Genomic DNA, 54,625 nt, shown 5'->3' with positions numbered 1-54,625 from the left:
CCCAGGTTTTCTAACACACAGGTCCAGAGATGGGTCTGTGTCAGCCAATCACAGCCCTCCTTACATCACTGTTAAAAGTGAGCAATGACTCTTTGATTAGAATTCAGTTGTGACTTTATGTCCACTCAGGGCCACCGTACACCACAGACCAGGACCAGGACCCACTAAAAACAGCTCCATGGCCCACTTTTGGGTCCCGACCCACCAGTTAAGAACCATTGGTTTAATCAGAGACAGACAGTGTTTCAGCCAGCAGAGGGTGACAAAAGCAGCCTGATTAGTTTATCCACTAATATTTATCTAGCACTTATTTGAAACGTGTATAACATGGACTCACAGCTTTGATTCATTTAACCTTTGATCTGAAATTTGATCTGAATTTATGATTTCAGTATTTTCTCTGTAAAAAGACGAAGAAATCAATGAGCTTATGAAGGTGGAGATCAAACCTCCTTCAAAGAGGCTCTGTTTTTTTTTTAATGAAAAGCCCTCTTTTTAAGCATTTTTATGCACTTTGAGCATTTTCATTACCACCAGTGAGGCCTCTGAAATTTTAAAATGGGTTTCAAATTTATTTTATTGTCATATTTTAACATTTATTGTTAAGATTTGAAATTTCTGTGGAAACATATTATTATTATTATCATTATTATCACTATAATAATAACAATAAAAACAATACTAATACTTCTTCTACTACTACTGATAATAAAAGTATTATTATTATTATTAATAATAATAATAATAATAATAATAAATTATAATAAAAAACAATGATATAACAATACTACCAATAATAATACTAATACCAATACTAATACTAATACTTATACTAATACTAATAATAATAGTAATGACAACAACAACAACAACAATAATAATATTTATTATTATTATTATCATAATATAATTATTTTATTATATAACTATAATAATAACAATAGAAAATACTACTACTACTACTTATAAAAGTATTATTATTATTATTATTAATAATAACTATAATTAAATTATAATAAAAAACAATAAAATAACAATACTACCAATAATAATACTAATACCAATACTAATACTAATACTACTACTACTACTAATAGTAATGACAACAACAATAACAATATCAACAACAACAACAACAACAACAACAATAATAATAATAATAATAATGTTTAAGTTTGTCCCCTTTATGTTGAATAGTAGTCCAGGTGTTAATTATTAACTGTGCTCTACTATTAATGGTGGAAAACTGCCCTTTAAAGTTACACATTTTATAACAATAAAGTAAAATAAAATACAATTAAAAAAATAAAAAACCTTTAGAGGTTTTTGGTACTGAATTTTTCTTGCTTTAAATGTAGAATTACAGTGCTTAACAAATGTATTAGACCACCTGTTATATTTGTCTCAGAGACCATCAGCATCATGAAGTGCTTTAATGCGGACTCTTTCATTTTCAGTCAGCTCTCCACGTTTTACCATTTTGAACAGGAATGAGGAATTTCAAACTGAATTCCCCCAAATTTGAGCCGGCTCACTGGGCTTCTCTGAGAAGTCAGAAATGAATCAAGCATAACATTCAACCTCTAAAACTCATTTTTCTGTTCAGGAATGCAAGTAAATAACTATAATTTGACATATTAATCAAGAAATATTCATGTGCTTTACCATTTTTTCAGTTTTTTGTAAATCAGTAAATTTGAAAATTCATGGATAACAATAATAATTATAGTTTAGCATTAAAAATATCATTTGGGTTAAAGAGCTTCTACATATTGGTGTATTAACCATTAGAGAAAGATACAAAATGATTTTGGTAATTACCAATGCTGTTAATTTAGGGCAGCTGTGGCATAAACCTTACTTTGGTTAGGGTTAGGGTGGTCTAATAAATTTGTTAAGCACTGTATATTTGGTGACAATTTTCAGTTTTACTTCAGCATAACCACCGACATAATTTACCCCAACATATTTTCCTCCAGAGGCTCGATTTTACCTCAATCAGGGTTCACCTGAGCCAGAAATCACTTTATTCTGAGAGCTGTATTAAAAAAAACTACATTTTATTAATTTAATTTAATTTATAGACGTTTTCATCCTGCCACAGTAGACACACCTCAGGTACGACCATCTTAACCCATTCTCCCCTACTGTAGAGTTGTGATATTTCCGGGGGGTCCGTAAACGCCTCCTGTGTGGTCCCTCCCCCGTGTTTCTGCAGCAGTCAGACCCAGACGGACAGAAGCTCACCTGAAGACTTAAAGGTAAGATAGAGACCACTACTCACGCCTAGACACACACCTTAAACCCAGACTTGGGAGGGGGTCTGTGGGTCTGGCCCAGGCTAGTCTGAGTCCGGAACGTTCTGTCCCGGTCTCTGTCTGAGGGGCTTTAAAGAGGCGTTCACGGACCTGGGGGGGGGGGGGACACTTGCTGGAGCGCGGGAAAAGAGAGCACAGATTTAACGGAGACACCGACCATAAGTGAGGGGAAGTACCGGGAAAATAACGAGGAAACGGGGCAAAACGGCGGGACTGGCAGCGGGGTTATTAGAGGAAACGTGGACCGGAGCCGCTCATCCGTGGTCCAGCTCCGCCGGTCCGGTTCCGTGGATCCAGCTCCGTGGGTCCGGCTCCGTGGGTCTGTAGTTCTCTTTATTTTCTTTTGTTTTCTTTTGTCGTTCTGTTGCCACTTGATGCAATTCCCGCCCCTCCGGACCGTGTTTGGTCTAAATCAAACACCTCTGTCTCTGTGTTTATGTGTGTAGTCGGTTCTCCGACACTCCGCCCGTGTCCGTCAACATATCACGCCCCTCCTTATTGTCTATGGAGAAAGCTAAAAAAAACAGCCGTCAGTGAAGTATCCTCCTTTGTCCTTAGCTCCTGAAAGCATCACAGACCCCCGCCCTAGACCAGGGGAGAGGCCCTGGATCAGACCCCCTCGCCCCCTCCCTGTAGGGCGGGGGTCTGTGAGACCTTCAGACGCTGTTGGAAATATGAGCACTGAGAAGTCTGAGGTTTTTCATCCTGACTGAAACTGTAAAAACATCAGTGAGATGTCAGAACAAGAAAGTTGTCTTTACTTTAGTGTAATTAGGACAGAAGTTTGTCTGCAAATTTTGGTAGTCACAAAACAAAAGTCCAGTTTTAAGTGTTGAGGACTTGAACTACATTTTTTCTGTTTTTTTTTTTTTTTTGTATAAGTTTAATTGACTACATTTAGACGACACATTAACAGGAATATCATCAGTTAAGTCACTCAGACACACAGGAGTCATCCTAATTCTGTTTCCATTAGAAATAGATGTAACCTTAACCCTCTAACCCTACCCCTACCCCTAACCCTTTAAGGATGATATCAAATCTGATATAAAACATTCAATCCTTGCCTTTAAAGATGATATAAAAGCTGATATAAAACATTCCGTCCTCACCTTAGAGATGATATCAAATCTGATATAAAACATTCAATCCTTGCCTTTAAAGATGATATAAAAGCTGATATAAAACATTCCACCCTTGCCTTTAAAGATGATATCAAATCTGATATAAAACATTCCATCCTTGCCTTTAAAGATATCAAAGCTGATTATATACATTATATGTATTTTGGTTGGCCAACCACTGTTCCCAGTTTTCTTCATTTGTTGATAATGGCTCTGACCGTTTGTTTCTCGTTTATTCTTGAATTTCTTTGGATCGAGGCATGATGCGTTTCTTTCTGAGATCTTGTAGCCTACTTCACTTTGTCTGACAGCTTCTATTTAAGGGATTTCTTCATTCAACAAATCTGGCAGTAATCAGGCCTGGGTGTGGCCAGTGAAACTGAACTCAGCTTTCCAAGAACTGTGGTTAATCATAGTTAACTCATGATTTAACAAGGGGGGCAAGTACTTTCTCACACAGGGCCAGATAGGTTTGGATTTTTTTTACCTTAATATATAAAATCATCATTTAGGAACTGCATTTTTTAATTCCTTGGGTTGTCTTTGAGAGGTATGTAAATTGGTTTGATGATCTGAAACAGTTAAGTGTAATAAATATACAAAAAACTCAGGAATCAGAAAGGGGGCACTGTATAAAATAGTCCATCCTTGCCTTAAGATGATGTCACCAAAATTTATAAAACATTCCCTCCTTGTCTTTAAAGATGATATCATCAAAGTTTATAAATCATTCCATCCTTGCCTTTAAAGATGTCATCAATATTTATGAAACATTCCACCCTTGCCTTAAAGATGATGTCACCAAAGTTCACATTCTCTCAAATCTCGGCCAGTCAAGACCCCCAGTTGTTGTTCCAGTCAAGCCAGTACCCCTCTTGGTTTACATGAATATTATATCAGTGAGTCCTTTAGAAGTATATTTATGACAGCATGAGGGTGAAAAGCTGTTAAAGAGGCACCACTAGCCTCTAAGCTCATTCTTGTCAGCATGTAGGGATACTTTGCTATGGTCAGAGAGCCTCATGGATGGGTTGTTGTTTGAATCAAAGGAGGGGCAGAGAGTCCTGATACCAGGTCGTCAGTAGACTGGCCCTTCTCCAGGTAGGAGACTAGGCTCAGTCTGAGTGGGACCTGAACTGGTAACCCTCCAGTACTGACCCAGTCCCCACAGGTGGATGCACCGCCTGTTGATTCTGATAACTGTTTTATCCTGATACTCTCTGTGAGGCTGGATCCTGGTATAGGACAGCAGCAGGCGTGTCGTCTATATTTAAGCTCCGCTCTGTGAGAACAGACGGACAGCTGACACACCGATCATGTTTCAGACCGTTTCACTGGCTCACTGGAATTTAGACCTAACCACTCCACTTTAAGGACCTGACCATTTCAGGATCTCACAACAGGACAGACAAGATTTACATCACTCAACAGTCCACGTCGTTTCCTCCCTCGGCCGACTGTACAGTGAGGGTAACGAGGATAACGAAGAATTGAGAACAGAGTCTGATAAGATTGATCTAGCAGCAACCTCTGAATCCAAACAACTCAATGTGGTTTCAGTTTTGTAGTAAGAACCGACGAATAAACCGCTATGTAATGTATCACTACTATAGCTGATATAGACTGATATTAACAACTGAAATAGACTGATATTTACAGCTGATATAGACTGATAATTACAGCTGATATAGACTGATATTTACAGCTGATATAGACTGATATTTACAGCTGATATAGACTGATAATTACAGCTGATATAGGCTGATATTTACAACTGATATAGACTGACAATTACAGCTGGTATAGGCTGATAATTACAGCTGGTATAGGCTGATAATTACAGCTGATATAGACTGATATTTACAGCTGATATAGACTGATATTTACAGCTGATATAGACTGATATTTACAGCTGATATCAGCTGATACTTAGGAATAGTGTTAGGCTTAGTGATTATGTATGTTGAAAGAATGAAATGTTTGATCTGATATCAGAGACCACTATGATGACTGTGACCCTGGTATCATCCTCATATAACCTGCCTTCTTCTGTGTTCTTCTCTGTTTATGTGTAGATGATGTGGGTCTGTGCTTTCCTGCTGTCTGCTGCTCTCACTGTTGGTGAGTATCATCATCTCACTTTTAACCATTTAATCAGTACTTATCAAAATGAAGTCATCTCTTCATTTATTATACTCCGGGTTTACACAGTGTTGGTCAGTGTTGTTGTAGCTGTTGTTGTAGTTATCACTGTAGTAGTTGTTTTCTGTGTTTTCATTGTTGTAGCTGTCATTGTTGTTGTTGTTGTGGTTTTTATAATTGTTGTACTTGTTATTATTGTGGTTGTTGTAGTTGTCATTGTTGTTGTTATTGTAGTTACTGTTGTAGTTGTTGTAGCTGTTGAAGTTATAGTTGGTTTAGTTGGTGTAGTTGATTTTGTAGTTGTCGTAAGTGTTGTTGTCGTTGTAGTTGTTGTACTTGCTGTTTTAGTTGTAGAAGTTGTAGCTGTCATAGTTGGTTTAGTTGTTGTAGTTGTTTTAGCTGTTATTGTTGTAGTTGTCATTGTAATTGTTTTAGTTGTGGTTGTGGTTGTTGTTGTAATTGTAGTTGTTATTGTAGATTTTGTAGTTATGGTTTAGATTTTGTTTTAGTTGTTGTTGTAGTTGTTTCAGTTGTTATAGTTGTCCTTATCATCCTTGTTATAGTTGTTTTAGTTCTTGTAGTTGTTGTTACTGTCTTTGTTGTTGTAGTTGTCATTGTCTTAGTTGTTGTTGTTTTTTGTTGTAGTTGTTGTATTTGTTCTAGTTGTCAATGCAGTTGTTGTAGTTTCTGTTTTAGTTGTTGAAGTTGTAGTTGTTGTAGTTGGTTTGGTTGTTTTAGTTGAAGTTGTGGTAGCTGTTTTTGTTGTAATTTTAGTTGTAGTTTTTGTTGTTGTAGTTTTTTTAGTTGTTGTAGTTGTAGTTGTTTTAGTTGTAGATTCCATAGCTGCTGTTGTAGTTACTACAATGTTTTAATAATCCCATTAAAGGTGCAGTGTGTAATATTTAGCCTAGTAGCATTTAGCTGAACAAACTTGGTAAAATAAAGCAAAACATTTCTAAGACGGTCTAGTGTATTATATTGTATTCACATTACAGATACACATTAAATTCAACTGGTTGCCACAGTTTCCAGCAGAGAAATGCAATCTAGAACTCACTTCTAGATGTTGATATTCAGTTTTACACACTGCACCTTTAACTCTCCATCCTTCTTCTTGTTGTTGTAGTAGTCGTAGTTCTTGTAGTTGTAGTTTTCATAGCTGTATTTTTTCTATGTTGTTTTAATTTTCCAGTTAACCCTCCATACTTGTTGTTGTTTATCCATCAGAGTCGTACGTGGTTCACGACCAACACGAGCGTTTGAATCATGGTCGTCAGCTGAAGATTTACCTGCCAAAGAGCGCAGAGAAGCTGGAGTTTGTGCCGGCTGACGAGCCGGGGAAGACATTCTTGTACTGGGAGAGAGGACGCACCAGGTGAGACAAAAAGGGAGGGACAGGGAGGGTAGTTACCATGGTAACTGGATGTGTTTTCATTTTCAGGCTCACCAGAGGTCGTGTGTCAGGGACAGGAAGTGACCGCCGCTGGTACATTGACAAGGTAACCCTTACACCTCCGGTTTCATCAACTTTTCAAAACCATCCAACCACAGTCTACTATAGGGAAAAAAATGGAGGGAAGGAGCTTCACCAAAATTCCATCCTCTGCCATCATCGTTAAATGTCTTTTATAGGCTTGCTAACATTTCATCCTTGCCTCCAAAGACAATGTCGTGAAAGCCTGAAAAATATTCCATCCTTGCATCCAAAGACAATGTTATAAAAGATTCCATCCTTGCCTCCAAAGACAATGTCATGAAAGCCTATAAAAGATTCCATCCTTGCCTCGAAAGACAATGTCATGAAAGCCTATAAAACATTCCATCCTTGCCTCTAAAGACAATGCCATGAAAGCCTATAAAACATTCCATCCTTGCCTCCAAAGACAATGTCATCAAAGTCTATAAACATTCCATCCTTGTCTTCAAAGACAATGTCATGAAAGTCTATAAGACATTCCATCCTTGCCTCCAAAGACAATGTCATCAAAGTCTATAAACATTCCATCCTTGCCTCCAAAGACAATGCCATGAAAGCCTATAAAACATTCCATCCTTGCCTCCAAAGACAATGTCATCAAAGCCTTTAAATTATAATGTGGAGGTTCATGAAGTCTACAGTCAGACTGCTTCAGGTTAGGACTACACCAAACCTTTGAGTCAATCCAATACAGAAGCATGACTCAGACAGTAGAGGAAGAATAAACAACACAGGCTGTAAATAAACAAGACTGTTTGGTTGTTTGTTTGATTGTTTGTTTGTTCCAGGTGACCTATGAGGATCAGGGCACCTACACTCAGAGAGACTATTGGAACAAGGAGATCTCTACTGTTAAAGTGGCCGTTACACGTGAGTTAGCTTAGCATCATCTAAAAGGTTCTCTTTAACTGAGATTGATCAATATAAGCTGGTGTCTATTAATCAAAGCTTATTGATCGTCGCTTCATACAGCGGTTTTGTAAATCATTGATGATGTAAAAAGTCACGCCCATGTCCCTGTAGTTACATCCATCTTACCACCTTCAATAACAACAACAATAACATGTGATAGTGTGTTTAGAATCTCAGACAGTCAGTCTACAGGTGTAGATACAGGTACAGAGATGTTTCTGTAAGTAGCCCTGCCCTCTCTGCTCACCCCAGTCTGAGGTTTTCCAGGTTAGTTACCAGTCTCTCTAAAGGTCATGGTGGTGGGTTTGGTGGTCCTGTCTAGTAGCATTCCTCCTGAGAGCGGCATCTTTATGATACTCGCTAACATCTGTCATTAAGTCACACCTTGTTAGACCGGTTAAAGCAGACACTGCACATGCTCAGTACTCTCCTCTGAGACCATCAGAGAACCCAAAGATGATTAAACTTAGCTTTAGATGAACCTTCAGACAGATAATAACAGTCAGATAATAACATATGCTAACATATCTAAACCTGTTAGATACATGTGTAATAAACACAGTAACATGTATTCGACATATGATATATGCTAACATATTTAAACCTGTTAAATACATGTGTAATAAACACAGTAACATGTATGTGACGTAATATATATACGCTAACATATTTAAACCTGTTAAATACATGTGTAATAAACATGTATGTGTGGTGTTTTGTGTTGCAGCTCGCCGTAACTATGTGAAGTGTGTAGCAGGAGAGAGTCTCTACATCTCTCTGGAGGGGCTTGACCTGGCCGACAGCTTCCTGTCCTTCAGCGGGGATTCTGGAAACTTTACTCTGGTGAGGAGGGGCTGGGGTTAATGGTGAGATGGTTTATAGAGGATGGATTAAAAGGAACCCTGCAGGATCAGACAAGTTCATCTTGTTGGATAGATATTTGTATCTCTTGTATGTATACTGAACTAAAAAACTTACTAGATATCTGCATTTTGGGTAAATTTGAGTTTATAAACCCACCAGGAGGCTGCCATGTTTGGTCCTCTCTGATACTGTGATGTCACAGTGCAGCAGCGCTCCTCACCGTTCCTCTGCAGTAACCGCTGTTTCAGACTGGCAGCCAGTGTTAGGGCTGCATCTCAGAGAGGCTGCACGTCTCACACAGAGAATTTTAAAATTTGAGGTCTCAAATATGTTTTTTTCTTGCATCACGAGTGGTTATCGGTCAAACTTGACAGGAAAATGATAGATACAGAGCCATTTTCACCTTGTTGTAGCAAATATTTACATCCACATCAGTAGAATATGTTTGAAATCTTTTTCTTGATGAACCAGATGAAGGCCATGAGATAAAATGTGTCTGTTTAATAAAGTTGAACTCCTACTCTTTATGAAGCTTTCTGTTTCCAAGCAGTTCAAACAGTTGCAGGTAAAGATAAACACAGTACAAAACACGTTCAGTTTGTGCTTTTCAAAGTAATTGCCCACTTTAGCATTTCTTTGGAGAAACGCCCTTCATATGTACATAATGCTTTTATTTTGAAAAGCTACTGGCACGCTTCCTCTATACACTGAATCCAGTCACTTGTAGGGAGGTTTATTGTGGTAAAATGTAGGAGGAATGACACAGCTATGAAAGTTTTTATGGCAGCAACAACTGCAAGCAGCAAAACATACAGCAGGTCTGAAAAACAGGTTAGTGCATGGCAATAGCAAGGAACACTGCTGCCAAGAGACGTCACACTACAAGCACTCTGACCCTGAGACAGAGGAGAAACTACAACACTCTGACCCTGAGACAGAAGAGAAACTACAACACTCTGACCCTGAGACAAAGGGGGAAACTACAGCACTGACCCTGAGACAGAGGAGACACTACAACACTCTGACTCTGAGACAGAGGAGACACTACAGCACTATGACCCTGAGACAGAGAAGAAACTACAGCACTGACCCTGAGACAGAGGAGAAACTACAGCACTGACCCTGAGACAGAGAAGAAACTACAGCACTGACCCTGAGACAGAGGAGAAACTACAGCACTGACCCTGAGACAGAGGAGAAACTACAACACTCTGACCCTGAGACAGAGGAGAAACTACAGCACTATGACCCTGAGACAGAGAAGAAACTACAGCACTGACCCTGAGACAGAGGAGAAACTACAGCACTGACCCTGAGACAGAGGAGAAACTACAACACTCTGACCCTGAGACAGAGGAGACACTACAACACTCTGACCCTGAGACAAAGGGGGAAACTACAGCACTGACCCTGAGACAGAGGAGACACTACAACACTCTGACTCTGAGACAGAGGAGACACTACAACACTCTGACCCCGAGACAGAGGAGACACTACAACACTCTGACCCTGAGACAAAGGGGGAAACTACAACACTCTGACCCTGAGACAGAGGAGAAACTACAGCACTATGACCCTGAGACAGAGGAGACACTACAACACTCTGACCCTGAGACAAAGGGGAAAACTACAGCACTCACCCTGAGACAGAGGAGAAACTACAGCACTCACCCTGAGACAGAGGAGAAACTACAGCACTGACCCTGAGACAAAGGGGGAAACTACAACACTCTGACTCTGAGACAGAGGAGACACTACAACACTCTGACCCTGAGACAGAGGAGACACTACAACACTCTGACCCTGAGACAAAGGGGGAAACTACAGCACTGACCCTGAGACAGAGGAGAAACTACAACACTATGACCCTGAGACAGAGGAGACACTACAACACTCTGACCCTGAGACAAAGGGGAAAACTACAGCACTGACCCTGAGACAGAGGAGAAACTACAGCACTGACCCTGAGACAAAGGGGGAAACTACAGCACTGACCCTGAGACAGAGGAGAAACTACAGCACTGACCCTGAGACAAAGGGGGAAACTACAACACTCTGACTCTGAGACAGAGGAGACACTACAACACTCTGACCCTGAGACAGAGGAGACACTACAACACTCTGACCCTGAGACACAGGAGAAACTACAGCACTGACCCTATCCAGATGTATGGAATATTCAGATGTTTAGGTGTTCTGTTGTTAGGGTGTGTAGTTGTTCAGGTGTGTAGGTGTTAGGGTGTTCAGATGTTCAGGTGTTAGAGTGGTCAAATGTTCAGGTGTTCAGGTGTTAGGGTGTCCAGATGTTCTCCTCTCACCTTTTGTGTCGTCCTCAGGTCAAAGAGGGAGCTCGGGTTTCCCAGGATCTTCCAGATTACTGGGACCGTGTTTTTACCCAAGCCATGGACATCGAGATCAAGAACGTCAACGTCAGCGATGAAGGTCGATATACGCTGATGGACCGCAAAGATCGGCTGGTTTCTGTCACCAGGATGGACCTCACAGGTGAGGTGCAATTAAGGTTGTCAGGCCATGATCAAAATACATGCTGGAACCAGGATTACATCCTAATCCCATTAGAACCGGGATCAAATCCTGATCCTGTTAGAACCAAGATAACATCCTGATCCTGTTAGAACCAAGATTACATCCTGATCCTGTTAGAACCAGGATCACATCCTGATCCTGTTAGAACCAAGATAACATCCTGATCCTGTTAGAACCAGGATCAAGTCCTGATCCTGTTAGAACCAGGATTATTTCCTGATCCTGTTAGAACCATCATTACTTCCTGATCCCGTATGAACCAGGATCACATCCTGATCCCGTTAGAACCAGGATAATATCCTGATCCTGTTAGAACCAGGATTGATTCCTGATCCTGTTAGAATCAGGATTACATCCTGATCCTGTCATAATCCTGATTGATCAATAGTAGAATCTCAGGGTCTTCTGTTTTCTGTAAATTGATGGGTTGCTCCGGACTTTTGTAACCCTAACCCAGAGCCTCTGTATGTCTCTAGGTCAGAGATGTTGACCAATCAGAGCCCTAGCTTGCTGACCTGAAACAAAGCAATGACTAAAGTTTGATCAGAGTGATGAAGTCAGAGCTTGGAGTGGAGACAGTGGAGAGGAGCTGAGACTCCCACAGAAGAAGGTTCTAGGGACAGAAGAACCCAGCGGCATGACAGAGAGGAGCTAGAGACAGATCCAGCTGATGGTTAGAGATCTGACTATGGCCTCAGGACAGGACGCTTACACAGGAAGAGGGTGTGGTCTGGTTACTAAACAATCAGACAGAACTCAGTTCATCCCTGCATTCCTCTGCAGGAACAAACACACCTGATATCTAAACATCTGTAATAAAACATCTTTGATATAAAACATCTGTAATATAAAACATGTTTAATATAAAATGATCTTTAATCTAAAAACATCTGTAATATAAAAACACCTTAAAAATAAAAATATCTTTAATATAATAACATCTTTAATATACAAACATCTTTTATATAAAACATCTTTGATATTAAAACATCTGTAATTTGAAAACATTTTTTAAAAGGCCAAATATGACATCTTATTAAATTTAATATGGACTGGTTTGATACCCTGTTAGTTGCATTTAATATAAAGACTTGTTTTAATACAGCTTGTTTTATATCTAAACATGTTTGAGGTCTAAACATGTCTACCGTAAAACCATGTGATGTGTCTGTGTGCAGATCACCATGAGTACGAGGGAAACCCTCTGATGGCGCTGCTGCTGCTGCTCGGGATCCCTGCAGGAATCTGCTGCTGCTGCAGGAAGAAGATCTTTAAGAAGAAGGCCACGACAGCGTCCAACCTGCAGGTAGAATACATACAACTTTACCTAGACACTCAGTAAACACAGCAAACAATCATTATCCACAATATAAACACAAAATACAGAAAAGAAGAAGAAGAAGGCCACAACGGCGTCCAACCTGGATCTATATGGATGTGTTTGTGCTCAAGAAAAATAAATATGCAGAAGTTTGAGGGAATGTGGGGGGGGGGGTTTAGGGTTTAGGTTAAAAATGGAGGGGGGTTAGGGTTTAGGTTAAAGATGGAGGGGGATAAGGGTTAGGGTCATGTACATAGGTTAATTGTTTATTCATCTGAGACACAATCCAGGACATTTTCTGCACATTATGGATAAATGAGGATCAGTGAATTGATCATACTTTTCTCTCTGTAGGCCTCCCCTGTAGCTGTCCATCCCCCTCCTCCTGGGCCGGTGGGTCCTGCTCCTCCGTACAGCTCACCTGGACCACCAGGAGGGGTGAGGTCACCTACCTTATTGACCCTGATCGATCTTGATCAATACTTATGATTGTAAATGTTTTGATCTCTGTCTTTCTACAGGTGTACTATCCTGGTCCTGACCCCTTCATGGTACGATCTCTCTCAGTATTTCCTTTTTCCAGTGTTCAATTTGCCCCAGCCAATCAGAATTGGCTCTCTCCCTCTGTCAGTCATTCCGTTTACACAGCACATGCCGCCGTCTGCCTCCAGAAATGCCATTCTGCTCCGTTCTGCTGGAAGACATGCTCAGTCTGTTTTCAGTGGAGGCCACATAGATTAATGTCAAGCAGAAAAACCCAAACAGGAAATCAGATACAGGGACAAACCAAAAAATAAATCAGTGGTGTTCATCTGAAATGCTTGTGTTTATAGGGTCCTGCCACGTATCCCACACCTCAGCCCTATCCTGGACCGGCCCCCTCTCCAGTGAGTAGCCTATTATCTATGGACCATGAATGAGTCTTAATGTTCAGCATCTCTGTTTTTCTCTGATCTAATTCCTGATTGGTCTCTGCAGGGTTTTAACCCCGCCTACCCCCCTCCAAACGCAGGATACCCCCCTGCTGGTCCACAGTGGAATGGACCTCCTCCAGCTGGGTACCCCCCTGGCCCTAATGCTCCAATGGTACGACCCCCCCACAACGCTCACTGGTTACCAGAGCTAGTCCTGAAGTAGATTTACCTTTTCAGATACTCCTATCACACTTCAGCATATTCTTCTGTCAATACTTTGACCCAGCTGCTTAGCCAATCACAGACCAGACACTGGTGACTAAAACACCTGACTCAGCACAAAAATAGGAAACAGAGAAATGGTTACAGGGACCTGACTGTGGATGAAGTTTTCTCTGAGAACTAATGAACTACAAATCCCACAATTTACTGTGATTTCCTGTACTCAGCGAGAACAGCTTTACAAGCTTATGCCAAAGACTGCTACCAGAGGAGGTCTCAGGACCAGTTACAAGTGCTGGGACTGCTGACCAAGACCTGACCAGGGATCAAAGGGTGAAGGAGACCTTAGAAAAGGAGGAGGAGGAGGGTTTACATCTGATTAGAGATGTCAATGTCGTTAAGGACAGTGGTCATAGGAGGGGGTCTTTGGACTGGTTCAAGTCTACATGGGTTAATATACATCATGATTTAAGGTGTGAGGCCAGTTTGGGTTTAGGAGGAGGTCTTTGGAATGGTTAAGGTCTACATGGGTTATTAAACTTCATGATTTAAGGTGTCAGGGTTAGTTTGGATTTAGGAGGGGGTCTTTGGACTGGTTCAGGTCTACATGGGTTAATAAACACCATGATTTAAAGTGTCAGGGTTAGTTTGGGCTAAGGACGGGGTCTTTGGACTGCTTGAGGTCTACATGGGTTAATAAACTTCATGATTTAAGGTGTCAGGTTTAGTTTGGATTTAGTAGGGGGTCTTTGGATTGGTTGAGGTCTACATGGTTTAATAAACATCATGATTTAAGGTGTCAGGTTTAGTTTTGGCTTAGGAGGGGGTCTTTGGACTGGTTCAGGTCTACATGGGTTAAACTTCATGATTTAAGGTGTCAGGTTTAGTTTGGATTTAGGAGGGGGTCTTTGGACTGGTTGAGGTCTACATGGGTTAATAAACTTCATGATTTAAGGTGTGAGGGCCAGTTTGGGTTTAGGAGGAGGCCTTTGGAATGGTTGAGGTCTACATGGGTTAGTAAAATCCATGATTTAAGGTGTCAGGGTTAGTTTGGGTTAAGAGGGGGGTATTGGACTGGTTCAAGTCAACATGGGTTAATATACATCATGATTTAAGGTGTGAGGGCCAGTTTGGGTTTAGGAGGAGGCCTTTGGACTGGTTGAGGTCTACATGAGTTAGTAAACATCATGATTTAAGGTGTCAGGGCCAGTTTGGGCTCAGGAGGGGGTCTTTGGACTGGTTGAGATCTACATGGGTCAATAAACATCATGATTTAAGGTGTCAGGGTTAGTTTGGGTTTAGGAGGGGGTCTTTGTATTGATTTGGGTCTACACGGGTTAATAAACATCTCTCTTGCAGGGTTATGTTCCAGCTCCAGCCATGTACAGTGCTCCTCCAGGGGTCAGCGGTGAGCCCGTGAAAGAGGAGGTAAAGATGGAGAACATGGCGTCCTCACCGGCAGATCCCCTGCTGACTAACACCGCTCAGGTAAAGACTAAAGTCATCAAAGAGCTCAGACCAGGATCAGCCCTGATGGAAGGTTTACAGTTAGGATGTGGTCTCCAATGGCCTACCTGTGCCCAGGTGCCCTCAGATATGGCATCCGGCATCATCAGGCCCTGCTCACTCTGTCAACTACCCCTCCATAAAGGCCATACCCATTTATACCGCAGCAGCGATGAACCAGACTGTGATCGGTTCTTGGACGTTTCCTATTCCCTCAGTATAATGCGGCATTATGAGCGGTAAAACTATTTCATGATTTACACTGATGAGTAAAGAGTCTACCCAGTTCTGTAGTTAGGATGATGCATTTAGTGCTTAAGGGAAGTGCTTTTATTTTGAAGGAGTGTTTTGGTGTGTAACTTCCTCTAAGCAGTTGCTGCAGCTCCATCAGTGAAGCTTCCACAGATGAGAGCTCAGAGACAAGGCTGAAGATGGATCAGACAAGCCGCTCCCTGTAGTCAGTCTCTCTCTCAGCAGTAGTTTCATCATTTAAAATGTTTCTGTCTGATCTCTCCTCCTGCCCCCCGAACATCAAAGACTGGAGGTACGTCTGATTAGTGATTATTGATCAGGGATTATTGATTAGACCCCTGTAGAGCTGAAGAGTTACATGTAGGAATCTTCATTGGTGACATCACAGTGCTCGTTATCCCCCCGTTAGAACCTCACCTGACACTTCAGACCGCCTCCTTAATCCGATGAGCATGTCGGACACCAATCAACAAAACAAATGAAAACAGATCTAACAGATCAAAGTCTATAAAAACATCATTCAAGGTTCAAGATTCTTTACTGTCAATTTTTCTTCTATGGTGGCCATACAGCAGAATCGAGAAAACGTTTCCCTCACACCAACAACAAAATAGAATATAGAAGTAAGAAAATAATAATAGAAATAGATAGTATTATTACAAAGTAGAGATAAGGAAAAATAGAATAGTTATGTAACAAGAACAACTTTATACATACAGCAGAATCAACTATATAAACAGAAACGTCTCTATAAACCAAATTGGCCTGCAAACAAAAGTCTTCAGTGCAAAAATACAAACGGCAGGTTAAGGCAGCTTTTAGTGTGATAGCAGTTTGTTGCAAAATGGTACAGAGGGTTCAGAAACAAGATTATAGATTATATTGCAAAAAAGCCACAGCAGGATGGGGTCGGGGGGAGGTGGGTGGATATTACAATAAAACACCGGTAATGTAGTGACACTGAGTCCCTGTATGCTGCTGAGGCAAGTTACAGTCCAGGGACAGGGGACGGGGCTGGTAGTGAGTGTTTCAGTCCAGGGACAGGGGCTGGTAGTGAGTTTTACAGTCCAGGGTACTTATTCCACAGGTTCAGGGCAGTGACGGCTGTACCTTGTTGCTGACTGTGAACTGCACGCACTATACTCACACTTACATGGGTTTGCCGCACACAAACACATAAACAAACTTTACACAGGAGACGTGGAGAGAGAGGAGCCGCCATCTTGAAACATAATCATCAACAACAATAAGTTGGAACATTGTCTCATCATCAACTTCCTTTCCTTTCTGCCTCCTTGCATCTTCTCTGCCACGTTGTTGTTGTATTTAATTTGACTGTTTATTAAATTGACTAATCAGCTGCTGAGGTTGATCTCACCTGTAATGATATCATAATAAAGATATCAACAAGAAGGTGAGCTGATGTTTTTCCTTTTTTCCAACCGCAGGCTGGCTCCGCCCCTTCCCCTGAGGCTCCAGTGCCCCCTCCCTCCTCCGCCAGTGCCCCACCCACTGATGGTGCTTTCCATTTCCAGATTGACGGAGGGAAAAGCTCCACCAACTTCCTGTAGAGACGATGCAGTCTGTGACGTCACAGGATGTTATGTCAAAGCGCCCCCCTTGGGGACTTCCTGTTCCAGCCTGTGTAAATGTTGAAGAGCAGGGCAGGGGGATTGTCCATCAGTGTTTTACTCCTGCAAGAGGCGGGGCTAAAAGGGATCTGTTACCATAGAAACAATGTAGACGCCACGTTGACCAGCTGAACCACAATCTATTCATGTAATCACTGTTAAAAGAAAAAGAAGAAGACTTCCTATTGGCTTAGGGGTTCAATTTACAAAGACTTCCTATTGGCTTAGGGGTTTAACTGACAAAGACTTCCTATTGGCTTAGGGGTTTAACTGACAAAGACTTCCTATTGGCTTAGGGGTTTAACTGACAAAGACTTCCTATTGGCTTAGGGGTTTAACTGACAAAGACTTCCTATTGGCTTAGGGGTTTAACTGATGAAGACTTCCTATTGGCTTAGGGGTTTAACTGACAAAGACTTCTATTGGCTTAGGGGTTTAACTGACGAAGACTTCCTATTGGCTTAGGGGTTTGGGGTAAGGTTGGATTTCAGGTTGGCCAATGTGGCGTCTATGTGTGATTGTAACATTAGCTGTGTTAGCATGTGGATCAACGATGTGTAGATACTGAATGTGTTTTTGAGTTTATAGTGAGTCACTAACAGCGTTTCATTTTAAATGTGTGTTCACTCTGTGGACAGTCTCTAAACCAGACTCTTAAAGAGGTCACATGATCACTTTGCTTTAATAATATGTTTTATTGACCCTACTAAAATGAAATTTTGCCCAAGATAGAGAAACTCAACAATTCAACTGAAGTTGCCATCAAACAGGGTTGGTTTTCCAGCATAAGGAGTCATCGTTTGTTAGTAAGGACTGATGATTCAAATATTCAACTAAAAAACATCATTTTATTGTGGATGTGTTTTGGCGTAGATTTAAAGCTCATTTATTTAACCACAGACTCAAATTGTCCAATAAGGACATTCACACTGGAAAACCAAAATTTGTCCAGTGATGACAGCCGACAGGAGCCAAATAAAGAGCTGAGTGGATACACCTATCAGAGGGTTACACCTGGTCTGGTTCAGAGAGGGTTACAACTGGTCTGGTTCAGAGAGGGTTACACCTGGTCTGGTTCAGAGAGGGTTACACCTGGTCTGGTTCAGAGAGGGTTACACCTGGTCTGGTTCAGAGAGGGTTACAACTGGTCTGGTTCAGAGAGGGTTACACCTGGTCTGGATCAGAGAGGGTTACACCTGGTCTGGTTCAGAGAGGGTTACACCTGGTCTGGTTCAGAGAGGGTTACACCTGGTCTGGTTCAGAGAGGGTTACACCTGGTGTGGTCAGAGAGTTAACCATACTGGTCCCTAGTTGGAGGTTTAAATAGAGAGCCGTTCAGTTAGTGTCCCTCAGCTCTGTAGATAAAATTATTAATATTTAAAACTCAGTTAAACATGCTAGTGTCACTCACACATCCTCTCTGACTTATACTCATTTTTAATAAACATTTTAACCTTCATATCTTTAATACTCCACAAATCCATGCTGTCTAAACACTCAGTCAGATCTGTTTACTGTCTTTGAGGGTTTCTATCTGCTGCAGCTTCTTCACTCACCTGTGCTCTCCTGCAGTAACCTCAGTGATACCTGTCCAGGTGTGTTTCTGAACACCTGTGGGTGTCACATGACCTCTTATCTGCAGGTTACTCTCACCTGGAAGTGCTCTTCACACAACAACACAACACAGCCTTTTTACAGTAGAGGGCCCATTTCAAGAAAGGGGGATCATCAAACTCAGAGTCTAACCCTGAACTCTGAGTTAATCTACCCTCAGAGAAGAAATTGAGTTGCTCTACCCTCAGATGAGAAACTCTGAGTCGATCTACCCTCAGATGAGAAACTCTGGGTCAATCTACCCTCAGATGAGAAACTTTGAGTCAGTTACTATGGTAACTGACTCTAAAGATAGTTACCATAGTAACTGTTACCACAGTAACTGACCCAGAGCTTAAGTTTCTGAAACAGGCCGGACTCAGCCCGCATTCTTGGGTTTAAGTTTCCTTCTTCTCTGAAACAGAAATCTCGATATTTTCCTCATGTCAGGGTTAACAGACTCAGAGTTTATTTAACCAGCTTTATGAAATGGGCCCCGATCTGCTACAACTGTCAAACAAGCTCTGCCCACTCCTTCATGTTCTGAAGGACTGTGTTTATTTAAACGGCTCCAGGTCTTTGACTAAGCAGGAAGCCAATGATTGGTTGGCTACCCTGTGGGCGGGGCTAAAGGCTGTGTGTTGCTACCTGTGGACTCCTACCTCTCTAATCTTCATCCTGTCAGTGAAACTGTCAATAAAGTTGTTTTTTTTAATCTCAGACTAATAGCTGGAGGTCAAACGTACTGATTATGTTATTGATAGTGTCTTTATCGATCACATCATCGTGTCTGTATGTCACCAACTATCTGTTATTAAAGGTTAAATGTTGTTAGCTCGTCTCCTTTATTCTGACGACTGACAGGAAGTGGAGCATGACAAGAAGTGACCTATGGTGTGAAAACACTGAAAGATGCAGCTCAGAAAATCAGAATATCATGAAAAGTTCATTTTCTCCTATAATTTACTTCAGAAAGTTTAACTTTCATATTTAGAGATTCAACGAGTACAAAAGAATGATGGTTAATATCAACATGACTGCAGGAGATCGAACGTCCCACCTGCTGACCCGCTGAACCACAGCCACCAGGTAGAATGATGATGTTCATGGTGATGTTTTTATCAGGAGACAGAGACAAATCTACAGCTTTATCTTTAATAATAAATGTGATTATTGTATCAACATGGATGTAAAAACATTCAGAGATGTACAGAATTGATTCTTTTTTTAAGACAGATGAATGAAAGTGAGGAGGGAAGAACAGAGGAGTGTGTATAAAACTCATACAGAACACAGATAAATATGAAAAACAGCAAATAACAAACATGAAACCAGAAACTTAAAGGGGAAATTCAGGTCAGAGGAAGATTTAAACTAGATCAACATCTAGTTTCTATCACTCAATAATCAATAAGGATATAAAACAGACCCAGGGGCCACATGGGGCCCATCTCCTCACACAGGGGTCCCTGAGATCATTTCAATGACCAATATGAAGTGCACATGATTGGATGACCCCAATAGAGACACAAACAGCACTATGAACTCAGAGCACACAACTGTGACTGTAAGGACTGAGAACCAACTCTTCTTATTACAAACAATCAAAACAAGCCAGAAATCTAACTTTAATCCCAGAATCCTGACTCTAATCTCAGAATCCTGACTCTAATCTCAGAATCCTGACTCTAATCTCAGAATCCTGACTTTAATCTCAGAATCCTGACTCTAATCTCAGAATCCTGACTTTAATCTCAGAATCCTGACTCTAATCTCAGAATCCTGACTTTAATCTCAGAATCCTGACTTTAATCTCAGAACTTGAAAATTCGTTATCGGTCCTTTAGGTAGTAGGTAGTATCATCCCCTGAGTGTTCATGTGACATGGAACTTGGTCCTCCTCCATCACTCCTCTGTCCTCCTCCACCTCTCCATTTCTCTCAGCTTCCTCTCCAGGATCCTCACCTGCTCCTCCAGGTGAGCCGTCTTATCCTCCACCACAGAACCCTGCCCCCTACCCACACCCAATAAGACGCAGACAAACACCAGCACTGCCAATCGGACAGCGGTAGTCTCTGAGGTCGCACTGCTGTCGCTCAGGATGAGGCCAAAACAGCCGAGAGCCAACCCGAGTTTAAGAAGCCACAGAGCCTGCCTTAAAGTAGAGGCAACCAATTGGAGGGCAAGGGACAGCAGCCAGTAACCAATGAGAGCCAAGATCAGCCACTGTCCCACAAAGATCACGCCTTCAGTGGTCACTGATTGGACAGGAAGGTTCACTGGGGAGACAGAACAGTGCAAAGGGTAGTTATCTACTACTGATGATGAAGAACAGATGTAAGACAGGTGAAGAACAGGATAGGACAGCTGAAGAACAGGTCTAGGACAGCTGAAGAACAGGTCTAGGAAAGCTGAGGAACAGGATAGACCAGCTGAAGAACAGGTCTAGGACAAGTGAAGAACAGGGTAGGACAGCTGAAGAACAGGTCTAGGACATGTGAAGAACAGGTCTAGGACATATGAAGAACAGGTGTAGGACAGGCGAAGAACAGGTCCAAGACAGCTGAAGAACAGGTCTAGGACAGTTGAAGAACAGGTCTAGGACAGCTGAAGAACAGGTCTAGGAAAGCTGAGGAACAGGATAGACCAGCTGAAGAACAGGTCTAGGACAAGTGAAGAACAGGGTAGGACAGCTGAAGAACAGGTCTAGGACATGTGAAGAACAGGTCTAGGACATATGAAGAACAGGTGTAGGACAGGCGAAGAACAGGTCCAAGACAGCTGAAGAACAGGTCTAGGACAGTTGAAGAACAGGTCTAGGACAGCTGGAGAACAGGATAGGACAGCTGAAGAACAGGTGTAGGACAGGCGAAGAACAGGTCCAAGACAGCTGAAGAACAGGTCTAGGAAAGCTGAGGAACAGGATAGACCAGCTGAAGAACAGGTCTAGGACAGGTGAAGAACAGGGTAGGACAGCTGAAGAACAGGTCTAGGACATGTGAAGAACAGGTCTAGGACATATGAAGAACAGGTGTAGGACAGGCGAAGAACAGGTCCAAGACAGCTGAAGAACAGGTCTAGGACAGTTGAAGAACAGGTCTAGGACAGCTGGAGAACAGGATAGGACAGCTGAAGAACAGGTGTGGGACAGGCGAAGAACAGGGTAGGACAGCTGAAGAACAGGTCTAGGACAGCTGAAGAACAGGTCTAGGACCGCTGAAGAACAGGTCTAGGACATATGAAGAACAGGTGTAGGACAGGCGAAGAACAGGTCTAGGACAGCTAAAGAACAGGTCTAGGACAGCTGAAGAACTGGTGTAGGACAGGCGAAGAACAGGGTAGGACAGGCGAAGAACAGGTCTAGGACATGTGCAGACTTTACCTGTGAGTCCAGCTGCCTCCAGCAGGTGTGACAGGTTCTTCTGGAGAATATTCAGACCGCTTGCCAAACCTCCTGCCACCACTGCCACTACCTGAGAGAAGGCCTAAGTGGGAAGAGCATCAGGACAGGTGTTTGTTAATGATAATAAATGTGTAGAGATACAGGTAGACTCACCTGGTCTAGACCTGTGATCACAGAGTTTCACCCCCAGTCTGTTTAGTATTTTACCCTGTTAAAATTTTCCAGATAGTCTCGAGTTATTTATAAACCCTACAGCAGAGACACAGACTGGAACAACAATAAAAATATTATTACTAATATTATTACAAAGATAACTATTTGGAGAATAACAGACTGGAGAGTCAGCAGAATTATTACTGATTGTAAGGGAGTGATCACTAAAGGGTAAATGATAGGAAGGCTTTGTTTTAACTACACAACTACATAAGAGTGATTCAAAGCCTAAACTAGAACTAGAACTAAAGGTCAATAAAACTGAAATTTGAGGTCACAGTTCAGTGTTTCCCCTACCATTAAATCAGGGGGACCCTGTTAAAACAAGTCTGACACCTGTAATGCAGGAAAGTCCTGCAATCCCCGTATATCACACTGCAAACTGACAAACCAGCAGGAAACATGGCTAAAATGAGCGACAGCTGGGCTCATGTCCATAACAACTACCTCCTGATATTTTTACCTCAACCAGCAGAAATACACACACATATACACATACACACATGGCCCCTCACAGGTGTGTGAGGAAGGTGTACCGTGAATATCAGAGGGCATCAGTGCAGGTCACAGGTAGCTAGCTACACATGTGGACAAAATTGTTGGTACCCCTCTGTTAATGAAAGAAAAACCCACAATGGTCACAGAAATATCTTGAATCTGACAAAAGTGATAATAAATAAAAAATCATTGAAAATTAACCAATGAAAATCAGACATTGCTTTTGAATTGTGGTTCAACAGAATTATTTTAAAAAACAAACTCATGAAACAGGCCTGGACAAAAATGATGGTACCCCTAGAAAAGATTGAAATAATGTGACCATAGGGACACGTTCAACCAAGGTGTGTCCTCTTATAGCATCACAGGTCTACAAACTTGTAATCAGTCAGTCGGCCTATTTAAAGGGTGACAAGTAGTCACTTTGCTGTTTGGTGACATGGTGTGTACCACACTAAACATGGACCAGAGGAAGCGAAGGAGAGAGTTGTCTCAGGAGATCAGAAAGAAAATTATAGACAAGCATGTTAAAGGTAAAGGCTATAAGACCATCTCCAAGCAGCTTGATGTTCCTGTGACTACAGTTGCACATATTATTCAGAAATTTAAGATCCACGGGACTGTAGCCAACCTCCCTGGATGTGGCCGCAGGAGGAAAATTGATGACAAATTGAAGAGACGGATAATACAAATGGTAACAAAAGAGCCCAGAACAACCTCCAAAGACATTAAAGGTGAACTCCAAGGTCAAGGTACATCAGTGTCAGATCGCACCATCCGTCATTGTTTGAGCCAAAGTGGACTTCGTGGGAGACAATCAAGGAGGACACCACTGTTGAAAACAAATCATAAAAAAGCCAGACTGGAATTTGCCAAACTGCATGTTGACAAGCCACAAAGCTGGAACTGGAACTTTATGGCAAGGCACATCAGCTCTATGTTCACTGATGCAAAACTGAAGCATACCAAGAAAAGAACACTGTCCCTACTGTGAAACATGGAGGAGGCTCTGTTATGTTCTGGGGCTGCTTTGCTGCATCTGGCACAGGGTGTCTTGAATCTGTGCAGGGTACAATGAAATCTCAAGACTATGAAGGTATTCTAGAGAGAAATGTGCTGCCCAGTGTCAGAAAGCTTGGTCTCAGTCGCAGGTCATGGGTCTTGCAACAGGATAATGACCCAAAACACACAGCTAAAAACACCCAAGAATGGCTTAGAGCAAAACATTGGACTATTCTGAAGTGGCCGTCTATGAGCCCTGATCTAAATCCTACTGAACATCTGTGGAAGGAGCTGAAACATGCCGTCTGGTGAAGGCACCCTTTAAACCTGAGACAACTGGAGCAGTTTGCTCATGAGGAGTGGGCCAAAATACCTGCTGAGAGGGGCAGGAGTCTCACTGAAAGTTACAGAAATCGTTTGATTGCAGTGGTTGCCTCAAAAAGTTATGCAACAAGATATTAAGTTAAGGGTACCATCATTTTTGTCCAGGCCTGTTTCATGATTTTGTTTTTTTAAATAATTCGGATGAACCACAATTCAAAAGCAATGCCTGATTTTCATTGGTTAATTTTCAATGAATTTTTATTTATTATCACTTTTGTCAGATTCAAGATATTTCTGTGACCATTGTGGGTTTTTCTTTCACTAACAGAGGGGTACAAACAATTTTGTCCACGTGTGTAGCTAGCTAAATAGACACCAGTCTCTCTCACATATTCATCTTTAAACTTTATTTTAACCCCTACCTGTCTCTAAAGTCTTCAATTATGTTTAAACTTTATTTAACCCGTACCTGTCTCTAACGTCTTCAACTATATTAAACTTTTTTAACCCGTACCTGTCTCTCTTACATCTTCAACTTTATTTAAACTATATTTAACCCGTACATGTCTTCTGTCTCACCTTGTTAACTGAGTTGACCGTCTGTTCTCCGATCATACTCCCCAGGAAAGCCCTCACCTCCTCGGTCAGCTCCGTCAGCACGCTCCGGAGCTCCTGGACTTTCCCGGGACTCTCCGACACTTTCTGCCCACAAACAGAGCTCAGAAGCCCGCAGAGCAGCATACAGAGCCCGCTGACATCTTTGAGCAGGCGGGTAGAGGACATGCTGATGCAGGGGGGTAGAGATGGAGTCCTTCTACGGTTTTAGACGTCCGATAAAACAGTCTTAAAGGTGGAAAATCTCCTGTAAACTCACCAACAGACGTTGGAAAGTTTGGGTGACTCAGCCAAGGCAGGAAACACAGGATGTGGAAAAAATGAGTTATGATAGAGCAGAGAGCAGACAACAGCGCCCCCCGGTGGACTGACAGTTTCACTGTAACGAACAGAAACTAAAAGGTTCTTCTATCATATGACCTATAAAACTCAATCAATAAATCAGTCAATAAATAAATTGATCAAATGTATTTATTTGGTACTTTAAAAAAATACAAAACAATGTAGCGCAAAGTGTTTTAAACATGAACAAAGAAATAAAAGCATATACTTCTATATAAACAGTGCTGAATATGGCTCTCTGAGAACAGGAACTGAGGAAACACTACCTACCTACCTACTTACCTACCTGCCTGCCTACCTACCTACCTACCTACCTGCCTGCCTACCTACCTACCTACCTACCTACCCCAAAACCTACCTCCTTACCTAAATAAAATTAAATAATCAGATGATTGTTTATATTAATCAGATGATTGTTTATATTAATCAGATCATAATTAATGTTAATCAGATGATTGTTTATATTAATCAGATCATAATTAATGTTAATCAGATCATGATTAGTGTTAATCAGATCATAGTTCATGTTAATCAGGTCATAGTTTATGTTAATCAGATCATAATTTATATTAATCAGATCATAGTTCATTTTAATCAGATCATAATTTATATTAATCTGATCATAATTAATTTTAACCAGATCATAGTTCATGTTAATCAGACTATGGGTTTATGCCCCATGCTTTTGTCATCATAACCACATATGATGTCACAGCCCGTGTCTGGTGATGCCAGTCAGCACCGGCTCTGTCAGTGGCTTCCTGCTGGTCCACAGCAGTGCCAGCCCTGCCTCCCTGAAGTCCTGATTGGAGCAGTAGATCAGAGGGTTTAGACAACAGTCCAGGTATGACATCACTGATGACAACGTCCTCAACCAATCAGGAGCTGGCGACAGGTCCATACGTCCCAGCAGGAGTAGCTGATTGGTAGATGAACAGAGTCAGACATGGTGTGGGCATGTTCATGTTTGGTTGGTGAGGATCAGGTGTGTTACCTCTGAGACCACAAACGGCGTGTAACAGAAGACATATGACGCCACAAGGAGAGGTGTGACATCAGACAGGTCAGAGTCTTCATCACTAAGACATGAGGGGACAACACAGGAAGAGACATATTACAGCTGGATCAAGACCATAGCTTAGATTTACCCCAGGAGGTCTAACGACTTGTCCAAGTAGAATGTCTCTGCAAGGATGTTTACCTGTAGGAGGCGGGCCCACAGCCACAGACAGACAGCAGGGAGCAGGTGAAGATGAAGAGGAAAGGGACGAAGACACAGACAGAGAATGCACAAACGATGTAGACCAACATGTCCCCATAGCTATCCTCCCAAAACACAGCACAGAGCATCTCAGCAGGGTCGTACCTAAGAGAGGAGAGAAGACAGAGTCATGTGGACGGACAGAGATATGAGGACAGACAGAGATATGAGGACAGAAAGAGATAAGAGGACAGACAGGGACATGAGGACAGACAGAGATATGAGGACAGAAAGGGATATGAGGACAGAAATGGATATGAGGACAGACAGAGATATGAGGACAGACAGAGACATAAGGAGGGACAGAGATATGAGGACAGACAGAGACATGAGGACAGACAGAGACATGAGGACAGAAAGGGATATGGGGACAGACAGAGATATGAGGACAGAAAAGGATATGAGGACAGACAGAGATATGAGGACAGAAAGGGATATGAGGACAGACAGAGATATGAGGACAGACAGAGACATAAGGAGGGACTGAGATATGAGGACAGACAGAGTCATGTGGACAGACAGAATTATGAGGACAGATAGAGACATAAGGAGGGACAGAGATATGAGGACAGACAGAGATATGAGGACAGAAAGAGACATGAGGACTGAAAGAGATATGAGGACAGACAGGGACATGAGGACAGACAGAGACATGAGGAGGGACTGAGATATGAGGACAGACAGAGTCATGTGGACAGACAGAGATATGAGAACAGACAGAGACATGAGGACAGAAAGAGATATGAGGACAGACAGGGGCATGAGGACAGACAGAGACATGAGGAAAGACAGAGACATGAGGACAGATAGAGTCATATGGACAGACAGAATTATAAGGGACAGACAGAGACATGAAGACAGAAAGAGATATGAGGACTGACAGAGATATGAGGACAGAAAGGGATATGAGGACAGACAGAGATATGAGGACAGAGAGGGATATGAGGACAGACAGAGACATGAGGACAGAAAGAGATATGAGGACGGACAGAGATATGAGGACAGAGAGGGATATGAGGACAGACAGAGACATGAGGACAGAAAGAGATATGAGGACAGACAGAGATATGAGAACAGACAGAGACATGAGAACAGACAGAGATACGAGGACAGACAGAGACATGAGGACAGACAGAGACATGAGAACAGACAGAGATATGAGAACAGACAGAGATATGAGGACAGACAGAGACATGAGAACAGACAGAGATACGAGGACAGACAGAGATATGAGGACAGACAGAGACATGAGGACAGACAGAGATATGAGGACAGACAGAGACATGAGAACAGACAGAGATATGAGAACAGACAGAGACATGAGGACAGACAGAGTCATATGGACAGACAGAATTATAAGGGACAGACAGAGACATGAAGACTGAAAGAGATATGAGGACAGACAGGGACATGAGGACAGACAGAGACATGAGGACAGAAAGGGATATGGGGACAGACAGAGATATGAGGACAGACAGAGATATGAGGACAGACAGAGACATGAAGACTGAAAGAGATATGAGGACAGACAGGGACATGAGGACAGACAGAGACATGAGGACAGAAAGGGATATGGGGACAGACAGAATTATGAGGACAGACAGAGACATAAGAAGGGACAGAGATATGAGGACAGACAGAGATATGAGGACAGACAGAGACATGAAGACTGAAAGAGATATGAGGACAGACAGGGACATGAGGACAGACAGAGACATGAGGAGGGACTGAGATATGAGGACAGACAGAGTCATGTGGACAGACAGAATTATGAGGACAGACAGAGACATAAGAAGGGACAGAGATATGAGGACAGACAGAGATATGAGGACAGACAGAGACATGAAGACTGAAAGAGATATGAGGACAGACAGGGACATGAGGACAGACAGAGACATGAGGAGGGACTGAGATATGAGGACAGACAGAGTCATGTGGACAGACAGAATTATGAGGACAGACAGAGACATGAGGACAGAAAGAGATATGAGGACAGACAGGGGCATGAGGACAGACAGAGACATGAGGAAAGACAGAGACATGAGGACAGACAGAGTCATATGGACAGACAGAATTATAAGGGACAGACAGAGACATGAAGACAGAAAGAGATATGAGGACAGACAGAGACATGAGGACAGAAAGGGATATGAGGACAGACAGAGACATGAGAACAGACAGAGATACGAGGACAGACAGAGATATGAGGACAGACAGAGACATGAGAACAGACAGAGATATGAGGACAGACAGAGATATGAGAACAGACAGAGATATGAGGACAGACAGAGATATGAGAACAGACAGAGACATGAGAACAGACAGAGATATGAGGACAGACAGAGACATGAGAACAGACAGAGATATGAGGACAGACAGAGACATGAGAACAGACAGAGATATGAGGACAGACAGAGATATGAGGACAGACAGAGACATGAGAACAGACAGAGATATGAGGACAGACAGAGATATGAGAACAGACAGAGATATGAGGACAGACAGAGATATGAGAACAGACAGAGACATGAGAACAGACAGAGATATGAGGACAGACAGAGACATGAGAACAGACAGAGATATGAGGACAGACAGAGACATGAGAACAGACAGAGATATGAGGACAGACAGAGATATGAGGACAGACAGAGATATGAGGACAGACAGAGACATGAGAACAGACAGAGATATGAGGACAGACAGAGATATGAGAACAGACAGAGACATGAGGACAGACAGAGATATGAGTACAGACAGAGATATGAGCACAGACAGAGATATGAGGACAGACAGAGATATGAGGACAGACAGAGATATGAGAACAGACAGAGATATGAGGACAGACAGAGATATGAGAACAGACAGAGACATGAGAACAGACAGAGATATGAGGACAGACAGAGACATGAGAACAGACAGAGATATGAGGACAGACAGAGACATGAGAACAGACAGAGACATGAGAACAGACAGAGATATGAGGACAGACAGAGATATGAGAACAGACAGAGACATGAGGACAGACAGAGATATGAGGACAGACAGAGATATGAGGACAGACAGAGATATGAGGACAGACAGAGACATGAGAACAGACAGAGATATGAGGACAGACAGAGATATGAGAACAGACAGAGACATGAGGACAGACAGAGACATGAGAACAGACAGAGATATGAGGACAGACAGAGATATGAGGACAGACAGAGATATGAGGACAGACAGAGACATGAGAACAGACAGAGATATGAGGACAGACAGAGATATGAGAACAGACAGAGACATGAGGACAGACAGAGATATGAGGACAGACAGAGATATGAGAACAGACAGAGACATGAGGACAGACAGAGATATGAGAACAGACAGAGACATGAGAACAGACAGAGACATGAGAACAGACAGAGATATGAGGACAGACAGAGATATGAGAACAGACAGAGACATGAGGACAGACAGAGATATGAGGACAGACAGAGATATGAGGACAGACAGAGATATGAGGACAGACAGAGACATGAGGACCAGCTTTGTTTTATACCTGATCCAGGTGTACACCACAGGAATGCTGCCAAAGACCACACCTGTTACCCAGGAAGTCAAACAAGCTGTCACCATGACAACAAAGATCACGTCTCTGGTAGAGGCGGGGCCTATCAGTCGCTGGACACACAGGATGGCTGAAATGAAGAGATGACAGAAGGAGGTGATGAAGAGGAGGTGATGAAGAGGAGCTGATGAAGAGGAGCTGATGGACAGGACAGGGGGTGATGAAGAGGAGGTGATGAAGAGGAGGTGATAGACAGGACAGGGGGTGATGAAGAGGAGGTGATGAAGAGGATGTGATGAGGAGGAGCTGATGGACAGGACAGGGAATGATGAAGAGGAGTTGATGAAGAGGAGGTGATGAAGAGGAGGTGATGAAGAGGAGGTGATAAAGAGGAGTTGATGAAGAGGAGGTGATGAGAGGAGATGATAAAGAGTACCTATACTGCCTATGGATGATGAGATGAAAGCAAACTTCAGTAAACTGACAATCTCACACCAAGGTGACCTTTGACCACCTGTCAGCATGGCGAGGAATGATCCATTGATGATGAGGATGGAGCAGCCTTCATCACAGAAAAGCAAGAATACACAGGTAATCAATAATCAGTACAGGGAGGTGATCAATAATACACTACATCAATGTATCATTTTTCATACATATATAGATTTACTATAATCTTTAAATTAACATAACTAACAAATGATTCAAGTCAGAATAATGCAGATTAATGAGATTAGATCCAGATTATAATCCTGTAAATATACATACTTCAATAAATGGAATAACTATGAACAATGTATCATTATGAGATTAGATCCAGATTATAATCCTGTGAATATACATGCTATGATAAATGGAATAATTATGAATAATGTATCATTATGAGATTAAATCCAGAATATAATCCTGTCATAGTGATTCATACCAAAGTCTGACAGAGTGAGGTTTATGAGCGGCACCCAGTATCGACAGCAAAACTGACCCCGACACTAAAATTAAAACACAGAATAAGAAAGTGATGACATCATCATGTTGGCAGGTAAGAACAGGTGATCATCATGGACACGCCTCCTGTCCTCCCCCACCATGACTTTGATCAGGAGGACCAGACTGTTTCCTAGGACACCCATCACCGTCTCCACCCCAAGCAGCGTCACCAGTAGCCACTTCTCCGCCACGGGCCATGGACGCTCCACTGCCGCCGTCACGTTCACCTTACTGCTCACTGATGAGATGGGACAAACAATCAATCAATCAATCAATCAATTAATCAATCAATCATTTAATCAATCAATCAATCAATCAACAAATTTGAATGATTGAATTGTATGTCTAAACATGAAAAACTAACTGGTGTTCACCTCAGATCTTATTCAAGGAACAAAACCACAGAGACTCAGAGACCAGGACTCACAGAGACACTCAGGGACCAGGACTCACAGAGACCAGGACTCACAGAAACTCGGATACCAGGATCACAGAGAGTCAGAGACCAGGACTCACAGAGACTCAGAGACCAGGACTCACAGAGACACAGAGACCAGGAACCACAGAGACTCAGAGAGCAGGACTCACAGAGACTCAAAGACCAGGAACCACAGAGACTCAGAGACCAGGACTCACAGAGACTCAGAGACCAGGACTCACAGAGACTCAGAGACCAGGACTCACAGAGACTCAGAAACCAGGACTCACAGAGACTCAGAGACCAGGACTCACAGAGACTCAGAGACCAGGAACCACAGAGACTCAGAGACCAGGACTCACAGAGACTCAGAGAGCAGGACTCACAGAGACTCAGAGACCAGGACTCACAGAGACTCAGAGACCAGGACTCACAGAGACTCAGAGAGCAGGACTCACAGAGACTCAAAGACCAGGAACCACAGAGACTCAGAGACCAGGACTCACTTTAATGAAGACTTGTCCCCCAGTCTTGTTCCTAGTAACCAACAGTAACAGGATGTAACAGATCAGGTAAAGACTGCACACGTTTTTTTACAACAGTTGCTAAATCTGCACATCTATGTTACTACAGTACGTTATAACTGTAAAAGTACGTTATCAGCTTTTGTAGAAACTGCTACATTTTTACACCTGGCTTTAGTTTGTCCTTTTTCAACAGTCAGTTAATCTGGATTAATTCAGATTAAAATGCTGAGAGTTTAACATCAGAATGAAGGTTCAGTCTCCCTCTGATGGATATTTCTGAAATAATAAATCCAACTGACAGGTTTATGACAGAGTTGAATTTCATAGATATATAAAAATAGGAGCGAGGAGACTTACTGTCAGCGAGCGTCTCGCAGGTAAACAGGTGAGTGTCTTAGAGATCACAGAGTCATCAACACGTCTGTTCATTAAAATCACACGCTCTGTTTACCTGCCACAGGTGAGTGACTGCTGTCCTGTTTAAATGTTTTGTCCTCTGTACTAAATCAAATTAAAATAAATATGTAAGAAAATAATTATAAATACTTTCATAATCTTATAAAACATGCAGTGTTTTTATAGACTCTCCTTATCTCACCTACAGTAATGTCTGATATTTAGGACCACTATCATGTTCTAAGGGTTAATAAAGCATTTCTAATAAATTAACCCTTGTACCCTCTTTGGGCATTTTTGGCAACCTTTTTTTTTTAATTTAAACTTGTGATCATTTTGTCAGTTTTACAGCCTGTGGCATGAATTTTTACAGGAACTTTTTTTCTAGTTAAATTTTTAAAATCCAACATGTTTTACTCTTACATGTAATTCATACTCTCTCAATGAACATGACAAAACACTGCCATTAAATCAGCATACATCAACATTTTTTCTACTTTTTTTTTTTCCCATAAATCTCTTTAACAACTTCAGACCGGCTCAAAACTACCAAACATTCAATTATGTTCAAGATTTTAACCCTTTAAATGCCAGTTTGATTATTTGAAATATTTCATTTTTTCTGAAAATAAATATTTCAAGTCTGAAGTTGTTAAAGAGATTTATGAAAAAAAAAAAGAAAAAATATTGATGTATGCTGATTTAATGGCAATTTTTCTGCAGGTGTACATTTTTGCCTCGAAAGTGTAAAGAGGGTAGTAAATTTAAGAAGGGCACAAGGGTTAATATACAGATACAATCAAATGAAATAAATCATAATACTGAAATACAAAATAAAAACAAAAAACAAATGAAATAAACTAAAATCATGAAATGAGTCAAAAATTACAAAATAAAGCGAATCCACAAAAACAAATTGTTAAAGCACAAAGTCATTCTATTAATCTTCCACCAGTTCTCTTTTATATATTTCTCGTCTCTGCCTCTATTAGATTGTATTTTATGTTTTATTAACAGCTCGTTTTACAACAATCCCATAGTAGACAGTAAATTCAGTTTCACTCCGCTTTACACAGATCCTCACGTCACTGCGGTGCTTTGACGTCATCACGCTGTGTAGGTTCCGGTGCACGCAGGTCCGTTCCAAAAGTTGTCCGCTGTTCTGGTTGAGGAGGCCAAATAGCGACAGAGCGGTGAGTTATCCTGATAAAATGTCGGATTAAATGATCAGTAAGGTTATTTCTGATCGATTAGAGGCGTCAGTGACTCTCAATCCGAGCCGAACGTTAATCTAGCAGAGTAAGCTCGAGTTATTCACCTGGACCGACCTCTGATCAAAAGTCCTTGACTGAGCTAACCGTTAGCATGTCAGCATAGCAGTCACCGGGTACAGCTTTGACTAGGACTAGACTGACCAGAGATTAACCGGACCAACTAGATATTGACTAGAGTGACTGGATTTTAATCCTCTAAGAAAGAGCTGGTTTCACGAGTGAACTGACTCCATAACAGTTTAGACTGGTCAGCTCTGTTAGCATGTTAGTGCTAACGGCTAACAGGGTTAGTTCAGGTCAGAGACCACAGGGACCTAGATTACACTTCTAGTCAGGCCAGAGAGACCTGGGTTAATGTTCTAGTCAGACCAGAGGGATCCTGGTATGACTAGGACCAGAGCCAGAACCATAATCCACAGAGGGACTCTTGTCTGACTTAAAGCAGTACCATGATCCACAGGGGGGCCCTGGTCTGACTCAGTAAAGTCTGTAATTTAAGGTGTTCTTTAAGTGCTGAGTGGAAAGTGAGATGTTCGGTAGAATCTAGTGATGGTGAGATGAAGGGCTGAAGCTTTCCAGCTAGTCGGTTCAGCAAAGGTTCATTTCTCGAGGCATCGTGTGCACACAGTGGACTCCTCCAGAAGAACAAGGCAGAGAGTCTTCCTCAGAGCAAGGTCATGATACTGATGAAGAATACGGACTAGTGTCCTTTAGGAACATCTAGAGTCACAGACAAGAACTCTAACTCTGTGGTTAACTTCACCCATGGTGCAAATGTGTCTGACTTCAAAAACAACAATCCAGCACAAACATGAGCACAAGAACCCCAGCAGGATCACAACAACAGGAACACCCAAACACACTAGACGCTCTGATTGGCTGTCTAGTTGTTTTGTTTATCAACTCTGAATCTGATTGGCTGTCTAGTTGTTCTGTTTATCAACTCTGAATCTGATTGGCTTGTCTTTTTGTTCTGTTTATCAGCTCTGAGTCTGATTGGCTGTCTGGTTGTTCTGTTTATCAACTCTGAATCTAATTGGCTGTCTGGTTGTTGTTCAGATTATCAGCTCTGAATCTGATTGGCTGTCTGGTTGTTGTTCTGATTATCAGCTCTGAATCTGATTGGCTGTCTTGTTGTTGTGTTTTTGCAGCTCTAAGCAGTGATGGCATCTTCCCTGCGTTTGCTGTACTCTGTGAACAGACCAGGTAAGATCAACCACACATTTCCAGGTGACTAAATGTAACATACTGGTGTATGATAGTGATCGCCATGGTAACCATTGCTTGTCTTTCATACTTTACCTCCAGGCTCTGTCTGCTTGGGTAAAAACCTGCTGAGATCCTTCAGTGTGTCGACTCAGAGAGGAGGATTCAGTGAGTATTGGTTAAGCTTCGTCTAACAAACACTAAAGTGTGAGCAGTGTTGGAGTATTACAGAGCCCATAGATACACCGATGCTTCAGAGACTTCAGCGTAGCTCCAACACTGAGGGCTAACCAGGCTTTAGAGGACATCAGGGTTTAATAAAAGTCTGTCATTATGTGTTTAGAGTATGTCAATGCTCAGGAGCTCCCGACTGATGTGAAGTCGATCACAGACCGAGCTGCTCAGACGCTGCTGTGGACCGAACTCTTCAGAGGTAACATCACTTTAATGATAACTTTATTCTTCTTGTATTTATTATTACTATTATTTCATGTTATTATTATTATTATTAACATTATGTTGACTGACTATTTTAGTCTTCCCTCTGCACATCAGGCCTCGTTCATATGATTCATTATTCTCACACAGTTTCCCATAATAAAAGTCTGCAGCTGTCACTGTGTGTAAAAACTGTAAAATCATTTTCAGTTAATTATTCAGGCATGATGATAGCCAGACTCTCAGGAATGGATCACTCTGAGAGTGATTTTTCCACCCTCCCACGCTGGCCCCGGTGCTTTTAAATCTGGGTCAAGTGATCACTCCATCCCTCTTCCTGTTGATCTGTGAAGGCTTAGATCAACGAGGACGTGCTGAAGCTGAGGTGCAGAGTGAAGTTGGCTCAAATGCTGGTGCATACAATGAACAATGGCTTCCTCATGACCGTTTGATCATGAAAATGCCAGGATGGCCTAAAATCACCTGATTCTTCCTGGTTTCTGTGGTAGACCACGGTCTGGTTGTGTCTCCCCTGTCTGAAGATGGACCAGACTGGGTTTCATCCTGCAGAGCTCTGTCATTAATGCACTCTGTCGTTGTGTTGATCAGGTCTGGGAATGACCATGAGTTACCTGTTCAGAGAGCCCGCCACCATCAACTACCCGTTTGAGAAGGGACCGCTGTCACCACGCTTCAGAGGAGAGCACGCCCTGCGCAGGTGAGACACTCAGCACACCTATGCCCCCTAGGTTAGTCACAGGTCATGATGACATCAGAGCATCACCACAGCTCGTGGCCTGCTGAGTTAACCACTCAGGTCATAGTCCAGGTGTGTACCCTTCTCTTCAGGACTTCTAACCAACCGGAGATTAAAGGCCGCTCCGACTACACCATGCAGCCAGATTCTGGCCTGACTGCCACGGTGCAGCTCATTGTAATCAACAATTAGGAAAAGTTTAAATCGGGACATAAATCGATACAAGGAAGAAAGGCTTTAACACAAATACAAACCTGATTTATTTATTTACTGTGATAAGGAAACGTATTTGAACCCTTTAAATGATCTGGTTTTCTGCTTTAATGGGTCATCAAGTGTGGTCTGATCTTCATCTAAGTCACAAGTATAGACAAACGAGATGTGCTTAACTTAATCCCACAGAAATGTTTGACTGAACATGGCCATCAGACATTCACAAGGCTGCTGGATAAAGGAAGTCAAACCTGGATTTGATAACTGGTTGAACCTCCTTTGGCAGAAAAATCCTGAACCAAGCGTTTCTGCTAGCTGCTGATCAGACCTGCACAACACATTCAGGAGGAATTTTGGACCGTTCTTCCTTACAGAACTGCTTCAGCTCAGCCAGGGTCTCAGGATGTCTGGTATGAACAGCTCTTTTGAGGTATTCCACAGCATCTCTATTGGATTCAGGTCCAGGCTCTGGCTTCAGCTGGTGGACGGCCACCCTGGCATGATCCTGTAGGATACCTCTATAAACCTGGGGATTTATTTTCCCCTCCATGATGGCGAGCGGCCCGGACCCTGAGGCAGCAAAGCAGCCACAAACGACGTACCTCACAATGGGGCTGATGTTCTCAGGTTGGGTTGGGCTTCCCTTTTTTGCACCAACTGTAGTGTTCTTCCCAAGCAACTCAACCTTAGTTTTATCAGTCTACCAAACATTTTCTCAGTGGTGTTGTGGAGTGTCAGCGTGCTCCTTGGCAAACTTTAGGCAGGCAGTGATGTTTCTTTGGAAAGCAACGTCTTCCTCTGACCTCCTGCGTATGGTCAACTCATGAATAGAGATGCTGACTGGTTTCAGTGATTGGTTTAAGCCCTAGCGGGACCAAATGTGGTCCTGCTAGCTTGATCCAAACAACCTTGCTCTCTGTGCACTCTAGTTTTGCACAAAAATGTCATGTTACACATCAAATTAAACAAAAGAAGCTCAGCTACAAGCCCAAACAACCCATTTTTACCTACATATCAAAACCCCATATCAAAGTAGCCATAGCACTACGTAGCCTAGAGTCACTAGCCTAAGGGTCCAGTTCCTTTTCCACTTCCTAGACTTGATTATAATCGTTGACGTGGTTTTGGGTTAAATGGCTCGTGTTTGTCTGTATTTGTGACTTACATGAAGATCAGATCACATTTATGACCCATCAGTACAGACAACTGGAGAATTTCAAGGGGTTCACAGACTTTTCTGTATTTATCACCCCAGGTACCCTTCAGGTGAGGAGCGCTGCATCGCCTGTAAGCTGTGTGAGGCCATCTGTCCAGCACAGGTACACTCTCTAACCGTACACCTGTTAGTCAGAGTCCCAAGTGTATTCACTGAGATGACTGTTGACCTTTACCCTCTAACAGCAGTGTTTTTAAAATCACTTCCTGTTCCTTTAATAGTACCCACATAGTAACTATGGTAATCATTATGGTTGTCCGTGTGTTCAGGCCATCACCATCGAAGCAGAGACTCGCACTGACGGCAGCAGGAGGACGACGCGCTACGACATCGACATGACCAAATGCATCTACTGTGGCTTCTGTCAGGAGGCGTGTCCTGTGGATGCCATCGTTGAGGTGAGTGTACAAATCAGTTAGATTTAGCCAATGAATGCTTCAGGTCTGAGATCAGAGGCCATTCATCAGGTTTATCCTGAGCTCTCGATTCTCTGTGCTCTGATTGGTCAACATCACTGAGTGAAGGAACCATTCATAAGAGATGTTAGACTTCAACACTGACCAGAAATGATTCATAAGTGACCCACTGATTATTGATGAATTAACCCGTTGATTACACCGCGTTCCACATTATTAAGCAAATGACATTTTTCTCTGATTTTAATATTAATGCAAATGACAATGGATGACCACTTTCAGTTCTTTACAACCTATAAAATATTCTGAAACTCTGTTGTGCATAATAATGTGGAACAGTGCATTTTGAGTTTTATATTTAAAAAAATAATGTTATTATTGGTTAAACATTTGAATTATGCTCTAACGACTGATGACTTGAAAAATATTCCGAGTGTCATTTGCATTAATGTTTAGGAAAATCAGAGAAAAACATCATTTGCATAATGATGTGGAATGCGGTATAGTGATATATTGACCCGTTGATGATTGATATATTGACCCATTGATTATTGATAAAATGTTTCCACTTTTTCTGCACAGTGAACATGAATGTCTGTTGTTAATGTAATACATGGGTTCGTCCAGCAGGTGTCACTGTTGTTTCAGATTTCCTGGAAGTCCAATGGTTCCTTTGACATGCAGATGTCACATCTCTGTCTCTCTCCCCCCAGGGTCCTAACTTTGAGTTCTCCACAGAGACTCATGAAGAATTGCTTTACAACAAAGAGAAGCTGCTGAACAACGGAGACAAGTGGGAGGCAGAGATCGCCGCCAACATCCAGGCTGATTACCTGTACCGATAAAAGTGCTGACTCAGCCTCAGCCTGTACATACTGTAAGGAGAATCAGCTGATTATATATTTATTTTATTACATGAGTCGCTGATGATCAATCAGACTGATTGACTGATGATTGCTTAGACCAATCTATGGTCAGTCAGCCTGATTAATCAGATCGTTCAATGGTGATGTGTGAGCTGTCGTCAGGCTGTGAACATCAATGTGATCAATGTGTCTGGGTCATTGTTCAGGTTTATTTTTTTCTGATCAGATAATTGTTCCTGACCACCACACAGCAGATTATTCATTATTGTTCCATTCTAATAGTTCTGTTTTTGGCTCAAATAAAAACTTCTGAGAGAAAACCTGAGAGAAAAGTGTTTTATTGAGACAACTTCAAGTGTTTTATTGAGACCTTTGAAATCATGGAATCAAACATAAAGGTAAAAAGTCCCACAGAAGTGATCTTTATGACCTTTCTTAGGGTACCAGTTTCTCCATATTCCGTTATAAAAACACTGAGGGTTAGGCAATAAAGTAAGAGTTAGGCAACAAAGGCAGGATTAGGCAATAAAGGCACAGTTAGGCAATGAGAGCAGAGTTAGGCAATGAAGGCAGGGTTAGGCAATAAACACAGTTAGGCAATGAGAGCAGAGTTAGGCAATGAAGGCAGGGTTAGGCAATAAACGCAGAGTTAGGCAATGAGAGCAGAGTTAGGCAATGAAGGCAGTGTTAGGCAATAGAGAGGGTTAGGCAGTGCAGGTAGAGTTAGACAATAAAGACAGTCTTAGACAATAAAGTCAGGGTGAGGCAACAAAGGCAGGATTAGGCAATAAAGGCAGAGTTAGGCAATGAAGACGGTCTTAGGCAATAAAGGCAGTCTTAGGCAATAAAGGCAGGGTTAGGCAATGAAGGCAGGCTTAGACAATAAAGGCAGAGTTAGGCAATAAAGGCAGGGTTAGGCAATAAAGGCAGAGTTAGGCAATAAAGGCAGGGTTAGGCAATGAAGGCAGGCTTAGACAATAAAGGCAGTCTTAGGCAATAAAGGCAGGGTTAGGCAATAAAGGCAGAGTTAGGCAATAAAGGCAGGGTTAGGCAATGAAGGCAGGCTTAGACAATAAAGGCAGTCTTAGGCAATAAAGGCAGGGTTAGGCAATAAAGGCAGAGTTAGGCAATAAAGGCAGTCTTAGGCAATAAAGGCAGGGTTAGGCAATAAAGTAAGAGGCAACAAAGGCAGGATTAGGCAATGAAGTAAGAGGCAACAAAGGCAGGATTAGGCAATAAAGGCAGGGTTAGGCAATAAAGGCAGGGTTAGGCAATAACGGCAGGATTAGGCAATAAAGGCAGAGTTAGGCAATGAAGGCAGAGTTAGGCAATAAAGGCAGGCTTAGACAATAAAGGCAGGATTAGGCAATAAAGGCAGAGTTAGGCAATGAAGGCAGGCTTAGACAATAACGGCAGGATTAGGCAATAAAGGCAGGGTTAGGCAATAAAGGCAGGGTTTGGCAATAAAGGCAGAGTGAGGCAATAAAGTAAGAGGCAACAAAGGCAGGATTAGGCAATGAAGTAAGAGGCAACAAAGGCAGGATTAGGCAATAAAGGCAGGGTTAGGCAATAACAGCAGAGTGAGGCAATGAAGGCAGAGCTGTATAAGCTCAGCATTATAGAACTGCTGTGATGTCCCCTACATCATTGAGATGTTTGTGAACCTGGATGCCATCAAGGTGATGGTATACCTCTAGGACATGAAGGTCTTTGTTGATCGTGGACTTGGAGGATATGGACATAATTATGAACTTGGAGGTCATGAAGGTGATTGTTGACCTGGAGGTTATGGAGGTCATGAAGGTGATTGTGGGCCTGGAGGATATGAACATGATTATGGACCTGGAGGTCATGGAGGTGATTGTGGACCTGGAGGTCATGGAGGTGATTGTGGACCTGGAGGTCATGGAGGTGACTGTGGGCCTGGAGGTCATGGAGGTGATAGTGGACCTGGAGGTCATGGAGGTGAATGTGGGCCTGGAGGTCATAGAGGTGATTGTGGACCTGGAGGATATGGAGGTGATTATGGACCTGGAGGTCATGGAGGTGATTGTGGGCCTGGAGGTTATGGATGTGATTATGGATCTGGAGGTCATGGAGGTCATGGAGGTGATTGTGGGCCTGGAGGTTATGGAGGTAATTGTGAACCTGGAGGTCATGGAGGTCATGAAGGTGATTGTTGGCCTGGAGGATATGGACATGATTATGGACCTGGAGGTCATGGAGGTGATTGTGGACCTGGAGGTCATGGAGGTGATTGTGGGCCTGGAGGTCATGGAGGTGATAGTGGACCTGGAGGTCATGGAGGTGAATGTGGGCCTGGAGGTCATGGAGGTGATTGTGGGCCTGGAGGTCATGGAGGTGATAGTGGACCTGGAGGTCATGGAGGTGAATGTGGGCCTGGAGGTCATGGAGGTGATAGTGGACCTGGAGGATATGGACATGATTATGGACCTGGAGGTCATGGAGGTGATTGTGGACCTGGAGGTCATGGAGGTGATTGTGGGCCTGGAGGTCATGGAGGTGATAGTGGACCTGGAGGTCATGGAGGTGATTGTGGGCCTGGAGGTCATGGAGGTTATAGTGGACCTGGAGGTTATGGAGGTGATTGTGGACCTGGAGGTCATGTTGATGATGGTGTAACTGGTTCTTGGTTGGAGAGTCATCTAGTTCCAGAGGCAGTAAGGGAAACTGAATCCCCCTGAGATGATTAGTCGAGCTTAGAATGAAGATAACTACTAGTTTTGATTCCTGTGTGGGAAATACTTCTGGTGATCCTCCTAGTGACGATAGTCTCTGGTCTCTATCAGTGTTTGGCAGGATCTAGATGACACATTTTCGTACCAGATGGAACTTCTCCAGAGGTGACACCAAAAAAGGACCAGGTACGCTAATCAAGAATGGGAATTGAGTAGAGAGAAACAGGTGGATCCAGGACCTCCTTCTATGAAAGAACCAATCAGTGAACTTCTTGAAGGTCCTGAGCTGATGAAGTTAGCAGGTTAAAGGTCAAATGTGGTGTTTCATTTACATTTTTAACGTTTCAAATTAGGGCTTTAATGGCTGACGTTCCAAGTAATCAGAATTAAAGGAACAGTGTAGAGAACACAGAAGAACTTGGAACAAATGACCATGTCTATAAATGTTTCTCCTGTCGTTAATGTGAATAAACATGAAGATCCTCAATGTCCATCAGCAGAAAGTCTGCTTTATCGCAATGCATTGTGGGTGATGTTCCCTGTTACTGTTGAGCCTCAGCTCTCAGAGACTCAGGTCTGAGGACTAAGAACAGACCATTCTCTAAGATCAGAACCTTAGCAAGGGTCTCACTGAGACTGTGGGGAACAGCTGATGGTGCTCAGCTCTCTGGAGGTTCATGGTGGACGCGTTCGGCCTCTCTGGGGACGGGGGCTCGATTCCCTGGTGACCTCATCCTAACTCAGCGGCAATTCATGCATGTAGTTTGCCTCAGCACTCATTCAGGTCACAAGACAGAGGCTCCTGCAATAAAACTCCTAATGTAGACTTCCAGCATCACAAAGGACTCTTTCTGGTTTTATGTGATTTACTATGACGTTAAATTAGAGAGCTCTGGACCTGAATGATCCTGGACCAGAACCAGACTGATGATAAACCTGTACCAGAACCAGACTGATGATAAACCTGTACCAGAACCAGACTGATGATAAACCTGTACCAGAACCAGACTGATGATGGACCTAGATCCCAACCAGAGTGATGATGAACCTGTACCAGAACCAGACTGATGATAAACCTGGATCACAACCAGACTGATGGTACTGCTGATCTGCTGACGCTGTGTTTGCCAACAGGTAGAGATAACCTGAGCAGGTATTCAGAAAGTGTGAAAAGAAGCTAAAGTTTAAGTTCATTTTCATTTCAAACAGTAACCATCATAGTAACAGATGTGAGGCTGGGTCGCTGTGGTAGCTGGTGTTGGAGTCTGGCTGGCCCGAAGAATTGAGTCGCACCAACAAAGGGTTCCAGAGAAACCAGTAAGACATGGGTCGGAGGAGGTCCAGGATTATCAAGGATTAAAGGTTCAAAGATAGGACTGGTCCAGGTCTGAACCAGTCCTGACTATAAGCTTTATCACAGAGGAAAGTCTGAAGACTATAGCAGACTAACTCAGGACTGGTCCAGGTCTGAACCAGTCCTGACTATAAGCTTTATCACAGAGGAAAGTTCGAAGACTATAGCAGACTAATTCAGGACTGGTCCAGGTCTGAACCAGGTCTTTATGCCTTATAATTTTAAAGATTTCAAATCCCTTTGTCCCTTCAGGGACACCATACTCATAACTTAATATGAAAATCTCTGAAATTTGTTTAAGTGAGATCACAGCAGGACAAGATCTGATGATGTCATGATGATGTCATGATGATGTCATGATGCGGCAGTAAATCAGCTGTCATTTGTCAGGTCAGTGCAGACATGTTTAACAGGACGTCCTGGGGGGGGGGGGCATCAGAATCATGACCTCATCAGCAGCAATGCACAACACCACACAACACTACACAAAACTACACAACACTACACAACACTACAAAACAAAACACTACACAACACTACACATCACTACAAAACAAAACACTAAACAACACCACACACCACAACACTACACAACACTACAAACCAATACACAATACACTACACTACACAACACTACAACCACAACAAAACAAAAAAATACACAACACCACAACACACTACACAACACCACATAACACTACAAAACAAATCACTACACAACACCACATAACACTACACAACACCACACTACACTACAAAAAAAATCACTACACAACACCACACAACACTGCACAACACTATACAACACCACACACCACTACAAAACAAAACACTACACAACACCACACACCACTACAAAAAAAAACAATACACAACACCACACAACACCACACACCACTACAAAACAAACCAATACACAACACTACACACCACTACAAAACAAACCAATACACAACAACACACAACACCACACATCATTACACGTCACTACATATCACTACACAACACAACACCACACAACACTACACAACACCACACAACACTACATGGCACTACACAACACTACAAAACAAACCAATACACAACAACACACAACACCACACATCATTACACGTCACTACATATCACTACACAACACAACACCACACAACACTACACAACACCACACAACACTACATGGCACTACACAACACTACACACCACTACAAACCACTACACAATACACAACACTTCACAACACTACACATCTCTACAAAACAAAACACTACACAACACCACACAACAAAACACCACACACCACAACACTACAAACCACTACACAATACACATCACCACACAACACTACACAACACTACAGAGCACTACACAACACTATAAAACAAAACACTACACGACACCACACAACACCACACAAAACAACACACTACACAACACACCAATACACAATACACTACACTACACAACACTACAACCACTACAAAACAAAAAAATACACAACACCACACAACACTACACAACACTACACAACACCACATAACACTACACAACACTACACAACACCACACACCACTACAAAACAAAACACTACACAACACCACACAACACTGCACAACACTATACAACACCACACACCACTACAAAACAAAACACTACACAACACCACACACCACTACAAAAAAAAAAACAATACACAACACCACACAACACTACAAAACAAAACACTAAACAACACAACACACCACTACAAAACAAACCAATACACAACACCACACAACACCACACAACACTACACAACACCACATAACACTACAAAAAAAATCACTACACAACACCACATAACACTACAAAACAAATCACTACACAACACCACATAACACTACACAACACCACACTACACTACAAAAAAAATCACTACACAACACCACACAACACTGCACAACACTATACAACACCACACACCACTACAAAACAAAACACTACACAACACCACACAACAAAACAAATCACTACACAACACCACACATCACCACACAACATCACACACCACTACAAAACAAAACACTACACAACACCACACACCACTACAAAAAAAAACAATACACAACACCACACAACACCACACACCACTACAAAACAAACAATACACAACACAACACACCACTACAAAACAAACCAATACACAACACAACACACCACTACAAAACAAACCAATACACAACACCACACAACACCACACATCATTACACGTCACTACATATCACTACACTACACAACACCACACAACACTACACAACACCACACAACACTACACAACACCACACAACACTACATGGCACTACACAACACTACACACCACTACAAACCACTACACAATACACAACACTTCACAACACTACACATCTCTACAAAACAAAACACTACACAACACCACACAACAAAACACCACACACCACAACACTACAAACCACTACACAATACACATCACCACACAACACTACACAACACTACAGAGCACTACACAACACTATAAAACAAAACACTACACGACACCACACAACACCACACAAAACAACACAACACTACAAACCAATACACAATACACTACACTACACAACACTACAACCACTACAAAACAAAAAAATACACAACACCACACAACACTACACAACACCACATAACACTACACAACACTACACAACACCACACACCACTACAAAACAAAACACTACACAACACCACACAACACTGCACAACACTATACAACACCACACACCACTACAAAACAAAACACTACACAACACCACACAACACTACAAAACAAAACACTAAACAACACAACACAACACCACACATCATTACACATCACTACTTATCACTACACAACACCACAACACACTACACAACACCACACAACAAAACACTACACAACACAACACTACACACCACTACACAACACTACACACCACTACAAAACAAACCACTACACAACACAACACCACACAACACCACACAACACTACACACCACTACTTATCACTACACAACACCACAACACACTACACAACACAACACCACACAACACTACACAACACCACACAACACTACACACCACTACACAACACTACACACCACTACACACAACACAACACAACACCACACAACACTACACACCACTACACAACACTACACACCACTACAAAACAAACCACTACACAACACAACACCACACAACACCACACATCATTACACATCACTACTTATCACTACACAACACCACAACACACTACACAACACAACACCACACAACACTACACAACACACACAACACTACACACCACTACACAACACTACACACCACTACAAAACAAACCACTACACAACACAACACCACACAACACCACACAACACTACACACCACTACACAACACTACACACCACTACAAAACAAACCACTACACAACACAACACCACACAACACCACACAACACTACACACCACTACACAACACTACACACCACTACAAAACAAACCACTACACAACACAACACCACACATCACTACACATCACTACAAATCACTGCACAACACTACACATCTCTACAAAACAAAACACTACACAACACCACACAACAAAACACCACACACCACAACACTACAAACCACTACACAATACACATCACCACACAACACTACACAACACTACAGAGCACTACACAACACTATAAAACAAAACACTACACGACACCACACAACACCACACAAAACAACACAACACTACAAACCAATACACAATACACTACACTACACAACACTACAACCACTACAAAACAAAAAAATACACAACACCACACAACACTACACAACACCACATAACACTACACAACACTACACAACACCACACACCACTACAAAACAAAACACTACACAACACCACACAACACTGCACAACACTATACAACACCACACACCACTACAAAACAAAACACTACACAACACCACACACCACTACAAAAAAAAACAATACACAACACCACACAACACTACAAAACAAAACACTAAACAACACAACACACCACTACAAAACAAACCAATACACAACACCACACAACACCACACATCATTACACATCACTACTTATCACTACACAACACCACAACACACTACACAACACAACACCACACAACACTACACAACACCACACAACACTACACACCACTACACAACACTACACACCACTACAAAACAAACCACTACACAACACAACACCACACATCACTACACATCACTACAAATCACTACTTATCACTACACAACACCACAACACACTACACAACACAACACAACACAACACTACACAACACAACACAACACTACACAACACTACACAACACTACACACCACTACAAAACAAACCACTACACAACACAACACCACACAACACCACACAACACTACACACCACTACACAACACTACACACCACTACAAAACAAACCACTACACAACACAACACCACACAACACCACACAACACTACACACCACTACACAACACTACACACCACTACAAAACAAACCACTACACAACACAACACCACACATCACTACACATCACTACAAATCACTGCACAACACTACACATCTCTACAAAACAAAACACTACACAACACCACACAACAAAACACCACACACCACAACACTACAAACCACTACACAATACACATCACCACACAACACTACACAACACTACAGAGCACTACACAACACTATAAAACAAAACACTACACGACACCACACAACACCACACAAAACAACACAACACTACAAACCAATACACAATACACTACACTACACAACACTACAACCACTACAAAACGAAAAAATACACAACACCACACAACACTACACAACACCACATAACACTACACAACACTACACAACACCACACACCACTACAAAACAAAACACTACACAACACCACACACCACTACAAAAAAAAACAATACACAACACCACACAACACTACAAAACAAAACACTAAACAACACAACACACCACTACAAAACAAACCAATACACAACACCACACAACACCACACATCATTACACATCACTACTTATCACTACACAACACCACAACACACTACACAACACAACACCACACAACACTACACAACACCACACAACACTACACACCACTACACAACACTACACACCACTACAAAACAAACCACTACACAACACAACACCACACATCACTACACATCACTACAAATCACTGCACAACAGTACACAACACTACAAAACAAAACACTACACAACACCACATGGCAGTAAACACAACACTAAAAAAATACACAAAAATCAAAACAATACACAAGAAAACACAACAATACACAACCCTACACACCATTACACAACACTACAAACCAAAACAAAACGCTACACACCATTATAAAGCACTAAACATATTATAGGATATATTATAATAACATTAATGATTAACACTGGTCTATTATAATAGGGTATAGAATTATTTATTTTAGAGTGAAGACTGGTTTCATCGATAAACACATCACACCCTCTTTTGAAGTGTCTGCAGATAATGTTAGTTCTGACAAGGGATGTACAGTGCTTAACAAATTTATTAGACCACCTGTCATATTTGACTCAGAGACCATCCAGCATCATGAAGTGCTTTAATGCGGACTCTTTCATTTTCAGTGAGCTCTCCACCATTTTGAAGAGGAATGATTGATGATTTTGGTAATTACCAGTTCTGTTAATATAGGGCAGCTGTGGCATTAACCTTACTTTGGTTAGGGTTAGGGTAGTCTACTAAATTTGTTAAGCACTGTACAAACAACTATTGTTTTATCCAGTACTTGAATGTTAAATTATTTCAGATAATCTGTGAGCTTTTGATCCTATCATACATCAATGGAAGACCAAAATTCATACTTAAAATTAAATACTACTGCTAATTCTATGTAATAATGATAATAATAATAATAATAATAATAATGTCAATAATAATAATAATAATAATAATAATAATAATGATAATAATAATAAATTCCTCTTGTAATGAATAATAGCAGGATAACAGTGAGGCTGAGTCCAGTCGTTGCTGATGAAGCTCTGAGTCAGTAACCGTCCTGTTTCCCCTCCGGCTGCAGAGAGGAACTCGAATACAGAGCGATGCAGATACACCACACTAACACACACACACACTAACACACACTCACACTTACACAGTCAGAGAGGGGGAGTGAGTGCAGCAGCGTCTCTCTGAACATTACAGCGGAGGATGCAGCAGCTCTGATGATCCGATGCTCTGAAGGTAAAATCCTACAAACAGGAGAGAGAGTGGAGCTGTAGGTCTACATGCTTCTGTCCGACTGTAGGTGTGTATATCTGTGTGTATTTCTGTGTATGTGTGTGTCTGTATGACTGAGAGTGTTCAGTAGAGTCATAAATCTCGTCCTCGGCTGCAGAGTTTCTCTCTCAGGTTCGTCCTTGTGAGCCCACGAGTCGCTGTCACACCTGACAGTCTGCTGGTCTAGAGGAGTGTGTGTGTGTGTGTGTGACTGTTTCTAACATGTGATGGAGAACAATGCTGTTTTTGTGTGTGTGTGTGTGTGAGACCATAACAGCGAGCTGTGTCATCGTATCGCCGCAGTACCCCCCCCCCACCATCCCAGGACTCTCTGCATGCTGCCTGATGGTCTCTGTGTGTTTAGAGAGCGTGCATCTCAGTGTATCAGTGTTTATTAGAGTGTGTATTACTGTACTAGTGTGTGTGTGTGTGTGGGTGTGTGGGTGTGTGTGTGTGTGTGTGTATGTAGGAGAGTACCTCATGTTCCGTCGTATGTTCTTGAACTCTCAGTTTCAGATTTATTTTAGGAGCCAGAACTGACTCGGAGCACAGCTGATTTATGAGACCAGACAGTGATTGGCTGATTAAATGATGACATCACAGAACAGAAAGTAAAACACTTAAATCACGACACCTAAATATCGAAGAGCCAGAGCATGCCTGATGGTCATTCATGTGATGTTTCATTAAAGTCGGGACGTTCCCAGATGACTGGTGTCAGCTATACTGGTGTTTAATCAACTGGTCTAAAGTTAAGAAACAGTTTAAATGGAGTGAAGTTTATTTCACTGGGGTCACAGCATGCTCTCACCTGAGCAGGTGAACAGGCATCATCCCTACTGACTGGAAGGGAGGTGTTGTTGTTCCAGTCTTGAAGGGAAAGAGTGACGTGGAGGGGAACAACTACAGGGGTATTACACTTCTCTCAGAGCCAGAGGCCTTAGACTGACGCCCTGTCCCCACGGAGACAAAAACGATATATTGCCGTTTCGTTTTGAAAAAGTTTTCCGTAAAGACGGGATCGTTTCATGAAATATCTGCCCAAACATGGAACCAATGAAAATGACTGAAAACTCTGTGGTGCATATGCCAAGCCTGTACGTGGCGCTGTATTGCTGCCACGGAAATGCACCAAAAGAGAAGAACATCACAGAAGACTGGCACAAACTTTCTTCTAGTTGCCTTTCTTGTTGTTTTCCGCGTTGGATTTAAGAACATATGGTGTGTGCGTTTAGCGTAGGTGGTAAGGAGCATCAGATTTTGCTGTAAAAGCCATAACAAGCTCAGGAGCTTCTGCAGCACGAACCCAACTGTGTAGTCTGCCGTTATTGTTTTGGCCGGACCCACGCAGGGGCCTTAAGGGAGCTACGCTGTGTGTGTCTTAATCATTTCAAGAAAGATGTGGATAGCCGTCCACACAGAGACAAAACTGTAGTGGTTTACGGATTTATGCACTGTGGGACCCGTTTTCAAAAAGTTTCATTTACAGTCACCCAAAACGTCATTTCCGTGTGGATGAAATGCCGATCTGACAAAAAAAACTTTTGCGTGTACGCCTGAATTCATCTCCGTGTAGACTGGGCCTGATACTACTGGACAGGATCCGTGATCCACTGTTGCAACACCAGCGGCCTGAACAGTCCAGCTGTACACCTAAGAAGTCTAGGGTAGACCGCATCCTGGCACTTCAGGTCCTCACTGAGCACTTTCATGAATTCAGTTTAGTGTCGGCCTAGTTTACAGCCTATGTCGACTTCCAGAAGGTGTTTGACTAGAGGATCCTGGTGCCCCATGTGATCCTATGCCTGTATTCTGGTCCAGAGAGTGCTGTGAAGTGTGGTGGCTCCACCCCTGACTTCTTTCCAGTTGATTCTGGAGTGAGAGAGGGACTGGATAATGGGGCGGTTTGGCAATGTCCACATCCGTAAAGTGTTGGGAATGCAAGCCTCCTGGGCTAAAACAAAGATCCAGGTATTTGGGGATGCCGTGGATGCTGACATTGAATCTGTCTCTGTGAATGGGGAGAGCATGGGATTTGTAGTCCAGTTCACCTACCATGGCAGAGTAATCCATCAATCCTCTGACTGTGAGGCTGAGAGCAACCACAGAGTTGGACTTGTACACTGGACCAATGGGTTCACTAAAGGCCGGCTCAGACTACATGAATTCAGCCAGATTTAAGCCCGACTGCGATGTTGCAGCTCGTCGTCAAAACTCGGGCCCGATTTTGAGAGTCGGGAATGACAAACGATCTTGTAGTATGACATAATTAACAACGCGTCCAAGACTCCTTATGATTCCTCACCGCCACGATTCTAAGAGACTAGCATGTCAGAATTTTTCGTACATCGTCGTCTAGTTTGACATCCTGACCTGACATTAACGACCTGAATCCTGACGACTAACAACAGGAGAACATCTGCTCCTTATCTTCACATCAGCATTTACAAGATTTACCACTTTTATCCCCTTTTATTCTCCAAAACTAATGTGTAAATTGTATTTTATTTACGTTATCACATGCATACTTTAAGTTCTATCTGAAGGAGAGCCAGTCCATATTGTCCTCCTTTTGATACATCCATAGTTATCCATAATCCAATCCATAACTGTTTCTTATTTTCCTTTTTTTTGAGCAAAAAGACTGCTAAATCACACAGAGCGCTTCTGTTGTAGAGTGACTGACACTCTTTGGCCCACCCCCGACAACCTGTGAACTCGCACTCAGTCGCGGAAACAGTGGTGACGTCAGCATACGCTGAGTGGTCCCTACCACTCTTGTAGTGCGGCCAGGCTGTCGGCCAAGACGGGACAAGATTCGCATAGTCCGACATGGTGCCATTGTGAACGACCAAAAGAATCATGTAGTCTGAGCCGGCCTTGACAGTGTGTATCTGAGCATGTGGACTAAAGTCCGAGTCTTCTAGTCCTTTGTCCTCCTGGTCTTACTACACTCTTCTGAGGTCTGGACGTTGACTGATGACCAGATGCGCCGGCAGGACTTCTCTGTGACAACTTCTCATTTGTTAATCTTTGGGTGTCGTTGTTAGGGTTAGGGTTGTTAGGGTGTGTCTAACACTGACCAGCTCAGGAGAGCGGGGATGGGAAGGGCCAGCTGATGGATGCGGGAATGGTGGCTGAACTTCTGCGGGCCCCTGGTGTGCTTTCCTGGGCCTAATCCAGCTCACTGTACACCAGGTGCCCTGGACCCAGTCGGCTGGTCCAGATACCGGGGGTGACCATGTGCATCACAGAGGTTCACCTAGGAGGATACCTAGAGAGATGGGGTCTGGTCCTGGAGCAAGCCTGGAGGGTGGCCATCAGGGGGCCAGAGCGGTACAGGACCAAGACTGATGTGGTGAAGTGCCGAAACCGGCATATGCCCCCATACCTGACTTGAGCCAATCTGTGTCAATAATGTATAATTGGTTAAAGAGATTAAGATATAATAAATTAAATCAAATTAAATCCTACATTAGGTTGTTAAAGATGCTCATAGTGACTGCGCATGTTGAAACTGTCTACTACAGCTGAATTATTCTGATAAATCTCTCTAAATCTCCCTCTTCCTGGGGGTCCTGAAAAGCAACTCCCTGGCCAAGGAGCTGCTGGTGTCTTTTTAGATGCTCCATTGAAAGTGTACTGGCATACTGCATCCCAGTTTGGTTCTCCAGCTGCACTGCTCGGGAGAAGACAGCTCTCCAGAGGGTCATCAACGCAGCACAGAAAATCACAGGCTGTGCTCTCCTCTCCTTAGAGGAGCTGTTCAGGTCCCGCTGTCACAGGAAGGCCCTGGGCATCCTGAAGGACTCATCCCAACCAGCACATCACCTGTTCCAACTGCAACCCTCAGGAAGACGGTTCAGGACAATAAGAACCAAAACTAACAGACTGAAAAACAGCACATATCCCAGAGCAGTTTCAATATTTAATGAGAAACTGCTCTAGCACTGAATGGAACAGCAAAAACAAATGAACAAAATGAAAATGAAATAATTTTCTATTGGCTGATCTGGTGCTCTGTGAATTACATGGCACCATCAGCAGTTACCAATCACTTTTCAAACTACTGTTAACTCAACCAGCAGGGGCTAGCCGCTAAAATTCACACTCTTACCAATCAGGGACATGGCTATGACACTCTAGGACTGTGGGTAATGTGATGCTGTTACTGAGATCAAGAATAAACCATGCCTTCCATTAAAAAAGCTCCATTTCATGAGAAATAGTGTCTTCTTCTCCATGACAGTATTGCATGGTTCACTGCAAGGCTACTATTCCTAAAGTCGAATAAGCCATTGTTTTAGATTTCTGGTGTTGTACATACTGTAGATCTACACATTTAATTTATCTTGTTTTTTTAGGCACAATGGTTGCTGCTGTACGGCCACTCTTCCTACTCCTGTTTCTGTCCTGCTGCCTTCTGTCTTCTTCCAAAGAAGGAAAATCCACAAAGAAAGGAAAGAAAGGGAAACAGGTCGTCTGTCCATCGTAAGTTTAAAACAAAATTTATGTGAATAAGTTATGTATTGTCGTTAAATTTAGAGAGCATGCTAGATCTATCAAAGTTCCTAAATTAGTGGTATGACCCTTTTAACAATGTAACGTTTGGAATATTAATCTATCTTTATGTTGATGTTTATTTCTCTGTAGTAATCAGACATGTTCTCACTACTATAACTCTCTTCAGATGATTATTACCTCCGCCAAGGAGGTTGTGTGATCAGCAGGGTTTGTTAGTTTGTTAGTTTGTTTGTTAGCAACATAACTCAAAAAGTTTTGGACGGATTTTGATGAAATTTTCAGGAAATGTCAGAAATGGCATAAAGAAGAACTGATTAGATTTTGGGAGTGATCCGGATCATTGTCTGGATCCAGGAATTTTTTAAAGGATTCTTTACTTTTGGGAGATAGGGCTAATGGCACTGTTACCACTTCACACCAGGAGATGGCGGACATGTGTAACTTCAATCCCAGCAGCATTTTGGGTGTGTTTCTTTTCAAAGTTTTGGAGTTTATAGAGTTTGAAAGACACATGCCCCGTCGAGGAGATGAGTCGGAGCGTAACAGAGACAAACAGAGAGAAAGCCAGCAAATTGTAGCGAGAATACTCACAATGCTGGGAGGAACAGAGGAATATTCACCCTCTGCCATGACTTCCAGTCGTCCGGTGAGACCATGGGTGAGACTGTCAGTGCATCTGTTGGCACCGGCAGGCAATGCTTCTGCCATGACAGCCCACCTGTAGTGAAGCCAATGCTTTGCCTCACCATGTTTCCACCCCTCCAGGGCGGGAGTACTTGGCGAATGCTGTGGTGGTGGGCACATGGGAACGGATCCAGAAATTTTTTTAAGGACTCTTCACTATTGGGAGATAGGGCTAATGACGGAGGTCTGCGCTCTCCGAGAGCTCTTCTAGTTCCTAAATGTTGTTTATTTTCTGTCCTCATCAAC

The 54,625-nt window shown here is 42.4% G+C and overlaps 4 protein-coding genes across 5 annotated transcripts in view; 3 read left to right on the top strand and 1 right to left on the bottom strand.

Annotated features, from left to right (window-relative positions):
• Nucleotides 1-2,198: 2,198 nt before the first annotated feature.
• wu:fc21g02 (protein diaphanous homolog 1) lies at nt 2,199-19,657 on the top strand. Its single transcript, XM_041786125.1, has 14 exons — nt 2,199-2,261; nt 5,518-5,563; nt 6,812-6,959; nt 7,026-7,083; nt 7,850-7,931; nt 8,701-8,816; nt 11,174-11,342; nt 12,563-12,690; nt 13,060-13,143; nt 13,227-13,256; nt 13,539-13,592; nt 13,684-13,791; nt 15,201-15,329; nt 17,048-19,657. The coding sequence occupies exons 2-14, from the start codon at nt 5,518-5,520 to the stop codon at nt 17,168-17,170; spliced, it is 1,275 nt and encodes a 424-aa protein (XP_041642059.1). The 5' UTR covers nt 2,199-2,261; the 3' UTR covers nt 17,171-19,657.
• Nucleotides 19,658-19,964: 307 nt separating this feature from the next.
• Nucleotides 19,965-25,172, bottom strand: tmem109 (transmembrane protein 109). The gene is made up of 3 exons (XM_041784484.1): nt 24,843-25,172; nt 22,206-22,308; nt 19,965-21,102 (listed from the first exon to the last, which is right to left on the bottom strand). Exons 1-3 carry the CDS (start codon nt 25,044-25,046, stop codon nt 20,729-20,731), a joined length of 681 nt encoding a protein of 226 aa, XP_041640418.1. The 5' UTR covers nt 25,047-25,172; the 3' UTR covers nt 19,965-20,728.
• Nucleotides 25,173-33,452: 8,280 nt separating this feature from the next.
• ndufs8a (NADH:ubiquinone oxidoreductase core subunit S8a) lies at nt 33,453-39,065 on the top strand. Its single transcript, XM_041784411.1, has 8 exons — nt 33,453-33,552; nt 34,785-34,839; nt 34,942-35,007; nt 35,183-35,272; nt 35,887-35,995; nt 37,503-37,566; nt 37,733-37,861; nt 38,593-39,065. Exons 2-8 carry the CDS (start codon nt 34,797-34,799, stop codon nt 38,722-38,724), a joined length of 633 nt encoding a protein of 210 aa, XP_041640345.1. The 5' UTR covers nt 33,453-33,552; nt 34,785-34,796; the 3' UTR covers nt 38,725-39,065.
• A 9,994-nt stretch (nt 39,066-49,059) lies between these two features.
• The window catches only part of LOC121508681 (glycine receptor subunit beta-like), a 17,055-nt gene continuing 11,489 nt past the window's right edge, over nt 49,060-54,625 (top strand). Inside the window, exons 1-2 of one of the 2 annotated variants that reach the window (XM_041785685.1) lie at nt 49,060-49,199; nt 53,536-53,662. In XM_041785685.1, coding sequence (XP_041641619.1) covers nt 53,541-53,662 — 122 coding nt within the window. In that variant the 5' untranslated portion in view covers nt 49,060-49,199; nt 53,536-53,540. The remainder of the gene's footprint in view (nt 49,200-53,535; nt 53,663-54,625) is intronic. The other variant, XM_041785684.1, reaches the window with a different exon arrangement.

Source organism: Cheilinus undulatus, linkage group 4 (assembly GCF_018320785.1).
Source record: "Cheilinus undulatus linkage group 4, ASM1832078v1, whole genome shotgun sequence".
Classification (NCBI taxonomy): Eukaryota; Metazoa; Chordata; class Actinopteri; order Labriformes; family Labridae; genus Cheilinus; species Cheilinus undulatus.
This window is presented reverse-complemented; position numbering and strand designations above follow the sequence as displayed.

Bases quoted from the DNA above. Each gene is read 5' to 3' on its own strand.
- wu:fc21g02 (XM_041786125.1), top strand. From the start codon at position 5,518: ATGATGTGGGTCTGTGCTTTCCTGCTGTCTGCTGCTCTCACTGTTG. The intron at 8,817-11,173 runs GTGAGGAGGGGC...TGTCGTCCTCAG, and splicing joins ATTCTGGAAACTTTACTCTG to GTCAAAGAGGGAGCTCGGGT. The intron at 15,330-17,047 runs GTAAAGACTAAA...TTCCAACCGCAG, and splicing joins TGCTGACTAACACCGCTCAG to GCTGGCTCCGCCCCTTCCCC.
- tmem109 (XM_041784484.1), bottom strand. From the start codon at position 25,046: ATGTCCTCTACCCGCCTGCTCAAAGATGTCAGCGGGCTCTGTATGCTG. The intron at 22,309-24,842 runs GTGAGACAGAAG...CTTCCCACTTAG, and splicing joins CGGTCAACTCAGTTAACAAG to GCCTTCTCTCAGGTAGTGGC. The intron at 21,103-22,205 runs GTAAAGTCTGCA...CTGTCTCCCCAG, and splicing joins GGAGGCAGCTGGACTCACAG to TGAACCTTCCTGTCCAATCA.
- ndufs8a (XM_041784411.1), top strand. From the start codon at position 34,797: ATGGCATCTTCCCTGCGTTTGCTGTACTCTGTGAACAGACCAG. The intron at 35,008-35,182 runs GTGAGTATTGGT...TTATGTGTTTAG, and splicing joins GACTCAGAGAGGAGGATTCA to AGTATGTCAATGCTCAGGAG. The intron at 35,996-37,502 runs GTGAGACACTCA...TTATCACCCCAG, and splicing joins GGAGAGCACGCCCTGCGCAG to GTACCCTTCAGGTGAGGAGC.